Source organism: Gossypium arboreum, chromosome 11 (genome assembly GCF_025698485.1).
Source record: "Gossypium arboreum isolate Shixiya-1 chromosome 11, ASM2569848v2, whole genome shotgun sequence".
Taxonomy (NCBI): Eukaryota; Viridiplantae; Streptophyta; class Magnoliopsida; order Malvales; family Malvaceae; genus Gossypium; species Gossypium arboreum.
The window spans coordinates 48,483,052-48,555,140 of NC_069080.1; positions in this window are offsets into that span (position 1 = coordinate 48,483,052).

The window sequence follows — 72,089 nt, forward strand, 5'->3', positions numbered from 1 at the left end:
TAAATAAAGAGATTAGGCTATCCCGATTTTAAAAAAATAGAAATTACTAAAAACGAGACTTGATTTCATACCTTATTGAGATTGAAAAGTTTTCTTCCTCTCTTCTAGAGTTTCCGTAGAAAAAATTGGGAAAGATGATATGAAGTTAGATGATTTTTTTCTTTTTAATTAATTATCATCTATTAATTTTATTGATTTCCAATTTAGTTCCTACCCGTTTCTAATTTTTCCATGGATGAGTCATTAAAATATCTACTAACTACTCTTCAATGGTCCAATTACCATATAAGGACCTTAAGTTTTGAATTCCATAGCTATTTGATACCTATAGCTACTAGAACCCAACTTTTGCATTTTATGCAATTTAGTCATTTCCCTAATTGAACACACAATCGGTAAAATTTTCGTACCAAAATTTTCATGTGACCTTCCTATGATGATGCCAACCATAAAATAAAATAAAATAAAATAAAATAAAATATTTAATCTTGGTTCAAATTTGTGGTCCCGAAACCATTGTTCCAATCTCACCAAAAATGGGCTGTTACACTCTTTGTGTGTGCTCTAGCCAAAATTCAGCTTTGGCTACATCATCATTCACGTTACCATGGAACTCTTCGGCTCCATGCTTTCAAACTTTGATCTGTTTAGGTAATCCCCAACATTAGATGGATCGGAGCAGTAGAGGGCTCGATGCTGACCACCAATATTTCGTACTGTTTTAATTCAGTTTTTTAAGTTAATTAATTTCTCGTTAATAATTTGGGTATGTATTTTTGTAATTGGGACTTTTGGGACTGACTGTTTAAATTTGGGATTACGCTTGCTTTCCAATTTTATCACTACAAAATCATGACATTTTCTTGAAATTAAAGTTTTCTTAAGAACGAACGGTTTTATAAAATAAAAAGTTCATAAGCTTCCGCTAAAAAGTCACGTTTCGAACCATAGTAATGATCATGCATTTTTCTGAGTTAATTAAAGACTAATAAACTAGAAGGGTTTTCACTCGATGAGTTAGACTACAATTCCATTCTATGTGACAACACCAGATTCGGCCATAATGTCTAGGCCGGGTTTGGGGTGCTACAATGATGCCATAACATATTTTAGCTATGGTCTTACTCATTTTAATTCATGTTGCCATAGTGTCTTTCAACTATGGTCTTACTCATTTTAATCATGTTGCCATAGCGTCTTCCAGCTATGGTCTTACTTGTGTTAATCATATTTACGATAACATATATATATACACAAAAAGATAAGTGATTAAATTCATATAAAAAAATAATATAATAACTTAATAAGAACTTATCAAAATACGGTAGTTATCGAAATTTGAATACGCCTACTCAATGACCTTTTCCTTCCCGCGGTTAACAATCGATTGACTTATTTTTTAATCTAAATAATAATAGTTCATTCATTTAACCAAATTAAACATCTTAAATCACATAAACTTGTACAATTAACTGTTTTAATGAAAATTTACACATTTACCCTAAACTTTCACTTTTTATTCAATTTAATCCATATACTCAAAATTCTCACAATTATTACAAGTTAGCCAAAAACCCTTATTCTTAATTCTATATCGTCCCTAAACAATCCACTTTTATTATTTTATCACAAGAATTACATGATATTTTACAATTTTAACAACTTAAGTTTCTAAACTTTAAAATTACCTAAAATCACTTTACAAAATAGTCCTATTTAACTGTCAAGCTCAATAAACTATCATAAAACTTCATGAACATTACGAATTCATTCATGGTAAAATTCTAAACATTTAAAAATTTTACAAATTAGCCCTCGTATTAGCTAGATTATGCTACAACGTTATCAAAAACATGAAAATTACTAAAAACGAAATCAAAATAAACTTACATGCAAGTTACAAGCTAACCGTACTTCAAGCTATGAAAATGATGTTTTTTTATTCTTCAAAAATCGCTGGGGAGCTATGGAAGATGACAACGTGCTTGTTTTCTTTTGTTTTAATTTTACTTAATTATTTAATTACAAATTTACCCTTTAAAACTTAATCTAATTTCGTGTAATGCCTTATCCCAACCGTACAGTAAATGTCCACATAGTCTAATTACCATATAAGTCCATCAATTCAAATCTCTTTAGCCATTTAAAACCTTTAACTATTAGCAATCAACTTTTGCAGCCATTACGATTTAGTCATTTTTACGTAATTAATTGTCTTAACGATAAAATTTTCTAACGAAAATTTAATATGACCTTGTAATAACCCTGTAAATAGTAATAAAAAAACTAGTGACTCAATGGTTGAAATCGTGGTCCCGAAGCCACTATTTCTGATACCACTAGAAACGACTGTTATGGGACCTTTAGGTAAGCTGAAGCCTTACCATTGAACCAGTAAGCTCGTTATTGTCAAAAGACACTCAGAATTTAAAGTAATGTAACTCTTCTAAGTCAGAGGTTGGAAAAAAATAATAAAAATTCAAGGGAAGAGATTTGAACACAGGACCTCAGGCACATAACCAGAATACTTAACCACTGAAGCTGATCAAATTACTTTACATGACTTAACAATTAAAAAACAAGAATTTTGGGGCGTTACAACGCTCCACTCAAAGAAATTTTGACCTCAAAATTTGCCCAACTTAAAAAGATATAGGTATTGCTAAGGAATCAAGTTTTTCGATTCGCAAGTGACTTCCTCAGTACCATGATTACACAACAAAACCTTAACCAAATGAATACTCTTCACTCTCAAGAACTTTACTTCTCAATCCAGGATCTATATTGGTTCCTCCTCAAAAGTCAAATCCAGTCTCACCTCAATCTCCTCAATAGGCACAATGTGGGATGAATCAGATCGATATTGTCTTAACATAGAGACGTAAAAAACATCATATATGCGGTCTAACTCTTGAGGAAACTCCAATTGATAAGCAACTGGGCCAACTCATCTCAAGATTTGATAAGGACCAATGAACCTAGGGCTTAACTTGCCCTTACGTACAAACTTCAGAATCTTTTTCCACGGAGATGCCTTAAAAAAAGCTGATCCCCCACAACAAAATTGATCTATTTTCTCTTAAGCTCTGCATAAGATTTCTATCTGTAGAAAGCTTCCTTAAGTGCATCTCGAATTAGGCTAACTTTATCCTCAGTCTCATTAATCAAATCCAGACCCATAATCTTCCACTCACCCAACTCAGTCCAACATAGTAGAGTGTGATAATTATGCCTATACGATACCTCATAAGGTGCTATCTAACTACTAGCTTGAAAGCTTTTATTACAAGCAAATTTAGCCAGAGGTAGAAATTCTTCCCAACTACCACAGAACTCAATCACTCAACCTTGAAACATATCCTCTAGAATCTGAATAACCCTCTTGGATTGTCCATTAGTCTGCAGATGGAATGATTTACTAAAGTCTAACCGAGTACCTAGAGCCTCATGCAATTTCTTCCAAAATCGAGATGTGAAATGAGGGTCTCGATCTGAAATAATCGATACAAGAATCCCATAAAGTTTAACTATTTTGGAGATGTATAACTTCGCTAGCTTCTGCAGAGAATAATTAATTCAACTAGCGAGTCAATAAATATTATTTATCTAATATTTACGAGTTTATTATAGAGTCATATTAAAATTTGGTTAGGAAATTTTAACGTTGGATAGTTAATTAAGTAAAAAGGACTAAATTGTAAAAGCTGTAAATGTTAATTACTAATAGTTTATAGTGCTAAATGATTATGAAATCATGATTTAAAGGCTTTAAAAGGTAAATAGACCCTAATTAATAAAGTGGACGATTTATGTATGGTAATTTATGAAATTTTAGTTAAATTAAATGGTTAAAAAGGTAATTAAAATAATAAATAACATAAACAAAAGATGAACAAAGTCAGCATCTTCATATTTTTTCTTTAGAAATCGAAACCCCATAGCTAGAATATATCAAGCTTTCATCCGAGACTTATTCTCTTGCATGTTATAATTTTTAAGTCCGTTTTTAGTCATTTTTATGTTTTTGAGATCGTTGTAGCTTAATCTAGCTAGCCCAAAGACTAATTCATAAAATTTTTAAAAGTTTAAAGAGTTTCCATGAATGAATTCAATGTGTTTTTGAAGTTAGTTTTTATATTTATGAGCTTGATGGCTAAATAGGAACATTTTGTAAAGTAGTTTTAATTAGTTTTGAATGTAAGGATGAAATTGTTTAAATATTGAAATTAGCATGGAATTTTTGTAAAATGTAGTTTTTAGGGTCTGTAGAGGGACCATAATGAATTCAAATTAATGTTTTGGGTTAATTGTGAAATTTATGCAAGTTTCGGCTTTAGGGGTAAATTGCATAAAGGGTAAAAGTTTAGGATAAAATTGTAAAGTTAATAAAAGGGTTTATATGCATAAGTTTAATTATTTAATTTATTTTAAATGGTCAATTGAATTAAATATCTAAATCAAGAAACAAATCAACTGGACAATAATCGTGGAAAAAGAAAGTTAGCGAAGTAATTATCAGTGTTGTGTTTGTTGTAGATTCAGTTTAGGTAAGTTTGTATATTGATTAACCAATTAGCTACTATTATTGGGATTTAATAACTATCTATGTATGTTATGATTGAGTTTATTTGCTTGATAAATGATAAGTGATGAAATGGACCAAGTTGCAGTGGTGTTATAATTAAAGTTTGTGATTGAAAATGGAAAACTATATAGATGAATTGATGTGATGAAGTAATGTATAATTAATTAAATGCTATGGATATGAAACATGGCCTGGATGAACCTTGTGAATGCTTATGATACAAATGACATGTCATTATGGTTATTACCGTTTCGAGTGCTGGTCTTGGATGTTCTATTGATGTCTATGATCCTGCATTTGTTGTGGATTCTTCACAGCTCGTGTGAACATCATTGTGTAGCCTAACATCCCAACCCACAAATCATTTGAGAAGGCCTATGTTACAACCCGTGTGAGCATTTACAACCATAACTCATGTGAGCATTTACCGTCACAACTTGCGTGAGCATTGTTCTTGCGTATCCAACATTATTTCATTTTGGTTCATCGGGTGGAAAAAGATATATTAAATGGTTATTCGAAATGGATATATGAAATAAACATTTGAAATGGATGCTTGAAATGAAAATGTGAAATGTTAAATGGAAATGTGAAGGTTGTGTTGTGTACTAAGTGTGTTTAATTGTATATGTTTTCTGATTATGATAAAGTTACATGTTTCATATATGAAATCGCTAACCTTGTGAGAGTTGTGATATGTATAGGAAATTAATGAACTCATGATCTTGATTATGAAATTAATTGTGAAATGTTTAAGTTAATCATATACGGTAAGTTGAAGTTTAAGTTTAATACGAACTTACTAAGCAATGATTTGCTTACATATGATATGTTTTATTTCTTTGTAGATTATCAAAAATTTTGGTAGGTTTGAAGTCAAGTTAGAGCTCACACTATCCGCTCGACGACTCAGTAGAATTTTTGATCGTTTTGGTTTAAGTTATAAGTGGCATATAGTAGGTGGTTTAAATTTCATATGTATTTATTCAACTTGTGACATGTTTTTAGCTATGTAAATATGGTTGTGACTTTTGGTTTAGTTGGTGCTTTTGGTATATAAATATGTATATATTGTAACACCCCAAAATAGGCCTAGTAGTTTTAGGGGCATTTTAGGAATTTTAGCCTTCGAGGTGCTCGAAATTTTGTAACATGACATATCGATAATATTTTCAATTATGGTTTTTAGAAAATTAAATCAATTTTTGAAAATGAGTTTTAAATAGCTTTAATTTTGAAAATAGGACTGATTTGCAAGAGTTAAAATTAAAAATTTTTATGAAACAACTTGACCAAATGTCCAAAATCAACCTAAAACCCTGTTTTTCCACATAGTTTTCACGTCAACTTCTCTTCCCTTATATTGATGTCGTCCCTTTATTTTCCCTTTAGTCTCCCAATCAAATTTTACTTCTAATTCCTAGTCCTTTTTGATTTCTATCACCCTTGAACCTTAAAACCTCCATTTAAACCAAGAAAATTACCCAAAAACTTTATCATCTACATCATCTTCTCTAAACGTGGGTTTTTTTAAATTTACGACAAGGCTCATTTTTCTCCATCTAAGGTAACTGTTAGACTTTCTATGAGTTTTAAATGATATCTAGTCCCTTAAATTGAATTTGTAGCCATTAAAACACATGTTTTAAATAAAAGCTAAAAATCGAATCTTTAATGTTGAGTTTTGGGTTTATGAAATCGGGTCTTTAATGTTGAGTTTTGGGTTTATGGATAAAAACATGGTTTCAAAGTGTTTTTCAATTAGTTTTAACATGACTAGAAGGATTCTAAGCTTACTTTTAAGTTTCACTAAAGATTTCTTGAGTTTTAATTAATATTCGGAAAATAGGCATAAAACATGTCGAAAATGTCAATACCATAAAACGTGTAGTTTTGTGTAGTTTAAAGGTTGAAAATTAGTCATAGATAATTATGTAGATTAACTGAATTCGTTTCGTGCGAAAAGATTAAGTGTAGGCTGAGATATTTGAAATTAAATTTTTTCATGTTAAAGTTTTCGATTAAAAGTGAATGTAGCTTAGGCTATTATTTTTTATTGTTTAAAGTGAGTCGATGATTGATTGTTGATTGTGTGCTTGTGTGGTTTGTCTTGTTGAAGTGTTGGGGTCTATAGGACCTTCAACGAGTAGAGACAAAGGCAATGAAAAGCTTGTCTAAGCTTTCGGCTTTTCGGCGAAAGCATATTTCTGGTGAGTGTTTTGGGATCACTACTCGTAGAGGATTCATTGTATAATTGAGAATTTAGAGGTAGCCTAAACCCCAACTCTAAATTCCAAGAATAAGTGTTGTCACACCTATGATTAAATGTGAAATATGTTTGCTTGTGAATTTCTGAAATTGTGGAATCATGAACATATATGAGATGCTATGATATATGTTATAAGCTTGTGATGACCATTATGAGAGTATGTTATTCATGCTATGTGATAGTAAATTAGTGGATATGTTGTCATGCCATATGACAGAGAGTATATTGTGCTATTAATGTGAATATGCAGTGAATATGTTTAGAAAATCAGTAACTAAATATGTAGTAACAATGTGGATATTTTGGCCTTGTGGCCTTATGAGACCATTGGCTATAGTTGGCATGCCATAGGACTGTGAATCTTCACCTTTGTGTTGTGATATTCGTGGGGTGTAAAGGCCTAAAAATAGTTTCGGAGAGATAAGGGAATGTGAACAAAGCTCCTTTCATTGGAATATGTATAGTGGTGTGTTGGAGAGTGTGAGCTATATGCTTCACTTATAGGACATGTTCGACTCTTTGAGTCACTATGGTGTGATGACGATCCGCGTATCTGATGTGTGGTGATAAAGTCCACTTTATTTTTCATAATCTCAAGAGCCAAATTATCATAAAAAGTGACTGAATGTGATTCAATGTTATTGCTATATGCTGAAATATATGCTTAAGCATTCATGTGATTAATATGTAAATATTCATGAAAGATGATTAAATGCGTAAAATATGACATAGAAGTAGAAGATATTACGATTATGTTGCATGTCTACCTTGTTGATGCATAATGACTTGTCTACGTAGTGGTTATTTTGAGCATTCACTGAGCTTATTAAGCTCACCCACTCCTTTTTAACCATTGCAGATAAGTAGTGCTGGTGTGAGTGGTGTGGCTTCCAAGGGAGTGATTCAAGCCAATTATTTAGCTTTTATTAGTAGGTGTTATATACTTATTTATGTTTGGGGAATAAAGGCAATATGGTAGGCCAATGTGGTAGACATTAATATCGGGTTGTTAAGATGCATTTGGGATTACTTGCATATTATGTATGTTAGGAAGCATGTGGACTTGGATATGGTATTTGACTATTCTTTTAGACATTTTGATGCTTACATGACTAGGTGAATGAAGCGTGAAGTTTAGGGATTAAGTTTGAATGATTTAAATACTCATGTATGTTGAATTTTTGTAACCTGAAGAATAGGTATCGATATTAGGGCTTTTAAAATGATACCTCTGTATTTTCAAAAGTGCAAGGAGTCAAAATACCAATTTGGTATTGATACCTTGGCCCGAGTATCGATACTCAGGGTGTAACTATCTATACCTTGCGAAAGGTATCGATATTTTCTGATGTTTTAAAAGTTGGCGAAAAAAAAAATGCTAGTTTGGTATCGATTTTCTAGGTGATATTAATACCACTTAAAGGAAATATTGATACCATAGAGGTGGTATCGATACCTGTGTAACATTTTTGGGAAAATTTCATAGGTGGTCCTAATTCATGATTAATACTTATGTTATGCTATTTTATGAATTATTGACATGGTTTATCAATAAAAAGTGAATGTATAGCTTATAATCCATAACAATGCTATATTATTATTAACAAAAATAGAGAAATTACATGTTTTTTAGATGAACAAGTACTAAGATGGTGGTGTGGCATCTCGATATTTGGCTTGGTGTCCAGGTCGGGTATGGGGTGTTACATCTACATATATGAATGGTTTTAATCATGTTTTGTAAGTTAGTTTTGGTATGTGACAAGATGCAATGACTTAAAGGATTGGTATAAATTTTGTGAAATGTTGATTAGGGAATGTGAAAGCGATTAAGGAATGATAATGGTAACATGAAAGGTATAAAGGGGTATGTTTAGAGAATGATATGTTTTGAGACAAAGTGCTATGTAAATGTTTTGGTTAATTTGGTTCATTTTGTATAAGCTTGTGTGGTAATATTAGTTGATTGAATATCAATGGCATATGGATATTGAATGGTATTGTATGTTAGCTTTAAATTATTGAATTGAGTTGCCTTTTATGACATATTTGTTAGACATTTAGGATGCTTGAATATATGTTTATTTTTGGCATGTTTTAATGAGTTTTGGAGTAGGTTTGAACATTGGCATCTTGTTGATTGTGGCTTAAAGGAAATTAGATTGATTAACTTGTTGGAAAAGTGACCTTTGGGTGCATACGGGCTGGTTCACGGCCTGACACATGACCGTGTGTCATACATGGTTATATAGCTCGACTGTGTGGTTTGTGTATTTTTTTGTTTCAATTTGGCACACATGACAAGAGGCTATTCCACAGTCTAGAGACACGGTCGTGTGCCTCACCTACACAACTTAATTCCTCGCACATGGTTAGTCAACACGGCCATGTGTTATGGCTTCACACAACCTAGGGCTACCACATGGCCTGATCACGGACAATGTGACCTCTGTTTAGCATTTTTACTCTATTTTTCTTAAATGTTTTAATTGAGCCCCTATTTTATTTTAAATTTTTTTATAACTTTAATTTTTTCATTTTAACACCAATAGGGTATGAATGGTATGACTTTTATTGTATTTAATTCTATTAATAATTGTATATGAATATCTGGATTTGATTTAGCGTGATTCTGTTCTATTTTGTATTGTTGCATCCCTAACCCTGATTCGGTGATGGAGACGGGTGAGGGGTGTTACATTACGGATCTTGAGTTTTATATGTCTCTACGGAGACCTTGGTGTGGTGGAGGGATGTATATGCATATGAAAATGCATTTGATGCATACAGGCTTTGCATTTCGGTGCTCTAGGGTGGTGTTGATAAAGCTTTTATGAGCTATATGCTATGGTGTAGCTTACCCAAGTATTTCGAGTATGTTTTACTAGAGTTTCATTGGGCGCAAAATTATATTTGAAATTGGAAAACTTAAAAAGGTAATTAAAAAGATTGATAATAGAATATGGTTGGAAAACTTAAAAAGGTAAATCTAGGACTGTTTGTTAAATGTCTCAAGTAGTCAAACTTGTATATTTATATTTGTGATCAAATGAATCCATTAATCTTTGTGTTTATAAGATGTGTTAATGGTTAAACATTGTATGCTAGGCTTGTTGTTATGGTGAATGGTTGAATTGGGCTCTAGAATTAGAGGATATGTGGTTGTTAAAGTTTTTGTTAAGGTTCATTTAGGTACCAAGTTGAAGGTTGTAGATAATAGGGGCCACATTGCGATGGCTTATCCCCAACGTCGTGACATGATTTAGCTCAGGGCTCTCATGTTGATGACACAGCCTTAATGTCACGACAAACTGTACTCAGAGAGTCGCACACAAAAAGGAAACCTCAAAGTCGTGACGTCAACTATGGTTTTGTAATCGTTACAATTTGGTCTTAATTCAACCTTGGGTTATCAATAAAACTTTCGTAAGCTCATATGAAACCCAAAAATGATTATGTATTATATTATAGACATGTTTTTACTTATATTTGAATGTTTAATGATTTTAAATCAAGTATAATTTGATTGTAGTTGCTCTAGAAATGAATGTGGCACCTTATAGCTCAAACTCGATGATCGGGTCGGATATTGGGGGTGTTATTATTCTCTTGTTGTGACTTAGCCCAATGTTCATCCCATGGTCACTTGTGCAAAAAGTGAGATTTTTAAAACAAAATTTTATATGGTTGAAAGAATGAACTTGATTTTTGAGCACCTACCACCATTTATGAAACCTTATCCAATAAGCTTTGGAAGGTGGCAGTGGATGTTGAGTTTTCAGCATTTTTCAAGCAAGGCGTATGGTCTCTACAAGCTTTAGCAGAAGGGAGGAAGACATTAGGCTGTAAGAGGTTATTTAAACTTAAAATGAATTCTGATGGATCTATAGCAAGATACAAAGCTCGGTTAGTAGCCCAAGGGTATTTTCAAATGTTTGGTTATGATTTCTTTGAAACTTACAGTCTAGTGGTGAAATACTGTACAATTCGAGTTGTGCTTGTTTTAGCCATGACTTGTAAGTGGAAGCTTAGATAGGTAGATGTTAACAATGTCTTTCTTAATGATTTTATCAAAAAGTAAGTGTATATGAGGCAACCTCTTGGGTTTGAGGTGTCTTCTTCTCATGAGACTTTAGTGTCTCGGTTATATAAAGCTTTGTATGAGCTCAAGCAAGCCCCTATGCATGGTTTTAAAGGTTGAAGAGCTTCTTGGTTGAGTTGGCTTTTCAGTCTTCAAAAGCTTATCTAGATTTGTTTATTAAAGTGTAAAGTTCCAACATAGTTTATATTATGTTTTACGTAGATGATATTGTGTTGATAGGTGATGATTCCGATGAGGTGCCTATGATTGTTAAGCAGTTGGATAATAAGTTTTCTTTGAAAGATCTTGGTGAGTTGAACTATTAATTGGGTGTTGAGGGTATCATACTGGAGAAAAAATTGTGTTAAGTAAAAAATAGTATGTTCTTGATTTGTTAAAGCTAGAAAGTATAGAGGGTTGTAAGTCAGTTTCTACTCCTATGATGTCTAATATAAGTATGTGACTACAATTGACAAGCTATTGGAAGATCCATCATTGTATAGAAGTGTTGTTGGCAAGTTGCAGAATTTGACATCTACTCGACTTGATTTTACATTTTGTGTTAATAGAGCCAGTCAAAACATGATTCAACCTTACGAGCATCATTGGTATGGAGTAAATGCATTCATTGATATCTTATTGGTACAACTGATTATGGGATTGTGTTTTAGCTTGCATCATGTCTGTAGTTGGTTGCCCATGCAGATGTTGATTGGGGCTGCAACTTGGAGGATAAAATATCAATATTATGTTATTTTTTTTTTTTGGAGGAAATCTTGTTGCATGGAGGTCCAACAAACAACCAGTTGTGTCATTGTCTACTTTAGAAGCAAAATTTTGAAGTGTAGCTAATGTTGTGTATGAAGTTATTTGGATTCAATCTTTGTTAGGAGAACTAAATGTTGAGTTGAGTATTGTTCCTGCAATTTGGTGTAATAATATGAGTGTTGTGGCAATGTCAGGAAATCTTGTGTTTTATGCAAGGTCAAAACATGTTGAATTTTAACTTCATTTTTTCATGGAAAGGGTGAGTGCAAGAAAACTTCAGGTCAGCGATGTTCCTGGAAATGAACAAGTTGCAAATATTTTAACTAAACATTTACCTAAAGAGCTGTTTTCTTATTTACAAGAAAAATTGAAAGTTACTGTTGTTTCTATTGTCATATGATTTTTTTGTTTACACCAGGGGAGTATTGAACCAGTCATAGACAGTTAGTGCAATTGGTGTTAGTTCATGTTAGCTAAGTCTGTTGAAGTTGGTTAATAGTTAGTTCTTCTATTATGAAGAAGTTAGTTTGGTAGTATAAATAAGTAGGTTCTTGTACTTAAAAAAAATATATATGAAGCATTCAAGATTACTTAGTTTTCATCTAAATGTTCTTTCTAAGGTTTCTAAGATTTTGCATTTTTGTTACATTGATGAATTGATTCTTGCAATTCTATAGTTTCTAAAGCTCACGTGTTCAGGAGAATAAAATACTGACTAATATAAAGGTGTCCTTTTGAGAGAAGTGTTCTTTAACTATTAAATTTGTTCCAATTTACCCAAAAGCGTATATCATCCAATAAGAATGTGCCATTTGTTACGTTTCTATTGGATATCAGTTTTTAGGATAAAATGAGACAATTTATATTCTAAGTACCACTTCAAACAAAAACACTTTAAGGACCAATATATAAATTAATGTAAAGTTCAAGGAACAATATACTAATAAGCCTTATTTATTTTGTTGATTTTTAGTGCATTTTTATCCATCAATATTTGATAATGTCTCATGTTCAGTTCTTTAATAATGTTTCATGTTATTACAATTGTTTTCCTTTGTATGTATAAATCTAGATTTTGGTAGCAATTTTATTAAGGTATTTTTAAAGTTTTTTTTCCAGTTACCAATTAATAGAATCTCTTCCCATTTTATTTTTCTTAAAGTTCTACTTGAGCTTGCCTTTAGGATAAAAGGTACTAATATATATAATTGTATGAAAATAATAATGCATCATAATCAAATTTTGAAAAAATAAGATTCCAAAAAGTGAATTATTTATATTGCTTAATTGTATCATCCGAAACAATTGGTGCACATAAATTTTGCTTTTGTGCCATTAAAGAATTTATCATTATTTCTCCGCAAATGACTAAGTGGAAAGAAATGATGAAGAGTTATATAACATATTTTACGTCTAAGTTGAAGGTTAAGAGATAGTGTATCCATTATACATGTAAGATATGCTATTTTATCTTATGCGTTTCATCTTGATAAATTAGCATATGGAAGAAAATCATTTATGGTTTATAAAATGGTTTTATGTTACTAAAGTTACTTTCAAAAGTACATAGCAAGTCTCCACACATTTCCTATAATTCTTTCAATTCATCAATCAACAATCTTAAAAAATACATCAATATCATTTTTAAGAGCTTTAAGACCAAGAACAATAAGCAATACCAAAAAACAGGGATTTTTTTATGTACATTCATCATGGTAAGTTATAAAGAATTAATACAACTAGCCATACATCATAACCAATGTTTGTATTGCTGAATGGATTAAAATCATCACTTACTAAACCAAGTCTGGCATTCCATTAGTTTTCTACAAAACTAAAGCTTTTTCAATATGGAGAGTTTGTTCTAAAAGATCCATAACTATAAGGATTTTGTTTATACCATCTGTAACACCCCTTACCTGTACCCGAGACTGAGACAAGGCACGAGGTATTACTGTACACAAACATGGACATTGCGGGAAAAATGGGTTATAAAATTTCATTTCAATTTAAAACTAATCAAACCAAAATCATAGTCCCTATTATGGACCTATGAGGTTCAAAACATGCGTTAAAAGTGGTCCGGGACTAAACCGAGAACTTAAGAAAATTTTTAGAAAAACTTCTAGGTTTAGGCTTCACACGTGTAACACCCCTTACCTGTATCTAAGGCCAGAACAGGGTATGAGGCATTACCGGACATAATCATAAACAAACATGCAAAATCCAAGCCTTAAAATTTTTATTCTCTATAAAAAAATTCATACATATGCATGATATCCCTTGAATGGGCCTACGAGGCCCTAAATGTACTTTGCAAGTAGTTAGGGACTAAACCGACGCTTTAGAAGTTTCGGGAAAACTTGGAAAAATTTTCCATGAAACCCGGTCACACGCCAGTGTGGACATAGAAACACGCCTGTGTGCCGTGTAACTCTCTGACTATGATGTCAGCAAGTAAATTGGACCACACGGCCAAGCCACACGCCCGTGTGCTAGGCCGTGTGACGAATTAAATTCTCACAAAAATGCTACAGACTCCACACGACCTAGGTACATTACCATGTCCCCAGGTCGTGTCCCCCATATGGTTGAGACACACAGTCGTGTCTCAACCCGTGTGGCCAATACTTAGGCTATTTTCCAAGCCTTTTTATTGCCTTAATTTTTCACAAACTTAACCACTTTAATGACACATGTTATAGCATCAATTAATGATTTAGCATGCCTCAGTAAGGCACGTTTTTAATAACCAACCATAACATATTACCCAATAATTAATCTCTACTTATTCTTCAAATGTCCATGTTCAATCGTCAATAATTTAATGTCAATTTACGCATTTATTCCATAGCCATGATCACGCCAAATGGTCCTAAAGCATTCATCATGTACGTGTGCCATACATTACCCATTCATAGCAGGCAAACATAATCACATCACAAAGCATGAGCACACCGCATGGATAATTTGGCTTACAAGCCACAATCATTATAAGCCACCTCTCATGGCTATATACAATAAATCGTTACAAGCTAATACTTTTGGCTATTCATAAAAACATCTATCATAAAAACTAAGTCTCTATACATGCCACTCACTTGAAAATGTTTAACGTATATATATGTCAGCTTCCCTAAGTAGATGACTTGATAGTGTGACGCTGCCTCCGACGATCTCTAACCCCGAGTTAGCCTATCAACACTAAAGAAATGAAAATGAGACCGTAAGCTTTACGCTTAGTAAGTCCATATGAAAATAATAAGCAACATGCTAACATGCTTCTTAAGATATTACAACCATAATTGCACTTATATTTATATTCTGGTCATGCTGTCTTCTCGAGTCATAGTTGCCAAATTATTTATATCTGGAGCTACAGAGCTCCAAATTAAGATCTGCTAATTTTCCATGAAATTAGACTTACATATATTCTTATCATAAAATTTTTAGAATTTTTGGTCTAGCCAATAAGTACAGTTTATTCTTTAAAATTACCCCTATTTGCTATCTAGCAGTTCCGACATCTCTTTACTTCGAATTAATTATATCATAGTACTGGACTCGGATGATACTCTCATCTATTTCCCTTGAAAATAGACTCATTAAGGATTTTAAGCATATAAATTCCAACCCATAATTATTTCTATACAATTTCTAGTGATTTTCCCAGTTCAGAATAGGGGAATCCAAATTCATTCTGACTCTGTCTCACAAAATTTCAAATATCTCATAGTATGGAATTATTTTTCTTACACTGTTTTCTTTATATGAAAATAGACTCAATAAGATTTCATTTCATGTATTATTATGCCTTCAATTTGACTTCCACCATTTTTGGTGATTTTTCAAATTCCTACAATGACTGCTGTCCAAAACTGTTTTAATGCAATATAATGATACTACCATAAGTTCCTTTTCAACTAATCATGAACTCACCATACATGATTCCATGTTCAATTTCACAATGTAAGTTAGCATGGTATTGCAACAAAATGTATAATCATAATTCATACATCTTAGCTCACCAAGGTCTAGACATTACGAGGTCTCAATAAGCATAAGCTTAGTGTACATACATGTACCATACATTCTTAATCATATCATTCATCCTCTTAACCCAAAAATCTTGAATTTCTCGTTGAACCACCCAGAATGCTAAAGGACACTCGGGATTATCATACACCAATTTGAATACCAAAGCCATGTCCCATACATGGTCTTACATGGATCCATATATCGTTGCCATATCCTGAATATAGTCTTATACAAGGTCTCATGTCAGTGCCGATGTCATGTCCCAGACATGGTCTTATTCTAGCACACATTTCATCACCGATGCCATGTCCCAAACATGGTCTTACACAAGCACAATTATCGTTAATCACAGTGTCATGATATCCAAGTCCTAAGTATTCCTTCGGTCACCCGGGGCTTCTGAGATACAAGGCTATCGCCAAACTTTGATTGAATCAACACAAGCCAATTTCATTAGGTCATACATACATGTATCATACAATGTCAAACATTAAACACATAATGATCACAACATTATTGAATTACTTACAAACCACTTACTTGTCGAAATCTCATCTGGTACAATTGTGTAGCAATTCACACAACTCATGTAATAGTAATTTAACATTCATCACATTTTCCACATCATATTAATCATCCATAAATTCTTCTAATCTATTAAATTATACATTTTATGCCATAATAATAGATAATTACAATTCAAGCATGATATTGAATTATTATTACAATACGAACTTACCTCGAATCCAAGTACGACTAATTATTCTATTTTAGTCCATAATCTCGTACCTTCCCGTTTTAAGCCCGAATCTCATTTTCCTTGATCTAAAATATCACATTTAGCTTAATTATTAGTCATATTATTCATTGTGACCCAAAAATCATATTATGGAAGAATTACGTTTTTGCCCCTAAACTTTGTCATATTTACACTTTTTCCCTAGACTCATAAATTGATTTTTTTTTCAATTTCCTTGCATTTTAAGCCTAGCCGAATTATTTTCATAGCTATAGTAGCCTCTAATTTCCACAAAATCATCCTTTTATGACCAATTTTATAACTTTTACAAAACGGTCCTTTCAGACGTTTTCATCAAAATCACTTAGTAAAACTCGTTTCTCAAACCATAAATGTAATATCCTGAATTAGGGCTTAATCAAAATAGTGATTTCGTGACCACAAATCAGAGATAGAAATAATTATTTTACAATGATTTTGATGTTTATGATATGATTGCATGATTGTGTGAAAATTTCGTGATGAAATTCTATGCCTAAAGTGCTTAAATTGAAAGTAGGGACTAAATCGAATAAGTTGCAAAACTTACATTTTAGAAGTTTTTAGTATGAAATTGTTTTGGAATATTAATGAGGAGGTCCTAAATAGCAATTTGACCAATTTTAAGTTCACGGACAAAATTAGGACATGGAAGGAATTTTTGGAAAGTTTAGTAGTAAGGGTAATTTGGTCATTTAGTTATTAAAATGAATTAAAAACAAAATTAAAAGCCAATTTTTGTCCATCTTCTTCATTAGGCCGAAATTTCAAGGGTTCTCCATAGCTAGGGTTTGTTTCAAGCTTCCAAGCTCCATAGTAAGTGATTCCAAGCCCGCTTTTAATGTTCTTTACGTTTTAGAATCCCGTAGCTCGATTAAGCTTATGTTAGCAATAATTCAACCTAGGGTTTATATTTGGAAAAATACCCATAGGTGAAATTTGTGTATTTTTATGTTTTATGATAGAATATGGGGTTTTAAATTATGTTAGACAACTTGTGCTACTCGGTTTTGAGTGAAAACGAGTAAAAGGGCTTAATCGACAAAAATACCTAATAGTCACGAGTATATGTTAGAGAGAGAATTTGATGTTGCCATGGAAGGGAAAAATGATCAGCATGTTATAAAACATAAGAATAAGGAATAAAGTTTAATTCCCGAGCCTAGGGGCAAAAATGTAATTATGCAAAAGTTTAGGGGCAAAAGTGTAATTTTTCCAAAGTTCAGTATTAAATGCTGTTTTGATGAACGTATGTATTAAATAAGATTAATTTGGTATTATAGATCAAGAAAATGAGATTCAAGTCGTGATCGAGGAAAAGAAAAGATTGTGGACTAAATTGCAAAATCTTTATATTTTGGTACCAAGGTAAGTTCATGTGTAAATAATGTAGCATAATTGTTATTTTTAAGTTATTGATGTTAATTATATGATATGCTGATTTTTTATCGTGAAATATTATGCTCTGTGGTTAATGTTGAGTAATACGCAAATTATGTTTACTACTTGATAAATATGAATTGCTACCGAGTATCGGTTCCGATATTCCATGGAAGACGGCAATGTGAGATCGAGGAAAAAAGCCCGTTTGAACCTTAGGAATAGATTAGGATACAAGTGACATGTCACTAGGATGGTTGAGCATCCGAACTCGTGGAGTTGAGTCCGAGTTCACTTATGGATGCGAATGTCCGAACTCGTTGAGTTGAGTCCGAGTTCGTGAAATGTAACTAGGCATTCGAACTCGTTGAGTTGAGTCCGAGTTCACTTATGGATGCGAACGCCCGAGCTCGTTGAGTTGAGTCCGAGTTCACTTATGGGCGGGTTACATGGTAGCTTGATTACATATGAGGCACTTATGTGCAAATTATCCGTGTATCCGAGTTGTATTCCGATGTGTTCAACGGATGAAATTTCTAGTGAAATGGAAGAACACTTAAGATGCAAGCGACGTTTTGGTAAGTGTTGTGAAATGGACACTTTGGACAGGTATGTTCTTAACCCTCGGGTTGAAAATAGATACAACAATGATAAGGTGGTAAGATGATGAATGATGTTTAAAGATGTGATATATGTTTTGGTGGTACCATGCTAAAGTTGTTTGGTATATTTGTATTGTTATGTTACTTGTTATTTACATATGAACTTACTAAGCATTTATGCTTACTCCTTCCTTTTCATTCACTGTAGTTTTGAACAAGCGGCTCGGGAATCGGGACAGTCGAAAGTTCGATCACACTATCCAAAGGACTTTTATCTTGGTAAATGGCTTGTACAACTACTTAAGTATGGCATGTATAGCAATATACCTATTTTGTGTAAATAATTTTATGATATGGCCATGTTTGGTTGAGAAAATGTTTGATATTGATAAGTCATGGTGATGGCTAATTTAGATCATGTTTGATATCATGGAAGTTTAACAGTTATCTAGTTCATAAAAATTCATGGAAAGATGAAACTTGCCTTAAAACAGAATATTGCTGCAGCAAGGACATGAATTTGAAAAATCACTAAAAATAGTATAAATAGAACTAAATGATGAGTAAGTTATGAAATTGAAGATTAATGAGCCTATTTTCATGTGGATTGAACAAAAAAGGCATATAAATTATATTTTATGAGATATTTAAACTTTTGTGAAACATGGCCAGAGTGATTTCTGGATCCCCTGTTCTGACTTTAAAAATTCATAATAAATTTTAATAAAATAATTAGAAGTTTTTATTTATATTTACAGATTCCTTATTGAGTCTAGTTTTAATAGAAACAAACCTCATAGTCATTGAGATTTTTTATAGAGATATATCTGATTCGTAATACACAGAGGTCAGGGTAGTCGAACCCTGAAACAGGGGATACTTTAATTAATAAACTGTACTAATTGGCCCAATAAAAAATTCTAGAAAAAAATTAGTAAATAGATATATGAGTTTAGATTTAGGGAAAATTTACAGATCTTCATTTCGAGTTTTGTAACTCGAGATATGATTTTTCTTGTAACTGTGACGCGAGTAGCTAGAAAGCTGTGAATGTAGAAACAAATGATTTGAAGTTCTTAAATTGATAAATTATGTTCGGTAACCCCTCAAGCTCGACTCTGGTGATGGTCTCGGGCGTGGGGGCGTTACATTTAGTGGTATCAGAGCAGGTTTAGTCAGTTTTTGGACTACGTGTTGTATGTACGGATTTTGCTATACATGCCATATGTATAAATTGTGATAGTGTGACGACTTCTGACCTTTTTAAATGACTTTTATATAGTAAATGTATCCCGATCCAGCTGTGGTAGATGAAGTAGAGAGTAATGCGCCAGCTCCGGCTGAAGGGGTAGCACCGACTAAAAACCCACCCCCTACTGTTGGTCAGGGAGGAGGAGAAAGGGATCGAAAAGCCTTTCTCCAAATGATGAGTGCATGGTACACTAAGTTCGTTCGTACGAACCCAAATGTACGACCTCCCCCACCTCCCCCAATTCCTCAACCTATGCCTCCGATGCCTCAAGGAGTGGATATGATAAAATTTCACAGAACCCCCGTTGATAGAATTCGTAAACAAGGGGCTGAAGAATTTAGAGCAAATATTGATGATGATGCAGAGAACGCAGAGTTCTGGCTTGAAAATTCTATCCGGGTATTTGATGAATTATCTTGTACACCTGAAGAATGTTTGAAATGTGCTACATCTTTGTTGAGAGATTCAGCCTATAATTGGTGGAAGACTTTCATTTCGTGGTACCGAACGAGAGGGTAACACGGGAATTCTTTCAAGAAGAGTTTCGAAGAAATATATTAGTGAAAGATTTTTGATTAGAAATGTAAAGAGTTTCTTGAGTGAAGCAAGGTAATATGACAGATCTCGAATATGAAAGAGAGTTTGTTCGATTGAGTAAGTATGCTGTGGAATATGTTCCTCTGAAGCCAAGATGTGCCGACGATTTGAAGACGAGCTCAACGAAGACATTAAGGTATTTGTCGAGATCCTTGAACTGAAAGAAATGGTAGTACTGGTTGATCGAGCTTGCAAGGCTGAAGAATTATTGAAGGAAAAGAAAAAGGTAGAATCTGAAACACGAAATTGGAAGAAAAGGCCAATGAGTAATGCACCCTCACAACAAACCGGAAAGTCAAGAAATATGAATCCTCGTTCCCAAGTTTCATTTGGGCAATCATATGGAAATTTTAAGAAGCGAATGTGGGTCCTAAATCTCGACTACTTCAATGACTAGTGTGGGAAATACGAGATTTGTTAAACCCGAAAGTGCCGTGTGTGGTAGAAATCATTTTGGTCCGCGCAGAGCAAATGAATGTTTTCGATGTGGTTCTCCGGATCATTTTATTAGAGACCGCCTGAGAGAGCTGAGAAAGAAAAATTTCAGAGTGTAAAAGCTAGTGGTGCAAACTCGAGGGGAAGGTATCCTAGCAAAGCTGGAAGTGAAACAAGCAGTAAGAATGTAGCCAGAGATGCAGCAGTTAGATCTAAGGGAAGAGATCTAGCTAGAACTTATGCTATTAAAGCGCGTGAAGATGCTTCCTCACCCGATGTGATTACCGATACATTTTCTCTTTATGATATTAATGTTATTGCTTTGATTGATCCTGGTTCTACTCATTCATACGTATGAATTAAACTGGTGTCTAGTATAAATATACCTGTTGAGAACACAAAATTTATGATTAGAGTGTCGAACCCGTTAGGCAAATGCGTGATAGTTGATAAAGTAAGCAAGAAATGCCCTTTAATGATTCGGGGTCATTACTTTCCTACCGACTTGATGTTGTTGCCGTTTGATGAATTTGATATTATTTTGGGTATGGATTGGTTGACATTGCATGATGCTATAATAAATTGCAAATAAAAGGTTATAGAATTAAAGTGTGAAAGTGGTGAAATTCTGCGGGTTGAGCCGGACAAATCGAGGCATTATCTAGTATGATTTCTTCGATGTCGGCTCGTAGATATTTGAGAAAGGGTTATGAAGCTTATTTGGCGTATGTAATTAATACAAAAGAAGTTGAAAAGAAAGTTGAATCAAGTCTGGGTTGTGTGTGAATTTGCGGACGATTTCCGGAAGAATTGCGGGTTTGCCTCCGTCGTGGAAGTAGAATTTGGTATTGACTTAATACCGAACACTCCGATCTCGATTGCTCCATATAGAATGGCACCAACAGAGTTGAAAGAATTAAAGTCGCAGTTGTAAGAGTTGACTGATAAAGACTTTGTGAGATCGAGTTTTTCACCTTGGGGTGCTCCCGTGTTATTTGTGAAAAAGAAGGATGGTTCTATGAGATTATGTGTCGATTATAGGCAGTTAAACAAGGTGACAATCAAAAACAAGTATCCGTTGCCGAGAATTGATGATTTGTTTGATCAGCTAAAAGGAGTGACATGGTTTTCAAAGATTGACTTGAGATCTGGGTATTATCAACTGCGAGTAAAAGAGTCAGATGTGCCTAAAACTGCTTTTAGAACAAGGTACGGTCATTATGAATTTTTAGTTATGCCGTTTGGGTTGACAAATGCTCCTGCTGTGTTTATGGACTTAATGTATCGCATATTTCAGCCATACCTGGACAGATTTGTTGTGGTGTTTATAGATGATATTTTAATTTATTCAAAAGATGAGACAGAGCATGCTGAGCATTTGAGGATAGTTTTGCAAACTTTGAGAGATAAGGAGCTGTATGCTAAGTTTAGTAAAAGTGAATTTTGGCTCCGGGAAGTTGGATTTTTGGGTCATATTGTTTCAGGTGATGGTATACGGGTTGATCCTAGTAAAATTTTAGCCATTGTTGATTGGAAACCATCAAAAACGAATCGAAGTTAGAAGTTTCTTGGGGCTAATGGGTATTATCGGCGATTCGTAAATGGATTTTCTATAATTGCTGCTCCTATGACTAGACTACTCCGAAAGGATGTTAAATTTGAATGGACGGAAGAATGTCAACAAAGTTTCGAAGAATTGAAAAAGTTATTAACTAAAGCACTAGTGTTGATACAACCTGAATTAGGTAAAGAATTTGTGGTGTATAGTGATGCTTCTCTAAATGGTTTGGGGTGTGTACTCATGCAAGAAGGAAAAATGGTGGCTTATGCTTTGAGGCAGTTAAAACCTCATGAGAGGAATTATCCTACTCACAATTTGGAATTGGCTGCAGTGGTGTTTGCTTTGAAGATTTGGCGATATTATTTGTATGGTGAAAAGTGCCGAGTATATACCGATCACAAAAGTCTTAAATACTTGATGTCACAAAAAGACTTGAATTTGAGACAGCGAAGATGGTTTGAGTTATTGAAAGATTACGAGCTTGTTATCGATTATCATCCGGGAAAAGCGAATGTGGTTGCCGATGGTTTAAGCAGAAAGTTGTTGTTTGCTTTGAGAGTTATGAACACTCAGTTGAAAATGTCAGATGACGGTTCGATTCTAGCAGAGTTAAGAGCAAGACCGATGTTTTTACAAGAGATTTCTGAAGCTCAAAAAAATAATCAAGATTTGCTAGCCAAAAGAAAAAAAGGTGAAGTCGACACGGATCAAATTTCAGAATCGGTTCTGATGGTTGTTTGATGTTTAAAAATCGGATTTGTGTACCGAAAAATGATGAGTTGATTCAAAAGATTTTGCATGAAGCACATAATAGTTGTTTAGCGGTTCATCCGGGCAGTACGAAGATGTATAATGACTTGAAGAAAATGTACTGGTGGAATGGAATGAAAAGAGATATTTCCGAGTTTGTATCAAAGTGCTTAGTTTGCCAACAAGTGAAAGCTGAACACCAAGTACTTTTGGGATTACTCCAGCCTATTATGGTTCCTGAATGGAAATGGGATCGGATTACTATGGATTTTATATCGTGGTTGCCATTAACTCTGTGGAAGAAAAATGCCATCTGGGCAATAGTTGGCGATCGACTAAATCGGCTCATTTTATTCCTAAGACGCATGATTATTCTCTTAATAAGTTGGCTGAATTGTATATCCGAGAGATTGTTAGACTTCATGGGATACCTTTGTCAATCATTTCGGATAGAGATCCGAGGTTTACCTTACGGTTTTGGAAAAAGTTGCAAGAAGCATTAGGTACAAAGTTAAATTTCAGCACTACCTTTCATCCACAAACTGATGGACAATCAGAGAGAGTAATTCAGATTCTTGAAGACATGCTCAGATGTTGCGTATTGGAATTTCAAGATAGTTGGGAAGGGTACTTACCATTGGTAGAATTTGCTTATAAGAATAGTTATTAGACAAGTTTGAAGATGGCACCTTATGAAGCATTATATGGTCGTAAATGTCGGACGCCATTGTATTGGACTGAACTCAAGGAAAGTCAGATTTATGGAGTTGATTTAATAAAAGAAACCAAGAAAAGGTGAAAGTGATTCGAGATTGTTTGAAAGTCGCTTCAGATAGATGTAAATCTTATGCCGATTTGAAACGAAAAGAAATGGAGTTTCAAGTTGGTGATAAGGTATTTTTAAAAGTGTCTCCATGGAAGAAAGTCCTTAGATTTGGACGAAAGGGCAAGTTAAGTTCGCGTTTTATTGGACCGTATGAAATAATTGAAAAAGTTGGACGGTAGCATATCGGCTAGCGTTACCACCGAATTAGTGAAGATTCATGATGTGTTTCACGATCTATGTTATGTCGGTATCGCTCGGATCCTTCACATATAATTTCACCGATGTAAATTGAACTGGGACCGGATATGACTTATGAAGAAGAACCGATTAAGATTTTAGCTCGAGAAGTCAAACAACTAAGAAATAAAAGTGTTGCACTTGTAAAAGTGTTGTGGCAAAAGCATGGGGTAGAAGAGACTACATGGGAACCTGAAGAAACTATGAGAAACCAATACCCACACTGTTTCGGTAAGATTTTCGAGGACTAAAATCCTTAAAAGGGGGAGAGTTGTAATATCCTAATTAGGGCTTAATCGTAATAGTGGTTTCGTGACCACAAATTCGAGATAGAAATAATTATTTTACAATGATTTTGATGTTTATGATATGATTGCATGATTGTGTGAAAATTTCGTGATGAAATTCTATGCCTAAAGTGCTTAAATTGAAAGTAGGGACTAAATCGAATAAGTTGCAAAACTTGCATTCTAGAAGTTTTTAGTATGAAATTGTTTTGGAATATCAATGAGGAGGTCTTAAATAGCAATTTGACCAATTTTAAGTTCACGGACAAAATTAGGACATGGAAGGAATTTTTGGAAAGTTTAGTAGTAAGGGTATTTTGGTCATTTAGTTATTAAAATGAATTAAAAACAAAATTAAAAGCCAATTTTTGTCCATCTTCTTCATTAGGCCGAAATTTCAAGGGTTCTCCATAGTTGGGGTTTGTTTCAAGCTTCCAAGCTCCATAGTAAGTGATTCCAAGCCCTGTTTTTAATGTTCTTTACGTTTTTGGAATCCCGGTAGCTTGATTAAGCTTATGTTAGCAATAATTCAACCTAGGGTTTATATTTGGAAAAATACCCATAGGTAAAATTTGTGTATTTTTATGTTTTATGATAGAATATGGGGTTTTAAATTATGTTAGACAACTTGTGCTACTCGGTTTTGAGTGAAAACGAGTAAAAGGGCTTAATCGACAAAAATACCTAATAGTCACGAGTATATGTTAGAGAGAGAATTTGATGTTGCCATAGAAGGGAAAAATGATCAGCATGTTATAAAACATAAGAATAAGGAATAAAGTTTAATTCCTTGAGCCTAGGGCAAAAGTGTAATTATGCAAAAGTTTAGGGCAAAAGTGTAATTTTTCCAAAGTTCAGATTAAATGCTGTTTTGATGAATGTATGTATTAAATAAAATTAATTTGGTATTATAGATCAAGAAAAACGAGATTCAAGTCGTGATCGAGGAAAAGAAAAGATTGTGGACTAAATTGCAAAATCTTTATATTTTGGTACCAAGGTAAGTTCATGTGTAAATAATGTAGCATAATTGTTATTTTTAAGTTATTGATGTTAATTATATGATATGCTGATTTTTTATCGTGAAATATTATGCTCGTGGTTAATGTTGAGTAATATGCAAATTATGTTTACTACTTGATAAATATGAATTGCTACCGAGTATCGGCCCGATATTCCATGGAAGACGGCAATGTGAGATCGAGGAAAAAAGCCCGTTTGAACCTTAGGAATAGATTAGGATACAAGTGACATGTCACTAGGATGGTTGAGCATCCGAACTCGTGGAGTTGAGTCCGAGTTCACTTATGGATGCGAATGTCCGAACTCGTTGAGTTGAGTCCGAGTTCGTGAAATATAACTAGGCATCCGAACTCGTTGAGTTGAGTCCGAGTTCACTTATGGATGTGAACGCCCGAGCTCATTGAGTTGAGTCCGAGTTCACTTATGGGCGGGTTACATGGTAGCTTGATTACATATGAGGCACTTATGTGCAAATTATCCGTGTATCCGAGTTGTATTCGGATGTGTTCAATAGGTGAAATTTCTAGTGAAATGGAAGAACACTTAAGATGCAAGCGACATTTTGGTAAGTGTTGTGAAATGGACACTTCGGACAGGTATGTTCTTAACCCTCGGGTTGAAAATAGATACAACAACGATAAGGTGGTAAGATGATGAATGATGTTTAAAGATGTGATATATGTTTTGGTGGTACCATGCTAAAGTTGTTTGGTATATTTGTATTGTTATGTTACTTGTTATTTACATATGAACTTAGTAAGAATTTATGCTTACTCCTTCCTTTTCATTCACTGTAGTTTTGAACAAGTCTACTCAGAATCGGGACAGTCGAAAGTTCGATCACACTATCCAAAGGACTTTTATCTTGGTAAATGGCTTGTACAACTACTTAAGTATGGCATGTATAGCAATATACCTATTTTGTGTAAATAATTTTATGATATGGCCATGTTTAGTTGAGAAAATGTTTGATATTGATAAGTCATGGTGATGGCTAATTTAGATCATGTTTGATATCATGGAAGTTTAAAAGTTATCTAGTTCATAAAAATTCATGGAAAGATGAAACTTGCCTTAAAATGTAATATTGCTGCAGCAATGACATGAATTTGAAAAATCACTAAAATAGTATAAATAGAACTAAATGATGAGTAAGTTATGAAATTGAAGATTAATGAGTCTATTTTCATGTGGATTGAACAAAACAGGCATATAAATTATATTTTATGAGATATTTAAACTTTTGTGAAATAGGGCCAGAGTGATTTCTGGATCCCCTGTTCTGACTTTAAAAATTCATAATAAATTTTACTAAAATAATTAGAAGTTGTTATTTATATGTACAGATTCCTTATTGAGTCTAGTTTTAATAGAAACAAATCTAATAGTCATTGAAATTTTTATAGAGATATATCTAATTCGTAATACACAGAGGTCAGAGTAGTCGAACCCTGAAACAGGGGATACTTTAATTAATAAATTGTACTAATTGGCCCAATAAAAAATTCTAGAAAAAAATTAGTAAATAGATATATGAGTTTAGATTCAGGGAAAATTTATGGATCTTCATTTCGAGTTTTGTAACTCGAGATATGATTTTCTTGTAACTGTGACGCGAGTAGCTAGAAAGCTGTGAATGTAGAAACAAATGATTTGAAGTTCTTAAATTGATAAATTATGTTCGGTAACCCCTCAAGCTCGACTCCGGTGATGGTCTCAGGTGTGGGGGCGTTACAATAAACATGCATAATCCACCATTAAACCTCAAAATACTAGCATGTCACTCATGGGTAAATTTTTAAACATAAGCCTTAGCTCAAAATAATGGTAGAAATAGGTAAATCAAGTTACCGAGACTTCAAAAACGTAAAGAACATTAAAAACGGGGCTCGGGATCACTTACATATGATCTTGGAAGCTTGAACCAAATCCTAGCCATGGATTCCATGGTATTTTCGGCTGGATGAAGAAGATGGGCATGAATTGGGCTTATTTTCCCTATTTATTATTTTAATTATCAAAAGACCAAAATGCCCCTAACTTAAAAAATTCTATTTCACCCATTTCATGTCTATTTTTGTCCAATAATTAACCAATGGTCTAATTACCATTTAAAGACCTCCAATTTAAAAAATCATAACAATTGGACACCTTTAACATGTAGAACTCAACTTTTTCACTTTTTACAATTTGGTCCTTTTGACCAAATTGAGTGCCCAAACGTAGAAAGTTTCGAACGAAATTTTCATGAAGTCATCCCATGAAATTGTGGACCATAAAAATATAATAAAAATTAATTTTCTTACGTCATATTTGTGCTCTCGAAACCACTGTTCTGACTAGGCCCTAATTCGGGATGTTACAACACGCCCGTGTCCCTTACCCGAATGGAATTATTTTCCACTTCGAACCCCCAGTGGTTTTCACACGGCTGACCCCATGTCCCTATTCTTGGCCCGTGTCCCTCACACATCCACAACACGCCCGTGCCACAGCCTGTGTGCAAAAACCTGGATATTCTATTTATGACATCATCATCCATTCAGGGGCAGACGGCCAATGCACACGCCCGTGTGCTAGGCCGTGTCTCTGTCTGTGTGTTTACTACCATGCATACTAGCCTAAAAGTTTTAGTGCAGGGGACACATGGCTGTACAACACGCCCATGGGGACTGACCGTGTGTCACATACGGCCTAGCCACATGCCCGTGTGCCTACCAGTGTGGACCTTTTTGTAGGCTACATTCCAAGCCTTTGGTCACCCTCAAACTTCCATACACACTAATATGTTCCTTGAACATCTAACATAGTATAAATTTACCCTTAAAACCTTCTTAGCCAAGGTCGTGCATGGTGCTTCATATCTCTTCTTAACCTATATTGATATTACCTTCTTTATTTTAGGGTTACCATTTTATAAACCATATTTTATACTTAGCTCATTTTATACGTCATGCCAATTATGACCTAAACCATCTTTAAAAGATTTGGCCATATTACACATATCTATTCATAATATATCACATTAACCATCTCATGAAACATTCAATCATAAACATGCACGAATAGTAGGTTTACAACCTACATCAACATGAGCCATATCTCATGGTCATATACAAAATGAATAAGCATATTATTTAAGCCCTTACATTGGCTAGCCAATTGACACATAAAACAAAATGACCAAGAATCCTATACATGTCATTATAACAAAATAAAAGTTTCTACATACCCAAGCAAGACAAGTTGATAGTGTGATCTGTGCTTTAACCGTCTTCCAATCTTCACGAGTCCCTGAGCTCTGTAAGATAAGAGAAAAGAGAGGGGGTAAGCATACTACCATATTAGACATTCATTCCAACTAGTATAGTATAATTTCTCTATCTACACTAAATCATCAAGTTAGTCTCATGTCAATATATTATAACATTAATCATAGATGAGCTTATTAATTCAAGAATTTCCATTTTCATTTCTCATTTTAATCCCGTTGAATTTCTCGGAATCTCGATGGCTATCTCATTCATCGTCAAATCATGCAAGTGATCATTTTAAGTAGACACTCCCGTGCACCTCGCTCTTACGGCAGGATTACCAGTCCAGGTTAAATCCCCCGTAACATAAACTCATAGGGCAATGTCGGGATTACCAATCCAGGCTAAATCCCTTATAACAACATGTGCTCTAATGAGCTCGAATCTGAATTACCATTCTAGGCTGAATTCAGATCCTAAATTAGATTACCCATCCGGGCTAAATCCACTACCACACATATTCTTCAGGAGGCTTGACCACTAAAGGAACACCCGTTCTGGCTAGATCCTTTTTACCGTCAATTCATTTCGAGAAATCCATTAGATATCATTTTTATTCAATCAGGATATTCAATTCTCTTGTTAACTTATACTACCACATTTCATGTATTATCATGCAATGAATATCTAAATTATCATACATTCAAGAATAAACATTTTCAGTATATTAAGAGTTTACTTCAAGTTATATGAACTTACCTGGTAATTATTTCAGGTTCGTATTTTGGTTATTTCGAAACCTTTCGTTTTCCACGGTCGACCTTCAGAATTGGTTCCTCAGGGTCTATATCAGTAAAAATAAATTATTAATACCTCACATTGTTCATTTTCGGCTTAAAATCACCCTCGGACAAAATGACCAATTTGCCCCTAACCTTTCACATTTTTTCACAATTTAGTCCTTAGGCTCGTATAATGAAATGCATGAAATTTTCTAGTTTACCCAAGCCTAGCCAAAAATTTTTCATGCTTATAGCAGCCCACATTTTCCTTCATTTCACATTTTACTACCTATTTTCACAACTTTTACAAAATGGTCCTTTAAGCCATTTCCATGAAATATTATATAGTAGAGGTTGCTTACTATCCTCTAAACTATCATATTCCTCTATAAATCATCAAAGCACAAGCATCTCTTGCTTGGGTAAATTTCTAAACATGAACCCTAGCTTGAAATATGGGTAGAAATAGAGAGAGCTTGTTATGAGGATCTCAAAAATACAAAGAACATTAAATACAGGGCTAATGAGCGCTTACTATTGAGCTTGAAAATGTTGAAAACCCTAGCTATGGAGACCCTTCAATTTTCGGCAGCAATGTTGAAGAAAAATGGCTGATTTTTGCTTTCATTTTCCCTTTTTGTTTAGTTTATTACCAAATGACCAAAATGCCCTTGCTTTATAACCTTTAAAAATTTCCCATGCATGCCTTTTTTGTTCAAAAACTTAGAAATTGGGAAAATTACTCTTTAAGACATTCTAATTAATAATTCAAAGCAATTTCATACAAATTTCTTCCAGAACCCAAGTTTTTCAACTTATTTAATCTGGTCCCTAATTACCAATTGGGCGCCTTATACTTGGAATTTCTACATGAAATTTTAACACAAGCATGTTTTCATATCCTAAACTTCAAAATAATCATAAAAGAAATATTTTTACGTTGGATTTGTGGTCCCAAAAGTACTATTCTGATTAAGCCTTATTTCGAGATATTACATTTCTCCCCCCTTAGCTACTTTTGTCCTCGAAAGTCTTACCAGAAAACAGGTTCGGATATTGGCTTCTCATGACTTCTTCAGGTTCCTATGTGGCTTCTTCCACTCTATGTCTATGCCATAAAACTTTCACCAAGGCTATATTCTTATTCCTCAACTGCTTGACTTTTCGAGCTAAAATCTTGACCGATTCTTCACCGTAGGTCATGTCCGGTCTAATCTCAACTTCTGTTGGTGAAATCATGTGAGAGGGATCTGATCTATATCTACACAACATAGACACATGAAATACATTGTGAATCTTTTCCAATTCGGATGGCAATGCTAAGCGATAGGCTAACAGTCTAACTTTCTCAGTAATCTCATATGGTCCGATACACCTTGGACTTCGTTTGCCTTTTCGACCAAATCTCAAGACCTTTTTCCAGGGAGATACTTTCAAGAACACTTTATCTCCAACTTGAAATTCAATCTCTTTTCTTTTCAAATCAGCATATGATTTTTTCCTATCCGATGTTGCTTTCAAATAGTCTAGTATCACTTTAACCTTTTCTTCAGTTTCCTTGACTAAATCAACCCCATGAGTTTGACTTTTCTTGAGCTCTGTCAAATACAGTGGAGTTCGGCACTTTTGGCCATACAATGCCTCATAAGGTTCCATTTTCAAACTCGTATTGAAACTATTATTGTAAGCGTATTCAACAATGGCAAGTATTTTTCCCAACTACCTTGAAATTTAAGGACGCAACACTGTAACATGTCCTCAAGAGTTTGTATAGTCCGCTCAGACTGACCATCAGTCTGTGGGTGGAATGCCGTACTAAAACTCAACTTTGTACCCAAGCCTTGCTATAGTTTCTTTTAAAATCTTCAAGTGAATCTCTGGTCCCTATCTGAGATAATCGATAACTGTACCCTGTGTAATCTCATAGTCTCAGATATGTACAAGTCGGGCAATCTATCTAGAGAGTAATCTGTCCATACCAGAATAAAGTGAGCTAACTTCATTAATCTATCAACCATAACCCAAACAATATCTTTCTTTTTCAGGGTTAACAGCAATCCAGTCATAAAATCCATGGTAATCTTGTCCCACTTCTATTCAGGGACCATCACATGCTGTAACAAACCAGAAGGTACTTGGTGTTCAGCCTTGACTTGTTGACATATCAAACATCTTGATACAAATTCGGAGGTGTCTCTTTTCATGCCATTCCACCAGTACATTTTCCTTAAATTATTGTACATCTTGGTACTCCCCGGATGAATAGACAAACAACTATCATGTGCCTCTTGTAAAATTTTCTGAATAAGTTTGTCTCTTGGTACACAGAACCTATCTCTGAACATTAAGCAACCATCGAAACTAATCCAAAAATCTGATTGAATGCCTGACTCACATTGAGTTCTCTTAACTTGCAAGTCACTGTCATTGATCTGAGCTGCACAAATTTCTTTGAGGAATGTCAGTCTGGCTCTTAACTCTGCCAAAATCGAATTATCATCAGACAACGTCAATCGTGTGTTCATAGCCCTTAGTACAAACAAGGACTTCCTACTCAAGGCATCAGCGACTACGTTCGCCTTTCCTAGGTGATAATCAATTATCAACTCATAATCTTTAATCAATTCTAACCATCTCCACTATCCAAATTCAATTCCTTTTGAGTCATCAAGTACTTCAAACTCTTGTAATCGGTGAATACACAGCAAGTTTCACCATACAAATGGTGTCTCCAAATCTTCAAGGCAAATACAATGGCAGCTAGCTCCAAGTCGTATGATGGATAATTTTTCTCGTGTGGCTTCAGTTGTCTCAAAGCATAGGCTATCACTTTGCCCACTTGCATAAGCACACAACCCAGTCCATTCAAGGAAGCATCACTATAGACCACGAATTTTTTTCCTGGCTTGGGTTGAACTAAAACTGGAGCTTTGGTTAGCAACGTTTCTTTTTCTCGAAACTCTGCTGACACTTCTCTGACCATTCAAACTTAACATCTTTTTGCAGCAATCTCATCAAAGGAGTTGCAATCATAAAAAATCCTTTTACAAATCGTTGGTAATACCCAACTAAGCCCAAAAAGCTTCTAACCTCAGTTACGTTCTTCAGCGGTTTCCACTCGACAATAGCAGATATCTTATTTGGATCAAGTCGGATGCCTTGAATCGGAACAATGTGACCCAAGAATCCTACCTCTCGGAGCCTAAACTCGCTCTTGCTAAATTTAGCATACAACTGTTTATCTCGTAAGGTCTGTAAAATAGTTCCTAGATGTTTCGCATGTTCGGACTCATTTTGGGAATAAATCAAAATATCATCTATGAATACCACAACAAACTTGTCCAAGTATGGTCAAAAAACATCATTCATTAAATCCATAAACATAGATGGGGCATTTGTTAGACCAAAAGGCATGACAAGGAACTCGTAGTGGCCATACCTCGTCCTGAAGGTAGCCTTAGGCATGTCTGACTCTTTAACTCATAATTGGTAGTAGTTAGATCTCAAATCTATCATAGAAAACACAGTGGCTCCTCTCAACTAATCAAACATGTCGTTGATCCTTGGCAACGGATACTTATTCTTAATAGTTACCTTTTTGAGTTGGTGGTAATCTATACATAATCTCATTGAACCGTCTTTCTTCTTTACAAATAATACGGGAGCACCCCAAGGCGAAAAACTTGGTCTTGCGAAACCTTTATGTAACAACCCGATTTTGGGCCTAGTTAGAACAGTGGTTTTGGAACCAAAAATCTGAGTCGAGAAATTTTTTTATCATTATTTTAGTGTCATAGTACGATTATGTGAGTCCATGAAAATTTTGGTGAATTAATTTTAGCAATTGCATGCTTTATTGTGAAAAAGGACTAAATCGCATAAAGTGCAAAAGTCCTATTTTATTTGCTAAAGGTGTAAATTGAATATGAATCATATTGTGGAGGTATTTAAAGGGCAAATATACCCTTTAGAAGTTGATGGCCCACCATAGGGGACAATAAAATCAAATGGTCAATGGGGTAGGTGACTTAATGTATAATAAAATATAACCCTAGTGAATAGCCATCATTTTTTTTCATTTATTTCTTTCTCCTCTACCAAAATTTTTAGAAAAAATGGGGTTTTTGGAAGCTTGAAATTTGAGCAACTTATCATCACCTTTGAAAGTAAGTGATTCTCATATTCATTGTTGATAATTTTTGTATTTTTAGGACCCTTGTAGCATGAGCTTTCTATTGAGGGGACTATTTTGCAAAATGGTTGATAGTCTAGGGATTTTCCATGAAATAATTTATGATGTTTTCTGAGTTTTTATGGAAGAAAATAAACTTTGGTTGTTAAATAAACAACTTTTGTGAAAGGATTTTTCATGAAAACCCCTAATAGGACCATTTTGTAAAGTTTGTAAAATTGGTGGTATTTGTGTGAAATGTGTGAAATTATGAGTTTCCATAAGCATGAAATAGGTTCAACTAGGCTTGGTTAATAAGGAAATTTGATAAAAATTGATTTTCGGGCCTAGGGGTAAAATGGTCATTTTGTAAAAGTTTATGGGCAAAATGGACATTTTATCCAAAATATAAATTTGTAAGTTTCTAGATTGATATACTAATTAAATGAATGAATTTTCCATTTTAGGTCAAGAATTACAAAATCCGGGCTTAGAACGGGGAAAAGCCAAGCTAATGGACTAAGTCGAAATAGTCGCTCAAGTTTTGTATACCGAGGTAAGTTGTATGTCAATAATGCAACTATATTCTTATGATTATGAATATGAGAATGCATGTGGAGAAATTAGTGTAGTAAAGATTTCTATTTAACATTTGGAATAGACTTCGATAATCATACCATGACATTGGGTGGTATGTGAGCCAGTGTAAGACATGTCTGGGACATGCATTGGCATTGAGACGAGAGCTAGTGTAAGGCATGTCTGGGACATGCATCAGCCTCGGGATATACAAGCTAGTGTAAGACCTATCTGGGACATGGCATCGACATCGATAGATGAGAGCCAGTGTAAGACCTATCTGGGACATGGCATCAGCCTCAATATATGAAAGTCAGTGTAAGACCTGTCTAGGACACGACATCGACTTTAATGTGCTAGCCAGTGTAAGACCATATCTGGGACATGGCGTCGCCATTTTATCCCATGTTCGGGGCTATTGAGTATCCAGTAGTATTTCAAATGGTTCAATGAAAGATTTATGATTTATATCGAAATGAGAAAAGTGATGACCATGTGGTGAGTGGTACAGGTACCTATGTGAAATGTATGAGATGTTGGCTTAATATATGCCGTATGAATTGTATTGGATAGTGATGAGTAAGTTGTGCTTATATCTATTTATGGTATTCATGAACAAGCTATGAAAGGTTATGAGCATATTGTTCTATGATAATTAGTTGATGTTTATTTTCATGCAACTTACTAAGCTTTATGCTTACCCCATTTCCTTTCCATTTTCTTATAGTGCTGCCAAAGTAGCTCGTGGATCATCGCCTACGTCGAAGGAGCCAGAGACACTATCATTTTGAAGCACTTGGTATAGTTCTTTTATTTTGATTATGGAATGTATAGGATACTTTGATTTTTTTTAAAGTGTCACATTATTTTGGGGCCAAATGTGTTGGCTTAATTAAATACTTGACTCATTTTGTATAAGGCCATGAATAATGGCTAATATTGAAAGTTGTTTTACGAATGCAAGAAAGTATTTCATGAATGTGAAAATTGTTGGCATGGTCGTATATGTATGAAATTTATATAGGCCTTAGTTATGGTTGCTTGGTTTAGAAATAATGTTGTCATAGACTTGGGTATGATAGATTGTGTTTCAGGGTGGCAGGGGCTTGGTAGATAGCCTTATCTTGTCCACACGAGTAGACACACGGGCGTGTGTCTAGGTCGTGTGTGACACACAGTCAACCGCATGGGCGAGTTGTTCAACCGTATGTCCCTTGCACCTCGAATTTGCAAGTCAGTATGCATGGTAGTAAATACACGGGCAGAGACATGGCCGTGTGTCTTAGCCATATGGAGGACACGGACTCTGGCCACGGGCGTGTGCCTTGGCCGTGTGCCCCTAAATTGTTGCTAATGTCAGAAACAAAATGTCACGGTTTATAGACACGGGCTAGGACATGGGCGTGTGGACACGGGCCATGGACACGGGCGTGTGTCAGGCCATGTGAAAACCACTGTAGGTTTGAATTTGGAATTTAATTCACACGAGCTCAGGGCACGGGCATGTCCCCATGTGCTTAGGCCGTGTGAACCACACGGGCCTTTAGCACGACCATGTCATAATGGCCACACGGGCGTGTTGCCTTTCCACACGGGCATGTGCCTTATTTCAAGTGGCATTTTTCAAAGTTTTCAAAGATGTTGAGATTAATCCCGGGTTATTTCCAAAATGTGATTTGAGCCTCATAAGCCCATATTAAGAACTTTTAGATTAAAAGAGAAAAGTTTTAAGTTTGACCTAGTTTTCATAACTCAAAAATGATTGTATGCATGCAGTTAAGTTAGGTAATGCCTCGTGCCCACTCCTGGCCTCAGACTCGGGTAAGGGGTGTTACACCTTATCCATCAGTTCTTGCAACTGTGCTTTTAACTCTTTCAACTCAGTTGGTGTCATCCTATACGGGGCAATAGAAATAGGTGTTGTTCCTGGCACAAGCTCAATACCAAACTCTACTCTAACAGGAGGCAAACCAGGCAACTCTTCCGGAAACACATCCAGATATTCACGCACTATTGGTACTGACTCAATCTTTAACTTCGATTTTTTAGTATTCAGTACAAAAGCAAGGTAAGCTTTATACCCTTTTCTCATATACCTTTGAGCCATCATTGAGGTAATCACAACCAGTGGTGTATTCAACTCACTTGAATCAACTTGGAGAACTTCACCATTTAAACATTTCAATGCAATATACTTGCTACCACAATTTACTATCAATCATGAATGGCCAACCAATCCATGCCAAGTATTACATCAAACTCATCGAAAGGCAAAAGCATAAGGTTAGCTGAAAAACAATAACCTTGAATCGTCAAAGGAAAATTCTTACAAATTTTATTGACTAAAACAGACTTCTCTAGAGGGTTCGACACCTTAATCACAAATTCCATAGGTTTCACAGACATATTCATGCTAGACACCAATTTCATGTAAATGTATGAATGGGTTGATCCCGGGTCAATCAAGGCAATAATATAGACATTATGAAGAGAAAATATACCCGTAATGACATCGGGAGTAGAGGCTTCCTCTAGAGCATGTATCGCGTAAGTTCTTGCCAGGGCTCGAGCCTCAGATTTTGGAGTAGTATCCTTGGCAACAATTCAACTGTTGTTTGTACTTCCGGGATGTCTCGGAGGTCTACCTCTAGAAATAGGAGCATTCGGCTTCGGGGCCAATTCGACCTCTTTATCAGCTCGTTCCGAGCAATTTCTAAGGAAATGGTCAAGAGAACCATATCTGTAGCATGCTCCGTTCTTCATTCGATACTCTCCGAAATGAAATTTGTTGCAACTTTTACATCTCGATTTTTGATCATTTACTCTCCCCACACTAGTTACCATAGGGGAAGAAGACGTCGAGTTGTGACACTTAGAGCTTCTTGTCCTACCGGAATATCCCGCCGATGCAGTGGAACGTTCTACTTGACCTCTCAATTTCTTCGTGGGGGAAAGATGTGCTCTGTCGCTAGATCTCTTACTCGAAACTCTAGTTTTTCTCTTTGCTTGTTTCCTTTCATTATTGAGCTCTTCGGCCTTCTTGGCCTGATCAGCTAATGTAGCAAATTCTTGTATCTTGAGGATCCCAATTAACAACTTAATTTCATCATTCAGACCTTCCTCAAAGCGCTTGCACATTTTTGTCTCTGTTTGAGGCTATTCCTTCGCGTACTGACTCAACCTTACGAACTCTCTTTCATATCCTAACACGGTTCTACTTCCTTGTTTAAGTTCTAGGAACTCCTTTCGTTTTTAATCTAAGAACCTTTGACTGATGTATTTCTTTCTAAATTTCACTTGGAAGAATTCCCATGTGATACTCTCTCTCAGAGCCACCGAGGATATAGTCTTCTACCAGTGGTATGTAGTGTCTTTCAATAGCGACACCGTGTATTTCAAGCTTTCCTCAGGAGTACACGACAGTTCATCGAGAACTCGCATGGTATTCTTGAGCCAAAATTTAGCACGTTCCGGGTCATCATCAATTTTGGCCCTAACCTCTTCGGCTCCATATTTCCTAAGTTTATCCACTAGAGCCTTACCAATTCTCACGGGTGCCATACCTTATGGCATTTCTTCTTTAGATTGAGCAGGGGGTGGAGGAGGTCATGGTATACTGGGGCAGTTTCTCAGGTAATCTCTAAACCACTCATTCATCATTTCGAAAAAGGCAGCCTTCGCCTCTTCCTGGCTCTCAGACATAGGCCTTCTACTACTACTAGAAGTAGCTCACTGTACGGAAGTTGGAGCATGGCTCTTGGCTCCCTTGGACTCATCTTGGGCTTGATCAGAAGATATTTACTATATTCAAATACAATTAAAAGGGTTAGGAGTTGTCACGCTATCATAACTTGTATAATGGCATGTATAGCTAGACTCGATACATGCTATGCTAGTCTGAGAAGCGACTAAACTGTATCTCTGATACCACTAAATGTAACACCTGTGACAGCCCTAATGTGACCCTGGTCGGGAAGTGGTTTCGGGGCCACAAAACCGAGTCATAAAAATAATTAGCTGTCGTATTTGATGCTTATTATATGTATATATGCATGTGTGAAAATTTTATATTTGGATTTTGTTTAATTGTAGGTGAATTTTAGTAAATAGGACTTATGTGAGAAAATTTAGAAATGTGCTAGGCAAATGTAAGGTGGCCTATTAATGCATGTTATAGAAATGGTGGGTTTGCATGTCAAATTGCCCAATATTTGAGCTAGTGGCGGCCATGCTATGGGGCATAGCATATTTTAAGCATGGTGTGCTAGTGTGGTATGTAGGAAACAATAAAATAAAAAGCTAGTAATAAAGAAATGGAAAAGGAAAATGATGAAAACAAAGAAAAAAATGTGTCCATCCTTTTTCATTCTTCTTGACCGAAATTCAAAGGAAAGAAAGGAGGAAATATTGAAGAGATTCGCCATGCTTGTAGCTAAGTTAAGGTAAGTTTGATGTTGTTCCATGAGATTCATGCATATTTTTATGTTAGTTTGAGTTCTACTTAGCCCATGGGTTAAATCTTGCTATGTGATGAAGATGATACTCGCCATGGGTGTTGTTTTCTTGGTTGGTGTTTGTTTCATGCTAAATCTAGATGAACAATGGGGTTGTCATTTAGGTTAAGATCAAAGAAATTAATCTTGTTAAAACTTTGAACTAATAATGCCCATATGTGTGATAGCTTAACATAGACTTTGTTTAAAGTCTTGGTCAAAGGCCGTTAAGTGTTTTGGAAATGATTAAGCTAGGTGTTTGATCTTTTGGTTCGGTATAGTACATAAAATGTTGCTAGATGTAGAAAAATTCGCCAGACAAGATGTGTGCTAAGGCGAATATAATTTTGTATATTAATGAGTAATGCATGTGTTGATGGAATGGAGAGGATGCTTTAATAGTGCATATATGCGTATTAGCCAAGTTTTGAACTTGAAACAAAATGGTATTTGGTCAATACAAGTGACCATACTTGTAGAATGTATTAAGTATGCAATCGGCCTCAACATAGACATGCATGTTCGGCCACATGAATGAATGCATAGATTGATGTTGTACATTCGGTAATAGGTAAGCATAATGATGATCCTATCTTGACTTAGACAATCGGCTCAAGGAGAATTTGTTAAGTGCTTAGTTAATTGATATTAGGTTAATGATGTGTGTATTTGGTCATAAAGGTGCACATGAGGAAATGGTTGATTAATTGTACTAAATTGCTCAATGTGATTAAAAATGCCTATGACCATTTTGTATTTGAGCTAAAGGTGACCATATGACCTATCAAACTCCTTGTCATATTCGGCCATAAGCAAGCATAATGAGACTTTAATAAGTTAAATTTGTTTGAATTAGCTTAAGAGCTTAGAGGACCACAGTTGGATAAGGGAAAGGAAAAAGTGGTCGAATAGCCATCGGAATCGTTCGACAACATCCGAGGTAAGTTTTCAAGTAACGAGACTTAGTTTACGATTTGATTAAGTCATGACGTATGAGCATAACAAATATATGGAGATATGATGATTCTACTTGAATTATATGTTGAGTTAATTAGTCTATGCGTATGATGGGTAGCTGTATGTGCATAGAGATCGTGTCATAAAGCAAACTAAACCATGCTGTTTGCATGTGGCTAGTGAGCCGAAAATGGGATTGCTTAATACGTGACTTGTGTTTGAACTCTAATTATGAAAATGAAATATAGATGTGTCATGATTTATTGATATGTGCATGAATATTTGGATGATAACCGGCTAAGTCCCAAGGCATTTTATGCTAGTGACTAGTTCCTGCTAAGTCCCAAGGCATTTGTGCGAAGTTATTACATCCGGGCTAAGTCCCGAAGGCAATGGTGCGAGTTACTATATCCGGGCTATGTCCCAAAGGCATTGAGCGAGTAGCTATATCCGGTTAAATTCCGAAGGTACGTGATTTGGGAATGAGCAATCTGCTGTAATAATTTCAATTAATACGCTCGTAAAAACTCAACAACGAGGTATGTGTTGTACATGCATTGGATTAATTGATTCCTCTTAAATAGTATTCTCTCAACGATTAAGGAGCTTCGGTTTTGGTTAAGTTGATCCCTTATGTATGAATATAAGGGTTGGAAATGTGAAGTAGGACTGATTTTTGAGAATATATGTGTATATGAAATTATCCGCTTAGTTATATGAATGCTATGCTTCATTGAGCCTAATTCCATTGCTCAAAACTTACTAAGCATTAAAAGCTTACTCCGTTTCTTTGATTCTCTGCTTTATAGATTTTGGTTCGTCACCATCGGACTCTGGAGTGTCAAGTCAAGTCGCCCACACTATCAAAGCCCTTTTGGTACACTTTTGGTTGAACTTTGAAATGGCATGTATAGGACTACCCTTTTGTTGTTGGTCATGGACCCTTTGGTTTTGTATAAATTTGGATAGCCATGCGAAAATGGCTTATATACACTTTGAGCTTAATATTATAATCGTCTGGTATGATGTTCATTAAGAGGTATGGAAATGTTTGGGAACGATTAGCCATTGGAATGGTTAATCATGATCATATTTTGTGCTATATATGCTAAAGGGCTAGTTGAATCATGGAAACTATGTAATAGGTAAAGTCTACCTTAAAAATAGATGCTGATAGCAGCAGTGACGTGAATGTGAAAAATCACTAAAAATAGTAGGAATGGAATTAAATAGTGAATAAATTATGTAATCAAACCTTGATGAATCTATTTTCATAGGAAAGTAACTAAATGATCATATGAACAGTATATTATGAGATATTTAAGTTTTCGCAAAACAGGGCCAGAACAGTTTCTGGATTCCCTGTTCCGACTTTTGAAATTCATTATTAATTAACCAGAGATAACTAGAAGCAATGCCATATATGTACAGATTCCTTTTGGAGTGTAGTTTCTATAAAAACAAACGACATCAGTATTGAAGCCCTGTACAGGGAGATATCCAAGTCGTAATGCGCAAAGGTCAGTGTAGTCGAACCCTGAAACAGGGGAGACTTTAACTAATAAACTGTACTAATTGGCTGGACCAAAAATTCTAGAAAAAAATTTGTAGATGAACATATGAGTCTAGTTTCAGGAAAAATTTACGGAACTGGTTTTCAAGTTTTGGAACTCGAGATATGATTTTTAAGGTGACAGTGACGCAGTTAGCCAGCTCGTCTGGAAATTTAAAATGAACTATGCAAATAAGTGATTTAAGTCTGCGAACCCCTCGTGTCTGACTCCGGCAATGGTCTCGGGTACGGGGTGTTACAACACCCCTTACCTGTACCCAAGACCGAGACAAGGCACGAGGCATTACCGTACACAAACATGGACATTGTGGGAAAAATGGGTTATAAAATTTTATTTCAATTTAAAACTAATCAAACCAAAATCATATTGTCCCTATTATAGACCTACGAGGTTCAAAACACACGTTAAAAGTGGTCCATGACTAAACTAAGAACTTACGAAAATTTTTAGAAAAACTTCTAGGTTTCGGCCTCACACGCCTGTGTGCTTAGGACACGCTTGTGTCCCTTACCCGTGTGGAATTATTTTCCACTTTGAACCTATAGGGGTTTTCACACGGCCGAGCACACGCCCGTGTCCCTCACACAGCCACGACACGATCGTGCCACAGCCTGTGTGCAAAAACCTGGACATTCTATTTATGGCGTCATCATTCATTCAAGGGCACACGGCCAAGGCACATGCTCGTGTGATAGGCCGTGTCTTTCACACGGTTGAGACACATGGCTGTGTCTCTGCCCGTGTGTTTACTACCATGCATACTAACCTAAAATTTTAGGTGCAGGGGACACATGATCGTACAACATGCCTGTGAGGGATTGACTGTGTGTCACATGCTGCCTAGGCACATGCTCGTGTGCCTACCTGTGTGGACCTTTTTGTAGGCTATATTCCAAGCCTTTGGTCACCCTTAAACTTCCATACATACTAATATGTTCCTTGGACATCTAACACAATATAAATGTACCCTTAAAACCTTCTTAGCCAAGGTCATGCATGGTGCTTCATATCTCTTCTTAACCTATATTGATATTACCTTCTTTGTTTTAGGGTTACCATTTTACAAACCATATTTTATACTTAACTCATTTTATACATCATGCCAATTATGACCTAAACCATCTTTAAATGATTTGGCCATATTACACATAGCCATTCATAGTATATCACATTATCCATCTCATGAAACATTCAAGCATAAACATGCACGAATAGTAGGTTTACAACCTACATCAACATGAGCCATATCTCATGGCCATATACAAAATGAATAAGCATATCATTTAAGTCCTTACATTGGCTAGCCAAATGACACATAAAACAAAATGACCAAGAATCCTATACATGCCATTATAACAGAAGAAAAGTTTCTATATACCCAAGCAAGACAAGTTGATAGTGTAATCTGTGCTCCAACTGTCTTCCAATCTCCACGACTCCTCGAGCTCTATAAGATAAGAGAAAAGAGAGAGGGTAAGCATTAACATGCTTAGTAAGTTCAGATAACAGGAAGGTAAACTTACCAGTTGTTTAGCATACTACCATATTAGACATTCATTTCAAATAGTATAGTATAATTTCCCTATCACATACACTCAATCATCAAGTTAGTCTCATGTCAATATATTATAACATTAATCATAGATGAACTCATTAATTCAAGAATTTGCATTCTCATTTCTCATTTTAATCCCGTTGAATTTCTCTGAATCTCGATGGATATCCCATTCGCTGTTAAATCATGCAAGTGATCATTTTAAGTATACACTCCCGTGAACCTCACTCTTATGACAGGATTACCAGTCCAGGCTAAATGCCCCGTAACATAAACTCATAGGGCAATGTCGAGATTACCAGTCCAGGCTAAATCCCTTATAACGACATGTGCTCTAATGAGCTCGGATTTGAATTACCAGTCCAGGCTAAATTCAGATCCTAAATCGGATTACCTGTCCGGGCTAAATCCACTACCACACATATTTTTCGGGAGGCTCGATCACTAAAGGAACACCTGTCCGGGCTAGATCCTTTTTACCGTCAATTTATTTCGAGAAATCCATCAGATATCCTTTTATTCAATCGGGATGTTCAATTCTCTTGTTAACTTATACTACCACATTCCATGTATTATCATGCAATGAATATCTAAATTATCATACATTCAAGAATAAACATTTTTAGTATATTAAGAGTTTACTTCGAGTTATACGAACTTACTTGGTAATTGTTTCGAGTTCGTATTTTGGTTATTCTGAAACCTTTTGTTTTCCACGGTCGACCTCTGAAATTCGTTCCACAGTCAGTAAAAATAAATTATTAATACCTCACATTGTTCATTTTCGGCTTAAACTCACCCCGAGGCAAAGTGACCAATTTTCCCTCAACCTTTCACATTTTTTCACAATTTAGTCCTAAGGCTTGTATAATGAAATGCATGAAATTTTCTAGGTTACCCAAGCCTAGCCGAATATTTTTCATGCTTATAGCAGCCCACATTTTCCTTCATTTCACATTTTACTACCCATTTTCACAACTTTTACAAAATGGTCCTTTAAGCCATTTCCATGAAATATTATATAGTAGAGGTTGTTTACTATCCTCTAAACTCTCATATTCCTCTATAAATCATCAAATCACAAGCATCTCATGCTAGGGTAAATTTCTAAACATGATCCCTAGCTTGAAATATGGGTAGAAATAGAGAGAGCTTGTTACGAGGATCTCAAAAATACAAAGAACATTAAAAACGAGGATAGGGAGCACTTACTATTGAGCTTGAAAATGTTGAAAACCCTAGCTATGGAGACCCTTCAGTTTTCAGCAGAACGGAGAAGAAAAAATAGCTGATTTTTGCTTTCATTTTCCCTTTTTTTTTAGTTTATTACCAAATGACTAAAATGCCCTTCCTTTCTAACCTTTAAAAATTTTCCATGCTTGCTTATTTTTGTCCAAAAACTTAGAAATTGAGAAATTAGTCTTTAAGACCTTGTAATTGATAATTCAAATCAATTTCATACAAATTGCTTCTAGAATCCAAGTTTTGCAACTTATTCAATCTGGTCCCTAATTACCAATTGGGCACCTTTTACTTAGAATTTCTACATGAAATTTTAACACAAGCATGTTTTCATATCCTAGACCTCAAAATAATCATAAAATAAATATTTTTACGTCAGATTTGTGGTCTCAAAACTACTATTCCGACTAAGCCCTATTTCGAGATATTACACCATCTCAAGTGATCTTTAATGACATGTATAATATTTGAGTTCCATATTAATTAGTCATATTCTCACATTTGACATTATTATTCCATCTTAATTTACTACTAGGAAAAGATTGAGCATTCTCATATTTTTTCCTATAAAAGATGCAATCATTTAAACAAGAATCTAATTTCCATATATTTTAAAGATAAAACTTTAATATAAAAAAATACAACAAAATCTCTAAAATAGATTAAAAATACAAAATTATTCTATCTATAATAGTTAATTTTAACTTTTGAAAAATATATTTATCAACTATCTCTTGATAAATTAAAATGTATTTATTAACTATCTCTTGTTCTACATAATAATGTTGATCATTCATGGCTTCATCATTAATTTTTAATATGTATATATATGATTCTAAATGGATTTTATTCTATTTTATGAAAAATAAATTTAATTGTGCTTTCATGGCTGTTATAATAATATGTATTTGTTTGATTTATTAGGCCAATTTCTAATGCATGTTGAAGAATTCTATTATTGATTTATATTTTGTTTTACCATCAATGTTTGATAATGTCTGACACATATTTTAAGAATGTTATTATTTTGGGTGTAACATCTATTTTTTGTAATTTTTAGGTAATTTTTTAAAAGAAGAAGTGTTTTTTTTCTTATTCCAATATCAAGCAATAGAATTTCATGCTATATTTCTTTTCTTGAAGTTTTACTAAAGCTTAGTTATTGAGGATAAAAATAAATGCATGAAAATATTAATGTATTTAAATTATATTTTTAAAATTCACACTTAAATTATTTTTTCCTTTGATCAAGATAAAGCCAATAGCGCATTTTACTATTAAGAAATAATTTAAAAATTTATAATTGTAATAACATATTTAGGCTTAATAGTATTATAAGCTCCTATATATTTTTAAGAAAAATCAATTAAGTTTCTTCAAACTTTTGCATTGAATTGAATCCTTCAACCCAAAAAATAGATCAAATCAGCCCTTTGATGAAGCTTGACCATTAGAAAGTAACGCTAATGCTAATGTAGTAGTAATGGCAAAGAAAAAACGTTTAAGAAAAATAAAAAAGTTTGTCCAAGTAGATTTAGAAGTGGAAAAAATTCATGGCATGGAATTTTTAAAAAAAATATTTTGTTGACATGAAAATTTTTATTAAAATAATAAAACTAAGTGAATTTTTTTTAATTTTGCTTCGATTTAAGAAACATTCATTTGATTTTTCCAACCTTTTTGATCTTCCCTTTGTCCATTTGTTCAAATCTTTCCACCAATTCCTTATTTTATTTGCTTTCAATCATTATGAGATGTTCAAAATAAATTCCCTTTTTTCATTTATTTTTCATTGAAGGTTTAGTAGCTAGTAAAATGGCATCTTTTATCTTTTTCATCCTCTCAAGTTGGCTGACGAAAAGTCCAGTCTTCGGAGTACACTGTAGGTAATATCCTACATAATTTTAGTTTCAATATTAATCACCAATAAAAACCAATAGATGCAAATATAAAAATAGTAAAGTAGGGTACACATTAAATTTACGAGGTTTAGCAAATTTCGATGTCCTCGAGTGTAACACCTCAAACTCGACCTAAAAGTTAAGACCAAATCTGGAGAAGTTACATTAGCACATCAAAAATTGATTTCAGTAAGTTTCCAAAAACACTCAAAGATTACTCAACTATTAGCATAAAATCTTTTAGAGTCTTATTTTGAAAACCGAAATTCATTTTGTCGACTTGAGTGACCTAGAAGTTTCACGTAAAAAAATTATCAACTACTAACAAATTTACAAAAACTAAAAAGAGCTCAGAAATAGATTACAACCCACAAGATCAAACATTTTTTACATTATTACAAAACAATTTGAGCTCCCACACACCGACTGGTTCTAAGTCAGAGACTTACTTGAACACACAAAGACATAACCACAATGTGAGCTATAAAGCCCAGTGTATAGCCAACATAAATTATAGTTAACAAAAAATAGTATATAAATTATAATAAACACAACGAATTTAATATCAAGTGTAATATAACAAAACAACACAACCCAACCAGAACAAGATAGAGCAGAACATAATAGAGCACAACAAAGCAAAGTAGAGCAGAGCAGAACTGAACAGAGCTACGCGGAGGATGTGTGTTATGCAGATGCAGTATTTTTCAAACATATAATAATGTAGATTTATCAGAAAACATCCTACCCAACTCCGCTACACACTAAAATAGATTTACCCCAGAATTCATCCAGTCAAATCACACCAATAGATAACTGGGGACAGTGCCACTAGAAATTTTATAGTTAAAACTGTCGGATTGAATACATGTGGTCAAGCCACTATAGTGTAGCCAAGCTACCATAAGGGAATTGTGGGTAAACCACCAGATAATGCAAATCATTAAACTGTCAGAAACTTCCTCCTTTCACATCATCCCAAATCTCATGCAATATGTAATGGTATGTATATATAGAGTCAGTGTAATAAGCATATAGGTTATGTTATCAACCACAACAGAATCAGTAGGCATCGAAGCCCATGATTTGTAAAACAGATTTATCAAACCTCGACAGATCACATTAGATTATCATGTAGTCATGTGTATAGTTATATATGTGAATCTATACCAATCGATTCAACATATTTAGATATCATATTTTCTTAATCATCAAAGTGAGGTAGAGGCGTACCACTAAACTTAACAGAAATAGATCGTACCTGGATAGTTCACATACATTAAGCAAGAGCACATTTTGTTCTAACAAACCCTACTTAGTTAGGTTCAATATAGCATATATATGTACAGATCACAAGTTGTTCACCATCAGATCATCAGATATCAAGTTATATGGCCTAATTCAGATCATACAAACCTTACAGTAGGTCTGCGTTTGTTTCAAATGATGCTTGTGGCCTGAGGGAAAAATACCAAATATTGGTCCACATGCCCGTGTGGTTTCACACGACCTGGATAATTGGCACACGTACACGGTCTAGCACACTCCCGCGTTCCTGCCTGTGTATCCCTGACGGCCTAACACACGCCCATGTCACCTGTTTGTGTAGTCTTAATACGCAATTAGTGAGTTATACGGCCTAGACACACACCAGTGTCATTAGCCTATGTGAACCCTGCGTAATACATAACCACAGATGGCCTGGGCACACGCCCGTGTACCAAGCCTGTGTACCTCCAATTTTCGTGAAAAATGAGTTACACGGCCTGTCACATGGTCTGGCATATGATTGTGCGGCTCATATGACCTACCACACAGCCTGGCACACAGATGTGTGGTGTCGATAGTTAGTTTTTTGATGACTAAACTATACATGAAAGTTGGGTTATCGGTACCCACTTGATACATTTTGACGTTGAAATGACTGAGATGATTCTCGAGCCTAAAACCAGAATAGATGGCTTGAATAACATCCAAACCAAATCTATGTCAAAGAACTTTTGACACAATACTCCAATTCAAAACTTACCGGCAACGGACAATGACACGCGATTCCTACATCGTTGAAGGAATACTAGATATTGCTTGAACCTCTCCTGATCCAAACAACCAATTAACAAACTCTTAAGGAAGAATTGTCCCTAACTATGGACCTCAAAAATTGACATAAAACCAAAACTAGCAACATAAGCAATTGACTCTTACCGACGCTAAGAACTGTACCACAAGAAAAGGTCGAGCCTCGCATGGAATTTAATTCACGCCCAATAGCAAAAATGAAAGTAATTCGGAAACAAAGCAAAACCAAAAAGAAAAAGAAAAAAAAGGTAGGAAGAACATTTTCTTTTTTTGTCCTAAAAACAAAGAGGAGGGAGTTACCAGCCTCTTAATTAACTAAATAATAAAAAAGAAACCAAACTAATTTATAGATTAGTATAAAAATATTCTCATTATGTACGTAGAGGTTCGAACACAAGACCAAGGGGTATATAAAAGCTTAACCAGTGAACTAGCAGACTCATTCTTGATATCAGATGATTAAATTTAACTCATAACCAAACGTTCAAAGGTAAGGGTTGAAGAAAAATAAAAAAAATTCTAGAAACATGATTTGAATGCAGAATTTTTCACACATACCCAGAACACTTAACCACTAAACCAGATCAATTTAGTTGTAAAAAATTTTCCAAAGTCTAAACTCAAATCTAGGTAGGTTTCAAAACTCAATTGCTTCTAACCTGATTTTTGGGATGTTACATCAAGCACCAACATTAGATGATAAATCTCAATAGTGCCAAAAATGTTTACAAACTAACTAAAGGATTTCCCCAAATATACATAAGTATATTAAATTGGGGAAAATAAAATTTAGGATGCAAACAAATTAAGGCTCAAAGCCTAATTATATTGATGGGATGAGGAGGTTACTATCTATTCCCATTCAGTGTGGGATTTATAAACAAGATAATATTAATAAATCTCCACCTTTCACATGTTTTTCAATCCTATTCAACTTATTCAGTATTCTACTACTCAAATTTGATGAAGTTATCTTCATCTATGCCTCCAAATGTGCTCTCAAGTGCCATACAACTAAAGGTGTTCAAACTTATAGGATATTAATCATGTTCAAGCAGTGAGTGAACTTGATTGTTGTTACCAACTTGGTTATCATATTTATAGGGTTTTCAGCTTTACAATCTTTTGCAATAGAATCTTTCCTTCTTTAAAGATTTCTTGCATAAAGTGATACCTCACATCCATATGCTTAGTTCTTTAATGGTAGACTTGGTTTTTCGCTAAGTGAATAGCACTCTGACTGTCACAGTAAAGGTTAATGTGACTTCGAAAAACTCCTAAGTCTTCCAACAACCCATTAAGTCAAACAAACAGAGAGTCCATAAATTACAAAACTCTCAAAAAATAATCCTTAATTAATTAAAAATTATGTCTTAAACAGTTTACGAACTCGTGGTCACCGTGAGGCTCCGTCACACCGGTCTACCTAAGTTTGTGGATTGCCTGAGCATATCAGAAAAACAGAGGTGAGTTTTCGTAAACTCAGTATGTAGCCTAGCGGAAATAAATATACAATGTAGACAAAAATCTCATATACAGTCAGATACAGTTTTAAACTTATGTCCATTTTAGATACAGATATACAGAATCCTACCCCATCCTCTACACACCAACTCTGACCATCCCATCACACCATGTAGGGTTAAAAACACCCACCTATCTCTAAACACCACATCGTGTCATTACGACACATATCAGATAATATGTGGTCAAGCTGCCAAAATATAGGCGAAGGTTGCCATACAGAACACTTCCTCCACATATACAATTCCCACCCCAATCATATCTACAAAATACAGATACAAAAATATCATGCTTACATGCTCGTATACAGATAACATGTATAAATTTAACAGATAGTCGGACATGCATGATAGTGTCCTACTCAGAGCAGAATATCAGAATATCAGATCACATAATTTTAGGGTTTGGTTATCCCTTACCGACCTTACGGTAGGCCCACAATCCATCGAAACGATCGGTACGATTTTAGGGAAAAGTTCAGAATTATGGGCCCACATGCTTGTGTGGCTTGCCCGTGTGGGCCTACATGTCTAGATTGGCCTTGCTTGTGTGGCCCACACAGCATGGCCCAAAACCCACACGACCGTGTGGGCCCATACGCCCAATATGGCCTAGCTTGTGTGGCCTACACGGCCACACTCACACTACCACATGGTCATGTCATGCACACGCCCGCACCTTCGTCAGACGCACGGCCGAGTCTCGCACACGGCCCGAAACACGCCTGTGTGGCATCGACTGAGAGCTTTTTTGGCTTTTGCTGAAACTCGATTTTCTATGTATTGAGAATAGACTGGTTCGATTTCGATGTGAAAGCAACCCTGAGACCTATGAAACCTATAATAAAAATCTAATGTCCAATTTTAGTACAAATATTACGAAACTCAAACGAAACCTATTCCACAACAAAGCATTAGAATAATCACCAACCGTAATCACACACTTACCGCTCACGAACAGAAATCACTAATACAGACTAAGCTATTATAGTGAACTCCTCAGCTTCACGGTCTTTTTCTACGCATACACTCACAGAGATTAATCTCCCAAACCACAACACCAACACCCATTCAAAAGAGCAAAAATGAAAAGAACGAACCCACAAACTTTCCAAGATGAACGGTTTAGAACAGAAGCACTGAACCCCAACAATTAAAACGACTGATTAGTTGAATAGAGTGGATAGAAAGCAAAAACAAAAAGTTGCAGAAAAGAAGGGAACAGAGGAAAAAGCAGAAAACGTCAGAAAGGTAGCAAAATTTTGGGAAAAAATAAAAATGGAAATTAAATTCTAGTACCCCCCAAGCTCCACACTCCATCCACTAACTACTAAATCCTAATAAATCCAACCACTAAACTCATCTAACTACCTTAGAATATCAACTCCATCGAAACTCTATCAAAAAATCGAGTAAAAATTAACACCCATGCTTGCGTAGGGGTTCGAACACAAAATCTTCTATGCATTAACTCCTTACCACTCGAACTACCAAACTCATTCTGATATGGATTAACAAAGAATTTAATATAAGTCCACTAAATAAGAGCAAGGCTTGGATCTAAAATAACAAAGCTTTGCCAAAAGTGAGAATTGAACCCAAGACCTCACACACACACCGAAGACACTTAACCACTGAAATAAATACACATTTGAGTCAAATTTCACAATTACATACTTAAATTATTCAAGCGTTACAACTCTACCCTTAAAGGATATTTTGGCCTTGAAATTTACCAGATCTGAACAGATGAGGATACTGCTGATGTATTGAGTCCTCAGGTTCCCATGTGGCTTCCTCAGTGCAATGATTCCACCACAGGACCTTAACCAATGGGATGAACTTCCTCCTCAAAACTTTAAATCATGATCCAAAATCTAAATCGGCTCCTCTTCAAAAGTCAAATATGATCTAACCTCGATCTCCTCAACAGAGACAAAATGAGATGGATCAGACCGATACCGCCTCAACATCGAGACGTGAAACACATCATGGATATGACCCAACTCTAGAGGTAGCTCCAATTGATAAGTGACCAGTCCTACACGTTTCAAAATCTATTATAGCCTAATAAACCTAGGGCTCAACTTGCCTTTATGACCGAACCTTAGAACTTTCTTCCACGGAAAAACCTTGAGAAAATGAAGTCACACACAGAGTACTCGATATCTCTCCTTTCAGAGCTGCATAAGACATCTGTCTATCAGAAGCCACCTTCATACGATCTCGAATCAGTCTAACCTTATCTTCAGTCTTAGAAACGGACTCAGGACCCAAAATCTGTCGCTTACCCAACACAATCCAACATAACGGATTACGACACTTATGACCGTACAAAGCTGTGTAAGGTGCCATCTGAATGCTAGACTGGAAACTGTTGTTAGAGGCGAACTTAGCTAGCAACAGAAAGTCCTCCCAACTACCTTGAAAATCAATCACACAACTCTGAAGCATATCCTCCAGTATTTGAATCACCCTCTTAGATTGACCATAGGTCTGAAGATGGAACACAGTACTGAAGTCCAATCTCAAACACAGAGCCTCATGTAGTTTCTTCTTGAACCGAAAAGTGAAGCTAGGATCCTTATCTGAAATTATCGAAACAGGAACCCTATACAGTCTTACAATCTCAGAGACATAGAGCTTCATTAGCTTTTGCAAATAGTAGGCCATCCGAGCAGGAATAAAATGGGAGGACTTGGTCAATCGATCCACAATGACCCAAACAGAATCCTTCTTAGTGAGTGTCAAGGGCAACCTACTAACGAAGACCATCATCACTCGTTCCCATTTCTATAAGGGAATCTTAATAGGTTGTAGCAAACTTGAAGACAACTAGTGTTTAGCCTTAACTTGCTGGCACGTCAGACAATGAGCAACAAAATTCGTAACTTCACATTTCAAATGCAGCTACTAGTACAGCTTACAGAGATCCTGATAATCTTATTACCACTGGGATGCATAGTATAAGGGCTACTATGCGCCTCCCTCAGAATCGACTGTCGCATATCAGAATCATTCGGCACATAAACCTGACCTCAAAAACACAAAACCCTATTTTTATTCAACCCAAAATTAAAAGTACTACCACTCTCAATCTGAGAAATCGCAAACCCAGGGACTTATCCCCTAACTGCTTATCCGAAATCTAATCAATCCAAGTCGACTTAACTTGCAACTCGGCTAACAGATCTCCATCATCAAATAGACTAAGACGAGTGAACATCGCTCTCAAATCAGTCATTGCTCTATGACTGAGAGCATTGGCCACCACATTGGCCTTATCAAGATGATATTCTATCATGCAGTCATAATCTTTGAGCAGCTCAATCCATCGACGCTGTCTAAGATTCAACTCATTCTGGGTGAGGAGATACTTGAGGCTCTTGTGATCAGTGTAGATGATACACCTCTCACCATACAGATAATGCCTCCATATCTTTAATGCAAAAGCCACAGCAGCTTACTCGAGATCATGCATAGGATAATTCCATTCGTGTGACTCAAGCTGATAGGATGCATAAGTCACAACCTTACCATCTTGCATCAGTACACATCTCAAATTGACGTACGACGCATCACTAAAGACCACAAACTCTTTACCAGATTCAGGTTGTATCAGAACAAGAGCCTGAGTCAAAACAGACTTGAGCTTCTCGAAGCTCGATTATTGTGTATCAGTCCAGAGAAAAGGAACTCCCTTGCACAGAAGCTTAGTCAAAGGAGCTGCAATCAGAGAGAATCCCTTGATAAACTGCTAAAAATATCCTGCAAGACCCAGAAAACTACGGATCTCAGATACATTCTTAGGATGCTTCCAATCAAGCACTACCTCAATCTTTCTAGGATCAACTCGGATCCGCTCAATAGAAACTATGTGCCCCAGAAAAGTTACCTCTCGCAACCAGAACTCACATTTGCTCAACTTAGCATAGAGATATTTCTCTCAGAGTATCTGAAGCACTACTCTAAGATGCTCATCATGCTCATCCTCGGTCTTAGAGTAAACCAGAATATCGTCGATGAAGACTACGATGAACTGATCTAGATATGGTTGAAACACTTGGTTCATCAAATCCATGAATGCCACTAGAGCATTAGTCAAACCAAAGGGCATAACTAGGAACTCGTAGTGCTCGTAACGAGTCCTAAACGCCGTCTTATGAACATACACCTCCTTAACTCTAAGTTGATGATACCCAGAATAGAGATTAATTTTTGTAAATACTAAAGCCCCTCAAAACTAATCAAACAAATCGTTGATCCTCGAAACTAGATACTTATTCTTTATAGTCAATTTATTCAACTGCTGGTAGTCAATGCACATCCTCATGGTACCATCTTTTTTCTTTACAAACAAAACTAGTGCCCCCCACAGAGACACACTAGGGCAGATGAAACCACAATCCAAAAGCTCTAGAAGTTGAGCCTTAAGCTCTAAAAGCTCATTCGGTGCCATTCGGTAGGGAGCAATGGACACCAGAGTTTTACCCATAGAAGCTCAATGCCAAACTTAACCTCTCTATTCGGAGGTAAACCCTATAACTCCTCAGGAAAGACATTTAGAAATTCCCTTACTATTTTGATATCTTAACAGAAGAGTACCTAGAAACTGAAACACTAATATAGGCCAAATACGCTTCATACCCTTTTTGAATCAATTTTTTAGCCATAAGAGCGGAGATCACATTGGACAGATAATCTCGACGTTCACTGATCACAACTACTTTCTTATCATCATCAGTCCTTAGAACAACCCTCTTAGTCACGTAAGCCAAGCTAAATTAGTGCTAAACTAACAAGTCCATACCCAAAATTAAATCGAACTCCCTAAATGGTAGCTCCATCAAATTTGGCAGAAACACAGCCTTTTGCACTTCTAACAGAACATTCCTATGTAGCCTATTAACCCGAACAGATTTCCCCAACAGACTTAGTATAGTAATCTTAGTAGAAGAGCACTTAATATAAATCCCTAGGTTTTCAGAAACAATACTAGCTACATAAGCATGTGTAGAACCTATGTCTATCAGAGCAGTATACGGAACATCATAAATAAAGAATGTACTCGTGATAACATCAGGAGCGTCTCTATCCTCTCGGCGTTGAGCATCATAAACTAGTGCAGGCTGCCACACTTCAGTCTGTCTAGCACCTCTGCCTAGTGCTTTCTTTCCTCGGCCCATACCATTGCCACCCTTGACCGATCCACGGCCTTAGATGGCTGCTGAACTACCCTTTAAGGCTATACAGAACTCAGTCTTGAAGCTTGCATCTAATCAGCATACTGTGGACACTTTCTGATCCAATGCTCTAAAGGCCCACACTGCAAACAAGCCCCTAACCTCCTCCAACACTCGCCCTGATGGCACCTACCAGAATCACCACAAGGTTGAATCCCAGTGGGAGTAATAAAAACCTCCACTCTAATAGGCTCATCAGGTCTGGCCTGTTTCTTAGGCGTCTGAATAGAACTAGAGGGCTCTGAATCCCTCTTATTCTTGCATCTCTCACGATCCCTATTCTGCGCTCCACGCATTTAACATCCCCGGCAATCTTCGCCTTATCCACTAGAACTACGAACTTTTACTCCCTTTATGGAGTAATCAATACTATTAGATTATCCCTCAAGCCATCCTTAAAATGAGCGCATTTCTCATACTCAGACGCCACCATTGTTCGAGCATAGCGGCTCAACCTTAAAAACTCGACCTTATACTTGGTGATAGATCTATCACCTTGCGTGAGATTCATGAACTCAGGCCTACGAGCATCAACATAGCTCGCGGCCACATACTTCCTCTAAAAAGTAGTCCTAAAATTGTCCTAGTTTAGATGATCAAACTGAGTACCCTCATCAACCGACAACCACCACTGATATGCCTCATCGCGAAGCAAAGAGACTGTACCCTTAAGTTTTTGCTCAGAAGGATAGTTAATGTCGTTCGTGATCCTCTCAGTGGCCTCCAACCAATACTCGACCATATTAGTGGCGACTCTAGTGACACTCCTAAACAGTGCAGCTCCATTGGACTGGAGTCGTTTTGTTACCGACCCACAGCCCCTAGATCCAGAATGGGTCTAGCGACCCTCTTCAACATCTCAACATGGCTTGGGGCAGTGCATCATCCCCAGTCGAAAAGCTTTGAGACCTAATTCCGTAGCAGACGAGGTTGGTGTCTCACTCGTGTCTAAATTTGGCATACTACCCAGAGAGGAAGACTTAGCTCGAGCCCCCTACGACCTCTATCGCGCCTACGAATACCACGACTGCGAGTTTTACAAGCGCTCATCGTATATTTCAAATTTGTCTACATTATAGAATTTTATGCATCAGTTCCAATATTTATTAGCAGATATTTTATGATTAAATTATCAACAGTTCAAAAATATTTCAGAGGTTTTAGTCTTTAACTAACTCAGTGTAGTTTCAGAAAGTACTAACTACAGTGTTTTCAGAATATTCTATCTAAGTTTAGAAATACTTATAGAATCGACAAAAGAGACTCAGTGTACCACATACCAACTCAAAATTATCCAAATTATTTCAAAACCAATCCCTGTTGAAACACAATTTTGGAACCCAAAATTTACAGCCCGAGTTTTGTAACCAAGCTCTGATACCACTAGATGTAACACTCCAAACTCGACTTAGACGTTCTGATCGAATCTAGAGATGTCACAAAGATAGGTTTTGAAAACTGAGTTATTTTGATAAAGCTTTGTAACCCATATTCATTAAAAACTATTACTGAAAGCGTTATTTAAACAATTCATTGTCAAAACATAAACTATAGCGGAAGTATTAGAAAATGTTATATTTAATAATCCCGTTTGTATTTTTAGAAAACCATTGTTTTAGTAAAAACCATATTTTTGGCCAACCATCGAAAATGAAAAAAGTCAAATAAAAAATCCAAATCCAAAATTAAACCAAACAGTCCGGAGAGTCCATAAATTACAAAACTCCCCAAAAATAATCCTTAATTAAATAAAAATCATAATCTTAAACAGTTTACGAACTTGTGGTTACTGTGAGGCTCCGTCACACCGATCTGCTTAAGTCTGTGGATTACCTGAACAGGTCAAACAAACAGAGGTCAGTTTTTGTAAACTCGGTGTGTAATCCAGTAGAAATAAACATGTAATACAGACAGAAACGTCATATACAATTAGATACAAATTTGAACTTATGTCTATTTCAGATACAGATAATAGAATCAGATATGCTGAACAGATATACAAAATCCTACCCCCATCTTCTTCACACCAACTCCAACCATCCCATCACACCATGTGGGGTTAAAAACACCCACCCATCCTTAAACACCACATCGTGTCATTACGACACATATCAAATAATATGTGGTCAGGTTGCCAGAATATAAGCAAAAGTCGCCAGACAAAACACTTCTTCCACATATACAATTCCCACCCCAATCATATACAGAATACAAATGCAAAAATATCATGCTTACATGCTTGTATACAGATAAGATGTATAAATTTAACAGAATACTTAGACATGCATAACAGTGTCTTACTAAGAGTAGAATATTAGAATATTAGATCATATAATTTTAGGGTTTGGTTATCCTTGACTGACCCTACAGTAGGCCTACAGTCCATCGGAATGACTTGCTTGACCCTAGGGAAAATTTTAGAATTATGGGCCCACATGCCTATGTGGCTTTCCTGTATGGGTCCACACGGCCGTGTGGCCTGCACACCAAGATTGGCCTTGCCCGTGCAGCCCACACGGCCTATCCCAAAATCCACACGCTTATTTGGCATGCCCATGTGGGTCCAATATGGCCTAACTCGTGTGGCCCACATGGCTACACTCACACCACCACACGTCGTGTCTTGCATACGGCTGCACCTCCGTTAGACACACGACCATTTATATGGCCGGGCACACGCCCTTGCGGCGTTGACAGAGAGCTTTTTCAACTTTCGTCGAAACCCAATTTTCTGCATTTTTGGGAACACACCTAGTTCGACTTCGATGTGAAAGTAACCTCGATACCTACGAAACCTATAATCACCAACAAAGCCTTAGAAAAATACCAACCGTAACCACACACTTTCTGCTCACGAATAGAAATCATTAATACGGACTAAGCTATTGTAGCGAACTCTTCAGCTTCATGTTTTTCTCCTACGCACACACTCACAGAGATTAATATCCTAAACCACAACACCAACACCTATTCAAAAGAGCAAAAATCAAAAGAATAAACCAACAGACTTACCAAAATGAATGGTGTAGAACTAAAGGACCGAACCCCAACCATTAAAACAACCAATTGGTTGAACAGAGTGGAGAGAAAGGAAAAACAAAAAGTGGCAGAAAAGAAGGGAACAGAGCAAAAAGTAGAAAAAGTCAAAAAGGCAGCAAAATTTTGGGAAAAGAAAAATAAAATGAAATTAAATTAAATTACCCTCCAAATTCCCTACTCCATCTACTAACTACCAAATCCATATAAATCTGACCACTAACCTCATCCAACTACCTTAGAATCCCAACTCCACCAAAACTCTATCACAAAATCGAGCAAAAATTAACACCTACGCTTGCACAACGGTTCAAACATAGGACCTCCCACACATTAACTCCTTACCACTTGAACTAGTAGACTCATTCTAGTATGGATTAACAAACAATTTAATATAAGCTCACTCAATAAGAGTAATGCTTGGATCTAAAATAACAAAGTTTTGCCAAATGTGGGAATTGAACCGAAGACCTCTCACACACACCCAAGACACTTAACCATTGAAACAAATACACAGTTGTGTCAAATTTTGCAATTACTTACTTAAATTATTTAGGGCGTTACACTTAGGAGATAATTGTGCATTAAGTCTCAAATAAGAAACAAGTAGAGTATTTACATGTCAAATCCCGAAATCTGAGTTAGTAGAATTAGACATTAAATTATAGGTTTGAGAGAAAAATCAGATTGTGTCATAGGAATTAAAATAGGATAAAATAAGTAATTATTTAATAATAGTAAAAATAATAATTAAATTAAATAATTATGGTATTAATTATCAATGCATTAGTAAATAAAATTAATAATAATAGAGAGTAATTTGAGAATAGTGATTAAAGTAGAGGTTAAATGTGTAAATTAAAAACTAGTGGTTAAATCGGGAGCTATTAGAACAAGGGAGAATAGGGGAGGACTTATATGGAAAATAACCTATTTTTAAAAAAAAAGGTTAATTGGCTATAAAAAGCCACATCCATCATCTGTGTATTTTTATTTTGTTTTCCTCTATTTCTTTTTCGTTTTTAAATTTTGTTAGATCTAGATTGAAAATTTTTCTTTCAAAAATTTCTGCATATCATATATATTCGTGGAGGTTTTCAAATTGAAGGTAAATCTATTATTTTCTTATGTATTAAATTTTTATTAGGTGTTTTTAATTTGAATTTTCATATATCTAAGCAAGAAAATTAAAGATCCATGGTTTTAAAGCTATCTTTTGCATAAAAATGGTGAATCTCATAAAAAAGAGCCAAGAGATGTTTTAAAATGATTTGTAGTATATTTTGACTAGATTAAAAGGTTTACAATTTCAATTTATCAAAATCTTTAAGTAATTGCATGAATAAAATGGTTTTCTTTCGAGAATGAGGATGAACAATGTTTTTCTAAAAAAAAAATACTAATTAAAGAAATTGAGCAAAGTTAGAGATCTAGATCTATAATTAGGCACAAGTTAGGGGGTTAAGAGGTAGAAATTAAGGATTTAATTAATTTAAAAAGGATAAATTAAGCAAAATAGATTGTACAAAATAAGTCGAATAAGTATGTGTGGAGAGTCGTTGTATGAACACAAAGAAAGTAACCTAGATTGTTTTTGAATGCTTAGTAATGTGTATATTATTTGCGAAGCTAAAAACATTAGTGGAGTCTTAACAAATTGGAATAAAGGCAAGCGTAAAGATGACTAATTCGATGAGTCGTGGTGAGTTATAGGTGAGTACATTCGTGTAACAGCCTATTTTTAGTGAAAGCGAAATACTGATTTCAAGACCATAAATCTGACGAGTAAATTTTTATTTTATTTTATGATTATTTTAATGTTTGTGGGATGGTAGTAAGGCCGTATTAAAATTTTGTTATGAAATTTTGGTGTTTGCATGATTAATTAAGTGAAAAGAACTAAATCATACAAAGTGTAAAAATAGAGTTCCATTAGCAAAAGGGGTCAAATGGCTATGACACTTTAAAGTGAGTGGACTTAGGTGGTAATTAGACCATTTCTATTGTTATCGGACATTCATGGCAAGATTTTATTGAAATTTTGAATGTATTTAAAGGACAAAATGGTAAATGTGTAATTAAAGGTTAAATTAAATAAAACCAAATAGCATTCATCTTCTTCAAGCTTTGTTTCAATTGAATATTGAAGAAAAAGAAGCCATTTTAGGGTTTGAGCATTTGGTTGGCTTTTTCTCTTGCATGTAAGTGTTTTCGAGCCTATTTTTTAATGATTTTTATGTTTTCAAGATTTTTGTAGCTTAATCTAACTTGCCCGAGGATCAATTTGTAAAACTGTTAAAGATTGAGGGTTATGCCATGAATGTTATTGTATGATTCTTGATGTTTAATGATTGATTATGACTCCTTGTTGATAAATAAACAAGCTTTGTAAAGTGATTTTTTTGATGAAAATAACATTTAAGGACTTCTTTGTAAAAATTGTAAATGTTCATTTTAAATTTGTGAAAGAATGGTTTTTATGGATTAGTTTAAAGTCCCTAGAGAAATTGACTAGGTTGAAAAGAGGATTAAAATGCTTAGATATCAATTTATGAGCTTAAGGACTAAATTATGAAAAGTTTTCCTTACATTAATTGTATGATTATGGGACTTGATGACATTTATGAAACTTTGCCTGATATTAATTGTATGATTTATGTTGCTTATTATTTGCATGTGAACTTTCTAAGCTTTAAGCTCACTCCTCTTCCTTTCCATTTCTTATAGTGTCGCCAAGTTAGCTCAGGGAACGAAGAACGTCGAAGACTCGATCACACTATCAATTGGACATTTGGGTATATTTAGTTTCAACATTTTGAGTGTCGTATGTATAGGAGACTTGGTCATTTTTTTATGTGTCATTTTGAATAGCCAAATTGTGTTGGCTCATGATGGTATTATGATTCATTTTGTTTAAGGCCATGAGATGTGGCTTATATTTATTTCTCGGGTTGTAACCCTAATTATTTATGCATGCATGCAATGTGTTTAGGCTTTGTGATGTGGTTGGTGGCTGCTTGTTGGTAATGGATGTGATAAATGGCACATACGCTTAATGAATGAATTGAGACTAATAGGTATGACCATAACTATAGTATAATTGAGTATGTAACATCCTGAATTAGGGACTAGTCGGAATAGTGGTTTTGAGACCACAAATCTAACGTTAAAATAATTATTTTATGATTATTATGAGGTCTAGGATATGAGAATAAGCATGTGTTAAAGTTTCATGAAGAAATTCTATGTGTAAGGTGTCCAATTGGAAATTAGGGACCAATTTGAATAAATAGAAAAATTTGGGTTCTAGAAGCAATTTGTATGAAATTGTCGTGGAATATTAATTAGAGGACCCTAAAGAGTAATTTACTCAATTTCTAAGTTTTTGGACAAAAATGGGCATGCATGGAAAATAATGAAAGTTTAGTAAGGAAGGGAATTTTGTTCATTTGGTTAATTAAAGAATAAAAAGGGAAAAATAAGTCAAAATCATGTCACTCATCTTCTCCATGCAGCCAAAATTTGCATGCTCTCCATAGATAGGGTTTTCAACAGTCCAAGCTCAATAGTAAGTGCTCCCTAGCCCCGTTTTTAATGCTCTTCGTATTTTTGAGATTCTCATAACATGCTCTTTTTATTTCTACCCATATCTCATGCTAGGGTTCATGTTTAGAAATTTATCCATGCATGATATGTTTGTGTTTTGATGATTTATGAAGGAATATGAGCGTTTAAAGGATGATAAACAACTTTTACTAAGTGGTTTTTCATGAAAATGGCTTGAAGGACTAAATTGTAAAAGTTGTGAAATTGGGTAGAAAAATATGGAATGAAGGAAAAACATGGGCTGCTATAAGTGTGAAAAACATTTCGCTAGGCTTGGGTAGCCAAGGAATTACATGCATTTCATTATATGAGACTTAGGACTAAATTGTAAATATTGTAAAAGGTTAAGGGCAAAATGGTCATTTTACTCGGGATGATTTTTAGGCCTAAACTGAATAAAGTGACATATTAATAATCAAATTTTATTAATATAGACCCCGAGGAACCAATTTCGGAGGTCGACCATGGAAAACGAAAGTTTTCGAAATAACCGAGAATGAATTCGAAACGACTACCAAGTAAGTTCATATAACCCGAAGTAAACTCTTAATATACTTATAATGCATGTTCTTGAATGTATGAAAATTTAGAAATTCATTGCATGATAATCCATGAAATGTTCTAGTGTAAATGAAAAGATGATAAATGTCCCGGTTGAAATAAAAAGGGGAATCCGATGGTTAAATTATGGCTTACATGACTTGAGATCCTGCATGTGTTGCAGAAAAGGATTTAGCCCGGACAGGTAATCTGATGATCTCAAAATAGAAAGGATCTGGCCCGAACGGGTGTTCCTTGAGTGATTGAACCTCCTGAAGAATATGGGTGCATTAAGGATTTAGTCCGGACGGGTAATCCGATTTGAGGACTGAATTTTAGCCTGGACTGGCAATTTAGATCTGATCTCATGAGAGAAATTGTCGTTAAAAGGGATTTAGCCTGGATAGGTAATCTCGACATTGCTCTATGAGTTATTACTACGGGGGATTTAACCTAGACTGGTAATCCAGCCGTAAGATGTAAGGTTCGCGAGAGTGCGTACTTGAGATGATCACTTGTATGACTTGACAGTAATTGAGCTATCCATTGAGATTTTCGAGAAATTAAATGAGATTAACATGAGAAATAGAGATGGAAGTATTAAATTGAGGAGCTTATCTAAGACTAATGATATGATGCATTGTTATGAGACTAACTTGATGACTGAGTGCATGAGATAGGGAAATTATTTCATGCTTGTTGGAATCATTGCCTAATATGGTTGTATGCTAATTAACCGGTAAGTTTAATTTCCAGTTGTCCTGACTTACTAAGCATATAAATGCTTACCCCTTCTCTTTTCCCTATCTTATAGAGCTCTTTGACTCGAGAAGATTGGAAGACGGTTGGAGAATCAACACGCTATCGACTTGCTCCACTTTGGTATATAAATACTTTTATTTTATTTAATGGCATGTATAGGGTGTTTGGTTATTTTGTTATATGTGTCATTTGGCTAGCCAATGTAAGGGCTTAAATAGTATACTTATTCTTTTGTATATGACCATGAGATATGACTCATATTGATTGAAACACCCCATACCTGTAACCTACACTAGAGCGAAATACGAGGCATTACCTAACTCGATCTCATGCACACAAACGTTCCCTAAGTCACCAAGACTTGGTCCCATTTTAGAAAATTTTCAATTTCTACTTTAAACTTCTTATTATGAGCCTAAGAGCCCCAAATCGACCATTGAAAATAATTCGGGATTAGCCCGGGTTCTTAAACCATCTATAGAAAATTTGACTTTGAAACAGGGCACACGCCCATGCGGCCGTTTCAACATGGTCGTGTTGATGGCCCGTGTGGTTCACACGGCCTAAGCAATACAGGAACACGCCCGTGTCCTCCACCCGTGTGGAATTAATTCTAAATGCACACCTATAGGGGTTTTCACACAGCCTGAGACACGACCGTGTCCCTGGCCTTTGTCCTTCACACGGCCATGACACGCTCGTGTCCTAGCCCGTTTGCAAAAACATGGACATTTTGTTTCTGACGTCAGCATCCCCAAAATGACACACGGTCAAGGCACACGCTCGTGTGCTAGGCCGTGTCCATCACATGGCTGAGACACATGGCCGTGTCTCTGCTTTTGTGTTTACTATCATGCATATTGACTTGAAATTTTTACGTGCAGGGGACACACGATCGACCACACGCCCATAGGGTAGACCGTGCGTGTGACAGCCCAAAATTGACCCTAGTCGGGATGTGGTTTCGAGACCACAAAACCGAGGCATAAAAATAATTTAAAATTTATTTTGATGCCTATAATATGTGTGTGCTCATGTGTGACATTTTTTGGTGATTGATTTAGTGTTATTAAGGTGAATTTCACTAGAAAGGACTTAGTAGTGAACTTTGAAAGTACGATAGGGAATTCTGTGATGACTAATTAAAGCATGCATGCAAAACAATGGACTTGCATGTCAAATTCCCCCTTTTATAGGTGGTGGCCGGCCATGACATGGTTTATGGGCAAAGAAAACATGTTGAAACATGTTTTGTTAATGGAGCATGAAAGAAATGATTAATAATTAGATGTGGGAAGAGAAACAAAAAAAAAAGTGTGTGAGAGTGTAGCATTCCCCCATTGCCGTGCAACTAAGAAAGAAAACAAAAAATTTTGTTCATCCTTGTTCTCTCCTTTTGGCCGAAAATACTAAGAGGAAGAAGAGATTTTGCTTCATTTTCTTTGTTTAGAAGAGATCTAGAAGGAGATTTGGCTAAACTTGCATCAAGATTAAGGTATGTATGAGGTTGTGTCATGAGATTCATGCATGTTTTAGTTGCCAACTTGATGTTCATGTTAGCCATGGTTCAAATCCTTGTTATGCCATGGAAGTGGTATTTGGTCAAAGTTGATATTGTGATAAAGCCATTGCATGCTAAATGTGAAGCTTGATGATGATGCATGCAATGATGGATTGACTACTCTTGAAATTTCTTTTTAGTATTCTTGAGTAGGGCATTGAGTCCTTTGTTTAACCATGACCAAAAATTTAAAAGGAGTATGGTGGGTATATATTCGGCCATGGCATGCTCATGAGCATGGTTTATGTTTCTTGCATGTTAGTTAAAATTTGTGTTTTGGATGGTTATGAACACCTTGAAATTCGGCCTTGCACCTATATGTGTATATGTGTTTGCACATGATGATTTGGTTATGAAGTAAATGATAAATATGTTTGTTTAAAGAAGAAATGGTTGAAGAATGTTTGTGAAACTTGCATGTATATTTGGCGTAGTACTTATATGGTGTGAAAATCTCGGAATTTATTGTTGATTTGTGCAAGTATGACTAAGTATAATCGGCCATATGAGTGCTTGATGCTATGTTATAATCATTGAGCTTAAGTATGTGGATGTAAGTGTGTGCGGCCTTATAAGGGCTAAGTACCTTGGATTCCCCTTTTGATATTCAAAATGATTAAATCAATTTATTTGTTAACATTAAGCTCAAGAGCAAAGGGGAACTAGCTCCAATAAAGGAAAAGAAAAGGTGATTGAATAGCCGTTGGAAGCGCTCGATAATCTCCAAGGTAATTTTTGGAGTATCGAAACTTAGATTTTGATTCGATTGAACAAAGTAATAAGCAATCAAAATTGTGCCCTTGTATGTGGCCATTGAGCCGAAATGATATTCTTGATTAAGTAAATTGTGCATAAAAGTTTGTTATGAAATTGTAACACCCCGAACCCGAGACCATCGCCGGTGTCTGACGCGAGGGGTTGAGGAGCTAAATCCTCTTAAAGCACCGACCAATTTGGCATTTCCAGACAGGCTGGAAAACTGCATCACTGTCGCCTTAAAAATCATATCTCGAGTTTCAAAACTCGGAAACTGATTCTGTAAATTTTCCCCGAATTTAGACTCATATATCCTTTCATGGATTTATTTCTAGAATTTTTGGTTGGGCCAATTGGTACAGTTTATTAGTTAAAGTCACCCATGTTACAGGGATTGACTGCTCTGACCTTCGCGCGTTACAACTTGAATATCTCTCTGTACAGGGATTTAATACTGGTGCCGTTTGTTTCTAATGAAACTAGACTCAAAATGGAATCTGCACATATAAGGCATGACTTCTAATTCTTTCTGGATAATTTATAGCAAATTTTTAAAGCCGCGACAGGGGACGCAGAAACCGTTCTGGCCCTGTCTCACAATAACTTTAATATCTCTTAATAAGTAACTCCTATGACCGTTTCGTTTCTTCCCTATGAAAGTAGACTCATCAAGGTTCATTTACATAACTTATTCATTATTTAATACCATTCCTACAAATCAAATGAAATTGTAACACCCCGAACCCGAGACTATCGCCGGTGTCGGACGCGAGGAGTTGACGAGTTAAATCCTCTTAAAGCACCGACCAATTTGGCATTTCCGACAGTGCTGGAAAAATGCATCACCGCGGTGCTTTAAGAGGATTTAGCTCGTCAAGCTCTCGCGTCCCATTAACCCGCGATGGTCTCGGTTCGGGTGTTACAATTTTATTGGTATCGAGCCACGGTTTAGTCGATTCTAGGACTACCGTGATATGTTTGGGGTCTAGCTATACATGCCATTAAATGATGAATTGATAGTGTGGTGATTTCGACAATTTGACTTTGTGTTTGTTTATAGCAATGGATCCCGATCCCAACCGAGCAATAGCTGATGATGTGGAGAGTGTGGCGCTGCCCCGCGCAAGGGACAACGGCGGACTCTCAACCTATGGCCAACAATCCGAACGATGAGGCTAGGCAAGCCTTTTATAGTGTGATGAATGACCGGTTTAACCAATACATTCGAACTAACACGGCTGTTCCACAACCTCCATTTCCGACAAATGCAACCCAAGCACCTACAATACCTCCGTGAATCGACCAATTAAGGTCAAGTAAGCCCCAATCGATAGGATTCGAAAACATGGGGCCACTTGAATTTAAAGCTACGGATGATGATGATGCCGAGCAAGCTGAATTTTGGTTGGACAACACTATCCGGTGCTCGATGAGCTATCTTGTACACCGATGAGTGCTTAAAGTGTACCATCTCCTTACTACGTGATTCCGCCTACTATTGGTGGAGTACTCGACTGTGGTGCCTAGAGAGCAAGTGACTTGGGAGTTCTTTCAAACCGAGTTCAAAAAAGTATATCGATCGAGATTCATCGACCGAAGCGAAAGGAATTTCTTGATCTTAAGCAAGGCTCTATGTCGCCATCGATCACGAACGAAAATTTGTGAGGCTTAGCCAGCACGCGTGAGAATGCATTTCGTCCGAAGCTATTATGTAAACGCTCGAGGATGGGCTGAATGATGATATAAGGATGTTCGTTGGCATTCTCGAAATACGAGAGTTCGTAGTACTTGTTGAGCGAGCTTGTAAAGTCAAGAGCTTAGGAAGGAGAAACAAAAGTTGATGTGGGAACTGGAGAATTCGAAAAGGTCCTCGGAAAGTCTCTTCAATAGGCATCAAGAGATTTCGAGATGATGTGAGCCGATCTAGAGGCACTTGGGCTTCTAGACGAGATCATGGTCGACCTCCTGTGACCACACGAGTCACTTCGATCGCCAGTGGTGGAAATGATCGCCGAGAGAGAGCGGAGTGTCTGCATTGTGGCAAATGGCATTCGGGGAGCTGTAGGTTCCGTGATCGCTCCTGCTATAAGTGTGGATCGGCTGACCACTTTATCAAGGACTGCCCGAGGTTGCTTGAACAAAATGTAAGTCAAAGTGGAAACCCGGTGCTACCATCGCCGAGGTAGGCCATCCAAATGCGGCAATGCTAGTGGCGGTCGAGAGGGTCGAGATGCTACAACGAGACCCGAGGCTCGTACTCTGCTAGGACTTATGCCATACGCTGACGCGAGGATCTTGCCTCACCGGATGTTATTACCGGTACTTTCACTCTTTTCAATACTAATGTGATTGCTTTGATTGACCCTGGTTCTACTCATTCTTATATATGTGAAACCTTAGCATCCAATAACACTTTGCCTATTGAGTCTACTGAGTTTGTAATTCGGGTGTCAAACCCCTTGGGTCATTACGTGCTTGTCAACAAAGTGTGCAAGAAAAGTCCCCTAGTATTCCGAGGTTCTTGTTTTCCGGCGGACTTGATGCTTTTGCCGTTCGATGAATTCGACGTTATTCTTGGTTTGGATTGGTTGACCATGCACGATGCGGTTGTAAATTGCAAAAGCAAGACTATCGATCTGAGGTGCGCGAATAACGAGATAATTCGGGTTGAGTCTACGGACTTAAAGGGGTTGCCAGCTGTAATATCAGCAATGTTGGCCCAAAAATATGTAATAAAAGGGTGCGAAGTGTACCTTGCGTATGTGCTCGATGACAAGGAGTCAGAAAAGAAACCCGAATCTGTGCTAGTGGTTTGTGAATACCCGGATGTTTTCCCTGAAGAATTGCCGGGTTTACCACCTGTTCGGGAAATAGAGTTTGGCATCGAATTGGTACCTGGTACCACTCTAATTTCGATAGCTCCGTATCGTATGGCACCGACGGAATTAAAGGAGTTGAAAGCTCGGTTGCAAGAATTGGTGGATAGAGGTTTTGCCGCTACCGAAGTTTTTCGCCTTGGGTGCGCCGGTGTTGTTTGTGAAAAGAAGGATGGGACCATGAGGTTGTGCATCGACTATCGTCAGCTTAATAAAGCAACGATAAAGAACAAATATCCGTTACCGCGTATTGATGACTAGTTCGATCAACTGAAGGGAGCCTCAGTTGTGACATCCCTAAAGTGACCCTAGTCGAAAAGCGGTTTCGGGACCGCTAAACCGAGTCACTAAATTATTTGAGTATGATAGTTACTGTCTAAATATGTGAAAATGCATGTGTGAATTTTTTTAATTCTTTGATTTAGTTAATTTGAAGGTGAATTGAAAGAAAAGGACTCATGTGAAAGGATTTAATTATATGTGGCTAATTTTAAGAGGTTAATAAAGGAATGAAGTAAAATAAATGGAGTTGCATGTCAAATAACCCATTTGACAAGGTTAGTGGCCGGCCATGACAAAATTATGGGCAAGGGAACATGTTTCCAACATGTTATGCTAGTGGTGTATGTAGGAAGCCATAAAATAATAGCTAGCATTAAAGAAATGAACAAAAAAATGAGCATGGATGCCCCCATTGTGCCGTAACTAGAGAGAAAAAAAAAAAAAAAAAAGAAGGAAAATGCTCATTCTATTCTCCATTGCCGTGGCTTGAAGGAGGAAGAAGAAGGGAATTCTTTTGTGCATGATTTGGCTTGGTTGATGCTTAGGAAGAGGTAAGCACTTTGAAACCCTTGGAAATTTAGATGTAAATGAGGTGATTAGTTCAAGTTCTATTCATTCCATGGATTAAATTTGGTTGTTTGGAGGTTTGGTATTTGGCCAAGTAGTTGAAGCTCTTGGTACATATATTTTTCATGAAAGTTGAAATTGGTTTGTTCATAAGGGGAGGGGGTGCCGAATGTGGCCAATGAAAGGCCTTGATGAACTATATATGTGGCTTGGGTTTATGATATTCGGTTAAGGGATATTGTGCTATCAAGGTTGGTTTTATATATACATGTAAGTTACTTTGTATATGATGTTTAAAAAAAAAAAAATAGTGAAGGGCAAGTAAATGATGTTGGATAAATTTTTAGTAGAGTTGTGCTTAGGCATTCGGTCATTGATGAGCATTGTGGTAACCTAGTTGTAGTTGCAACTCCTAATTTTGAGATGGAATTTGTACACATACGTTAAGTAAATGGTTAGGGCCGAATGGGGACTATGTGTTTGAAAGAATAAAATCGATACTATAATTGATAGTATAAGTATTCGGCCATTCAATCAAGGGTATAGGTGATGTTAGATCAATTTTAGCACATTCGGCTATTTAGGTATACCCAATCATGATATTGCCTTTGATTGTATAAAATCAACTAAAATGGGTGGTTAGTGAGGGTGGCTATTTAATATACGAATATGTATATGTGTATGTGTGATAGGATTATTGATAGAATAGTAAATTGCATAAGGCTATTGGCGAATAGCCAAGAACATAAGGTAGCAAGATAAAAATTTTACCATGTCGTTCAGTATGTTATATGATCATTAGAATGTGGATACCAACATATGTACCAAAGCGATTGAATGAGTTAATTTGTTTGTTTAAGCTCAAGATCCTAAAGGAGAGGCGTCCAACAAGGGGAAATCGAAGGTCAACGAGTAGCCGACTTAGAATTATTTGCCCAACACAAGGTAAGTCATTAAGCACATATGTTTGATATTGCTTAAATGATTGTAAAATCTATGCAATTGTGTTTAATGGGATGCTATATATATATAAATGAAATTGTATGTGTATGGAGTGATGACAATTGTTGAATGTAAAAGAAATAGTGAAATGTGTAGAAAGTTTGCTTTCGGCACTAAGTGTCGGGCAATACGTGTGTGCGGTGACGAGATTGGCACTAAGTGTGCGTGCTGGAAATATATGGCACTAAGTGTGCATGCTGGAAATATATGGCACTAAGTGTGCGAGCTCAAGGGTATGGCACTATGTGTGCGGGCTTAAATCGCATGGCACTAAGTGTGCGAAATCGAGTACTAAGCATCGTGTGTGCGTACTCTCTCTATATATATAAATATCTCCGATCGAACAATTATATGGAGGTGTGTCTCCATCGAGTTGAGTATGGACAGCGGATCGGGTAAGTACCTTGAGCTCATGACGAATAGGTAATATGTTCATGCTCGGGGTTGAGCTTGGTAAGCTTTAAATCTATGTGATGATTGCAATTGTATGATTGTGGTGAAAATGAGTTGGTGTGTAAAATGCCTCAAATATCTTATTGTATAGAATATGAAATGTGGATGTATGACTTGGTATGAGATTGAACCGAAGGTCCAAGGAACTATGATATAGTTCGATATGGATGGAGTACTTAGCCTCGTTCATTATTTCATGTTGTAATAATTTTGTTAATGGATGGTTGTGGAATGCTTATGGCTTACTGAGTTATAAACTCACTCGGTGTTTTCTTGTCACCCATTTTAGGTCTCTTGGACTCGTCTCTTGTGTACTCGGAACAGTCGTCAAGTCATCACACCGCGAACAATCTTTTGGTATTGTCTCCTTAGTCGATCTAGGAGAACATTTGGCATGTATAGGCTATTTTGTTTTGTTGAATTTTGGGTTGTAAACTTTAAGCCATGCGAAAATGGCCTATGTGGTCGGTTGAGTGTGATTCTAAAACCTATAGTCACAAGTCTTAGAAACCTTAATTTTGATAAGGTGGCCATAGCTTGTGTTATGTATGATGAATTATAGTTGGCCATGGAAGAATTATGAAATAGTCATTGTTTGCTTTAGTAACAGATGCTGCCAGCAGCAGTGAGGTGAGATTGAAAAATCACTAAAAATAGTAGAAGTAGAATTAAATAGTGAATAAATTATGAAATTTAACCTTGATGAATCTACTTTCATATGAAAGAAACGAAACGGTCATATGAGTCAGATTTTAAGAGATATTCAGGTTTTCGTGAAACAGGGCCAGAACGGTTTTTGGATCCCCTTCTCCGACTTTGAAAATTTACCATAAATTATCCAGAAACAATTAGAAGTCATGCATTATATTCATAGATTCCCCTTTGAGTCTAGTTTCATTAGAAACAAACGGTATGAGCATTGAAGCTCTGTACGAGATGATATCCAGGTCGTAATGTGCAAAGGTCAGTGTAGTCGAACCCTGAAACAGGGGTGCCTTTAACTAATAAACTGTACCAATTGGCCCGACCAAAAATTCTAGAAAAAAATGTGTAGATGGAATTATGAGTCTAGTTTCAGGGAAAATTTACGGAACTGGTTTTCGAGTTCGGGAACTCGAGATATGATTTTTAAGGTAACAGTGACGCAGTTAGCTAGCCTGCCTGGAACAGAAATTCATAATTTCCAAGAGAGAAATAAGGGAAGTAAGCCCGGTAACACCTCGTGGTCAAATCCGGTGACGGTCACAGGTTTGGGGTGTTACATTTTATTGGTATCAGAGCTATGGTTTAGTCGGTTCTAGGACTACCATAGCGCGTGTGAGTCTAGCTATACATGCCAAATTGTTAGTGCTTAATAATGTGATGACTTCTGACGGTTGAAATTTTTGTTTTGATTAGCAATGGAACCCGGTAGAGAGACCCTTGGCGGATGACGTTGAATGTGTAGCGGCTGCTCCGCGCAAGGGACACCGCCTGCTGAGCCTCGGTCATCCGCGAATAATCAAAATGAAGGGCGAAACAAGCCTTCTTCACCATGATGAATGAGTGGGTCGCATAATATGCCCGAACCAATCCGGCTGTCCAACCATTCCCTAATTTAAATACTCCACCCCAAGAGCTCGCAATGCCTCCGATTCATCGATCCCGTGAAGTCGAGTAAACCACCGTGGACTTGATTAGGAAGCGTGGGGCCGAGGAGTTCAAGGCCATAGTTATCGATGATGCCGAAAAGGCCGAAGTTCGCTCGATAACACTATTAGAGTGTTAGATGAACTGTCATGCACACCGATGAATGTCTTAAGTGTGCTATATCCTTGTTATGAGAC